Here is a 71,235-nt window from a genome sequence, read left to right as displayed (position 1 = left end):
GACAACCAAAGAAAATCTAAAATCTTGAGCTTGTGACCCAAACAGTATCAGAATTCTATTAATGTTGAACTCTGAACTTTGAAATTTTAATATAACAATATCATAGAAGGGGAAAGTAATCTGAAGCATTTAAACCATCTGTTTATATCTTTGTAACTAGTATTTATATCTTAAATATAATTTTCTGAGACCCTCAAAGCTTGCATAGGCTTTTATATCCTCAAATATCTTAAAACATTTTAGATTCTTAAATTTTGTATAGACTTTCATATCTTAGAACATGCAATATATAAAAAAAAAGTTCTTTCTTTTATTTTAAGAGGGAGAAAGCATGGCAGAGCCATAATCTGTGCAAGGCAAAACCAACTCCAACCATGCAGACAATCCACAGTTCAGTATCTGGGGTTCATTCACACTTTTGTTTGTTTGTTTTTTCTTAATTTAGAGGCTTGGATCACTTCTTTGGCCCTATTCTTGGAAGAATATACATAGCCTGCCTTCTAGATCTCAGCCTGCTCCATTTTATTGTGGCTGGTGCTTCTGGTGACTGTCCCCCGGCACTGGCATTTTAAAAACTGTTAAGGCCCCCCATTGCAACTGGACTCTCTGGAATTTTAGCCCTGCCATACATTTGCAACCCTTAGCTGTTCCCAGTGATCCCTTCATGTCTTTAAAAGCATTATCACCTGGGTGACTCTTACATTACAAAGTTTAGCTGCCAGAGCAAGGAGAAATTGGGAAACAGAGTAGCAGCTGGCTAGGCGGACTGGACACGGAGCAGTCAAGCCCAGGTCTTGTATTTCCGCTGGTCACAGGAAGGAGGGAGCAGACAGGGACAGAACAGAAGAACAAGACATTTTGAGCAAAAGCAAGACAGACTAGGCCGTAGCTACGGTGGGAGAATGATGTGCGGGTGTCCGCGGCAGCGGGGGAGAGTGCATAGCCCAAGAATCCTTGGATCTACTGGATCACTGGGAGAAGTTGCAAAGAGAAGGGGTATGGGACCACGTCTGACTGTGAAGGCAGATGAGTTCAGAAGCCTTTAAAAGGGTATTAAACACAGAGGTTTGGTGGTAGGGTTATTTTCCACGAGTAAGGCAGAATGATTAGGGTGCAAGCTGCTGAGTGATTCCTCAAACACAGAGCAGGGGCCCAAAGGATGCTAAGGTCCAAGAGACAAGCCGGCACAGGCTTCTTCACTGTTTCATCAAACAGGGAGCAGGGGCCAAAGGGCCTGAAGGACAGAAAGATCAGCCCTAGTCTTGGAGAATTTAGACTGTGGGCAGACATTAGTACAGACACTTAATTGAGTCTTTTTAAATTAAAAGTGTATCGTAATTTTTATGCATATGTGTTTTGCCAACGTGTCTGTTCACTGTGTGCATGCTCTGGTGACTGCAGAGGCCGGAAGCAGGTATCGTTTCCCGAGGACTGGAGTTTCCGCTGGTTGTGAGCCGCCGCTGCCGTGCAGGTGCTGGGAATCAAAAGCAGGTCCTCGGCAAGAAGAGTCGGTGCTGCCCAGCCTGAAGTGGCATTTAAAAACAAGTTTACTCTTGTGGTTTAAGGGGATTTTCCCAAAAAAGATACAGATTAGTGGGCAGTGTACTTGTGGAGGCATAATCACATCCTCTATGTGGTGGGTTTTCCCCTTGAGGACAAAGGACAGATGCATCCCATACATACAAGAAAGCAGAGAAATGAGGTAGCCAGCAGGCTTTGTGGATTAAGGGGGAGAACCTGGCGTTTTTTTTTTTTTTTTTTATTAATTTATCTATGTAGTATTTGCGTGTGTGCATGTGTGCGTGTGTGCACACCTGTGCATATGGAAGTCAGAGGACAGCGTGCAGGCTTCAGCGGTCCCCTTTTGCCTTGTGCCTGTGGATTCCGGGAATGGAGCTCAGGTCTCCAGGCTTGGTGGTAGGCACTTTTCCCTCCCAGCTGTCTCGCTGGTTGTCTCCTCAGTGCACCTCCCCCCTTCCCCCCACCCCCGGCTGGTTTTGTCAGTTTTATGTCCTGGGATTCCTTCCTGAGGCACTTTGAATGTGAAATGCCTGCCCAGACTGATGCGCCTGACACTGTTTTTTTTTTTTTTTTACGTTTTATAAAACCTTTATTGACAAAAAATTCACATAGTATACTGTGGGAGCCCGTTCTCGGGTTCCTCGTGGCTTTACCCAGCAGGTCCGCATAGAGGATGATTAGGACCACGGGCCTGAGTGCAGGTGTCTGGGATGGTCTGCACTTGGCTGTGCTGGGGGAGGAGGTCTTTTGCTCCACCCCTTGGCGTCTCTATAAAAACCCTGGGGCAGAGACAGTCGGGGCCCGTTGGAATAGGTTCCAGGCCCTCTCGAGGCTATCCTTTATTTTCTATCTGTTTATCTCCGAGAGCTTCTCCGCAATAAATCCTTCTATCTAATATTTCCTGCTGCTCGCACTCAAGAAAACTCTGGGGAACTGTGGGGGTGGTGGGTAAACGCCCCACAGAATGGCGCCTGAACAGGGACTAAAGAAAAAAGAAAAAAGGGACTAAAGAAAAAAAAGGGGACTAAAAAAAGGGGGGACTAAAGACAAAGTAATAGGGACTAAAGATAAAGGAAAATAATAGTTTTATTACAGAGTTTTTGGTGAAAGTGCTGAGTTCAGCCCTGCCAGTGGATAAGGCATGCCGGTGTTATGGAAAATATATATTTTTTATATATATTGAGAGGCAGGGGTTTTATCCTCGAGAGAAAAGGAAAGCGGACTGGAAGGATGTCTGATGCTGCAGCGAAATTCTCTTCTGTCAAAATTTTCTATCTTCTATCCCTTTCTCAATTTCTATCTGAAAAATAAGTATAAGGCTAGGGTAGTAATATAGTGTAGGAAAAACTTAGAAGTGTAAGATTGTGTAGGGAAAAAGTAAGGCAACTAGACAGAAAAACTCTTCAATTTTCTAACTTTGGGGGCTCTGAATGCAAACTGGGGGGAAAAATCTTTCTTTGGGCTTTACGGGTAGTAAAAAAAGCTCTTTGAGCTTATGGGGAAGAAAAAGTTTCCTATGGAAGCTTTTGTCCTGGGGACAGCTGAAATGCTAAGTCCAAGCAGCAGGAGAAAGTGATTTCTCCCTGAGGCAAAAATGGGTGTAAAAAACCAAAAAGTTTAAAGTTGGGAAGTTTTGGGAAAAGTTGGTCTTTCTCTCTTGGGAAAAAAAATCTTTCTCTTAAACTAAAAGCTCTTCTTGGAAAAATTGGGAATCTCTCTAAAAAACAATCTTTCTCAAACTAAAAGCTCTCAAACTTAAAAACTAAAGCCTTTAACTTTCTCAGAAGGACAAAAATTAGAATCACCTGAAGATATTAGTATGGGGACTACCTGTGATTAGCTCAAAGGGAAAACAACAAACCTCTTAAGACAGCAAAACCTCTCCAAGTTCTTTCAAACTTTAAAAATCCCTGCAATGCAGGAGGCAGGGACAAATTCCTAAAAACCTCTTCTAAGCTCTGTCTCTTCAAACTAGTAAAAGACAGTGGGTCAGAGTACCCTGAGGGAAACGCTTGGGAGAGTGTGGGTGAAAAACTACAGAGCCCAAAAGGGCGGGAAACTACTGAGAAAAGCAAAAAAGCCAAGCTTGTCTGTTACAGCTGAGCTGAGGCATCAAGGGTTTTGTTTGAGTGAGCATTTCAGAATGAAAAGGTGCTCCTAATCTTCCTAATGCAAAGATCCCCTGAAGCAATGCAAACTGTTAGCATTGTATCCTCACTTCTGACCAAAAACCCAGAGGTGACTGGCCAGCGTCTCTGAGTTGGGGTGCATTTCAGGGATACTAGGGTTCCTGCAGTGGTAAACTTCCTGGAGCACAGAGCTGAGGCAGGGAAGGTGCAGGACCCAGGGGAAGATTGCTAATGAACAAACAAAACTAAAGCCAGTGGGAACAGCACAGTTGCCTGCTTTCCTACAAGTCCCGGGTTGACAGGTCCACAGCTGCAAAAAAAAATCTGAGAAAAAGCTTTCCTATCAGAGAAAGAACGTTTCTGGGAAAACAGTAAAGCTGAACTGTGTCTGAAGCAGTCATGCTGCCAAGTCAGAATACTGTCTGGGGAAAGAGCCCCGCCAGGGCAGAACAGAACTATCTAGGAGTAAAGCTTTCTTTTGGAGAAAGCATCTCTTTGAGAAAAGATTTGTTTCAACTGACTCCCTGAGATGAGGGAGTGTAGCCCTGAGGGCTGATTGCCTCTGGCGTAAGCTCTGTCCTTGAGCACCCAGACAAATGCAACCCACTGGGGGACTGGGCCAGGTGAAGGCCTGATGAAGCAAACCGCCTGTCCTAATGGGAGTTTAGAAATGGCAAAAACCTCCCTTGTTAGATTTTCAGTCTGTACGCAAACCACACAGACCCCGAAAACAGAACAAACAGGGAAAGCCGCCACTGTAGTGTCGGAAACTGTTTCTGGGGTAGAGGGGATAAACTGAGACCAAACTGGGAACTGTCTGGGAGAAAGACTCTGAAGAAACAGAAGGGACATAATCCTCCCCAGAAATATATGACCTAAAAAAGCTGCTAGAATTTAAGGCAGATTTGGAGAGAGAAAAAAGCCCCTACCTCCAAAGGAGCTAGCAGAGGAACAGAGCCGCAGACAGATACCTGAAGCTCTGCATCTGGGGAAGGAAGGAACAAGCAAAATGAGATAGATCAGTGGGAGAAAATCTCTCTGAAGGAGCTATGGAAAAGCTGTTGTATGTGATCTTGTTTTTTCACTGACTGGCTAAGACAAACACAAGCCCCTAGGAAAGTTGCTATCAGAAATGTCAGCCTCAATGCCGGCCAACGAGGCAGGTGCAGTTCTGATTTGGGGGCCCGTGTCAAATGAAGGAGAGACACCTGTTAAAGCCAGCTGAGGAGAGAATAGGAATCTCCCAATGTCCCATAATTGAAAATGTAAAATGCTTGTTCAAATCTCCCATTGCAAAAGCAAAAAACTTTGTTCAAACCTCCCGGGCAAGAATTTGTAAGCAAGTCTGGTAAAAAAAGAACTTAGAAGTTGACTCTCAGACCCAAAAAGAACTATGGGAAATGTCTGATATAAGGAAAATGATATAAAGGACTGATATAAGGGACTGATATTATTATGGACTGATATAAGGGAAATGCATTCTGGGAAAGGTAGTTTTTCCACTAAAGATGGCGACATTGCCCTGAAACACGTTTGTCAGCTCGAAAATACGCTCATGGTAAATTTAAAATACAGCCTTTAAAAGAATAAGGAGGAAAATCGTCTAAGAGTTTAAGTGTCAGTTCCAATGAAAAATTGAAAGGATACGGAACTAGGCGCTTCACGGTTTGGGGCTCCGTTGGTAAAATGCCTTATTTACCCTAATAGCTGTGCAAATTTTTACGGTAGTTGGATGACAGAAAGCTACCTATAAGAGCAAACAAGCCACTTTAAAATCCTTAAAACAAGGGAAAGCAGTTTATATGCTGAATGTTGTCTTAGATATGAAGAAACTTATGTTGAAATTAAAGTTCTTTGCCTTTTGAACAAACTGCCTGCAATGAGTAATACCTTTGCAAATCTAATAAGGATACAAGGAAACAGGCATTCAAAAAGAAATGACTGCTTTATAGACTTGAACAAACTTCAGAAAATCTAGCTGTCTTACAAAAGAGTTGCTTCACCTGAAAGTTCCTTATAAAAAATCAATGCTAAGTATTACAGCTGCTAACAACATCAGGAGTTAAAGCTAATGAAGTGAAAATACTAAATACAGTTCGGAGCTGTGCCACTTGTGGCTTTACTAGCTTCTTTAGAAAAATACTTTATATCACCTAATAGCTGTGCAGTATTTGGCGAAGAGCTTTACAGCAGCTAAATACGGTTATTTCACCCTCAGCGTGAAGTGAAGTCTTTCGGCAGAACAAACCAAAAGTACTGCTGTAATAGAAACGTTTGTCTGAATTGAAGCACTTAGGGGAACTATTATGAATTTGGGTGAAGGGACAGCCTCTAGTTAAAAACTGTCTACTGTTGACAGTGCATCTCTGCTGGTCCGGAACGGCTGAGAGAACTGGCAACTTTGGAGTGTGGCTTCGTGCCTAAGATGCTACAGTCACCTAGCAACAACTATCACAATTCTATAACACTCACTAAATTCCAGTGCTTTATAACAAAGCTGACTATAAATTCCAAACTTTAGAAATGATGTACGTACTTCCTGTCTAGTTAAGAGAATCTTTCTAATATAGTGATAATAATTAAGAGTAAGAAATAGAAAAAGATGAAAATAAGATATGTAAGTTTGTAAAAATTCTCTTGTTGGATCTCTGTGTTCAGAAATCTTTAGGTGTTTGCTAAGTTAGATATATGCTAATGGTAGCCCTATATAAGTTTGTAAAATAGATCTATAGAGTTCCTTTAAGAATATAAGCTTGCAAGAAGTATCTAATGTAGTCTTAAGACATGTAGTAATAAGCTTGTAATAAGATGCTAGTTGTAAATGTAAGTTTAAATAAGTACATAAGAAGTAGTAAGAAATATATTTTCTAAAGTACTTCTATAGTTTCCTTAAGGAGTATAAATAAGTAGATATTAATATGTTCTATGAGTTGTAAAAATGTGTAAATGTTGAATGTGAGTCTAAGTGCTTTGCAAGGAAAAAGGTTATATGTGAGTTTGTAAAAAAGTGTATATGTTAAGTGTGAGTCTATTCTTAATGTATATGGTGGAAGAACCTGAGACACACAGAAGGTAGTGTCCTAGCAGACTGCAAAGCAGGCAGTCTGAGCAATTTTCAAAAGTTCCAGAAGCCACTAAGAAGCTAAGAATGGCGGACGCCAGAACCAGCACAAGGCATCTACAGCTGAGATCCGTGGAAAATCGACACAACACAGAAAAACCTGAGCTAACATCAAAAACGGTGCGGTTTAGAATACTACTGTACCTAAAAAGGTCTCTGGCTTGAGAATAAGTTCAGAGACGCTTGTTTGAACAAAAATTGTTAACTGCAAAAAGTTTTGGTTGAAAAACGTCTCTTCATATTTGGAAGTGAAAGCCTGATACTAGAATTTATTTCTTGTATGAACTTTTTGAACTTAAAATGAGATAAAATTACAAAAAGAATTTGGTTATGGATTTCTCATATTTGGAAGGCTAGTACCAGAATTTATCGTTTGAATTTTAAGACTTAAGAAATGAAATGAACAATAGAGATTTCATTGATATGGGACAATTTTGAGTTTACTTATAGTAATGACCTAGGAACTGTTTTCTGGAATTGGGTTAAAAATGGAACTATTTAAATGAAGAAATTTATTGTTTCTACCTAGAATCAAGATGAGTTTTGTGTATGCATATATGCTTTATTAATTGGTGATTCATGAATTGTTTTGTGGAACTGTTTATGTAAAAATGAAATTACTTACAGAACTGGTTTTGTGTTATAAATGGAACTGTTTAAATGGAAAAGTTTGGGTTTTATAACTAGGCTTGAGATTTTGCTTAAAAAATTATAAAGAAAAGGGGGAGAGTTAATATTCCTTAGAATAATTTCAAAAGTTGTTTGAGTGGATTAATGTCATGTTTTTGTTAGTAAGAAATGCAAATGGGGTATACTAAGAGACTACTTTTAAAGTGTAAAGAGTTTTATTAAGAAACTGCTTTTGGATGTTTTGCTAAGTTTTCAAAGTGTTAATGGTTAGATTGAGAAGATTGCTTTTCAATATGGGTTTGTAGGAATTGTATAAGTTTGGGTTCCTCTAACTAGGTTTGAGATTTTGTTTAAAAAATTATAAATAAAAGGAGGAGTTATGAGATTGAATTATGTTTGCAGAAACCTATTGATTATAATGCACCCTGGTTTTGTGGAGTTAAGGAAATATTTAAGTTTGATGTGAATAAATTGAAGTTTTTCCTATGTTCTGTTAGCAAGAAAATTCAAATGATTGAGTTAAAGTTGTAAGACGGAGAAAATTGTTAACTATATATAGCACCATATATGCTAATTCAAATGGTTCTGTTAAGAGTTTGCTTTGAGTTGTAAGACTGAGAATTGTGACTATGTATAACAATATTTATGTTAACCTGTTAATGGTAATGATGAAGCTAAGGGATTCTTTAAGTTTATAGTCGCCTTAAGAGTTTTTGGTTTAGAAAGGGCTTGAGGCAGCTAAGACTGCTGTAGTCACCTTGGACCTAATTCAAAAGAGAAATGCCATCTTTATCATCCTCTACTCCCATATTGGGAGGTGTAACAGCTATGGAGATTGCTGTAAGCCATTAATAGTTATTTTTTATATATTAAGAAAGGGGGGACCTGTGGGAGCCCATTCTCGGGTTCCTCGTGGCTTTACCCAGCAGGTCCGTATAGAGGATGATTAGGACCACGGGCCTGAGTGCAGGTGTCTGAGATGGTCTGCACTTGGCTGTGCTGGGGGAGGAGGTCTTTTGCTCCACCCCTTGGCGTCTCTATAAAAACCCTGGGGCAGAGACAGTCGGGGCCCGTTGGAATAGGTTCCAGGCCCTCTCGAGGCTATCCTTTATTTTCTATCTGTTTATCTCCGAAATATTCTCCACAATAAATCCTTCTATCTAATATTTCCTGCTGCTCACACTCAAGAAAACTCTGGGGAACTGTGGGGGTGATGGGTAAACGCCCCACAGTATACAATTTGCCTGTTTGCACAATTTGATAGACTTCAGTCCAGCATCCTCATAGGCCCACGACACCATCACCGCTTTCTATTTTAGAACATTGCTGTCTTCAGTTTCATACACACATAGAATGTATGGTGATTACATTCCACCTTATTTTTTTCAAATGAACTTAATATTTGCCATTGTAACCATTTTAAAGTTCATAATCCAGTGGCATGAGTTACATTCAAGATATTATTTACACTCATGATATTCATTAATTACATTCATGATATTAATTATATTTGTGGTATTCATTGATTACATTCGCAGTATTCATTCAATAACTATATTATGATATTCATTAATTACATTAATTTATTACATTCCTGATACTATGTCCTGATACTACTGTCCATTTGTGGGGCTTTTCCATCACACAAAACAGAAACTCTGTACTTAGAAAAATCATTGCTTTATATTCCTTTCTTCTCCAAACAGTGGGAGTGCAAACTTGTACAACCACTGTGGAAATCAGTATGGCAGTTTCTCAGAAAATTGGGAATTGATCTATCTCAAGACCCAGCCATACCACTCTTGGGCATATACCCAAGGAATGCTCAATGATACCACGGGGACACATGCATGTTCAGCTATGTTCATAGTAGCATTATTTGTAATAGCCAGAACCTGGAAACAACCTAGATGCCCTTCAACTGAAGAATGGATTAAGAAAATGTAGTACATTTACACAATTGGAGTATACTCAGCAGAGAAAAACAATGACAGCATGAAATTTGCAGACAAATGGATGGAACTAGAAAACATCATCCTTGGTGAGGTAACCCAGACTCAGAAGGACAAACATGGTATGTACTCACTCATAAGTGGATACTAGATATAAAGCAAAGGACAATCAGACTGCAACCCACAGATCCAGGGAGGTTACCTAGCAGAGAGGGCCCTAGGATGACTGCGGCTTATAATAAGTTTTGGTTTTACTCAATCGCTGGGCAAGCTTTAGTGAAACATTTCACTATTAGGATAAGAATTTGTATCGTATCAAGCTGATGGAAGAATATGCTGGTCATCCTTTCAGGAGGGGAGGCTAAAATCTTTTTAGATTATGGATTAGTCTATAGAAAAATGTCTGCCGTAAATCAAACAGTGAAGGGGAAGATGAATAGGAATCTCACTTACACAACTTAAGTAAAACATAGCTCTCTGAACAGATGAAGATAGGTCTCTTCTGTATCCCAGAATCTAATCAATATTTATATGTATAATTCCGCTATCATTGGGCTTAAAAAAGCTTGACACTTTGTCCCCAGCAGGTGGTGCTGCTTTGGGGACACTGTAGAGCCTCGCTGCAGGAAGCGGGTCACTGGGGGCGGGGCGGGGCCTGGATAGCCTGATCCCATTTCCTCTTCCTGTTTGCTAACTTCCTCGGTCTCCCTCCCCTCCCCACACCCCCTCCCTGTCCTGCTGCCATGCATTGCTGTCCGTGACCCTTCATCAGCTGTGAGCAGAATGTTACAGTGATGAGAAAAAACCAATATTCATTCAACTTCTGTATGGCGTGTGTAACTGTTGCATGGTGTGTGTGTGTGTGTGTGTGTGTGTGTGTGTGTGTGTGTGTCTGTTGCACTGTGCACACACAGCGTCCAGAGGACAACCTCAGGTGCCTTGCGGCTCCATCACCCCCTTATTCCCTTGAGATACAGTCTCACTGACCCTGGATCTAGGCTGGTGGGCCTCCGTGATCACCTGTCTCCAGCCATGCTGGGGTTACAGGCACATGCAGCCATGCCTGACTTTTTACAGGCATACCGAGGATTCGAACTCAGGACCTCATGGCTGTAGAACAGTTACTCTTACCCATTGACTGGGAACTCATGATCCTGTCTACTAAGTTTCAGACCAGGGGTAAATGGCTGAGGTCCCTATTTAACATTGTCGGCGTTATTTACCGGGCTCAAGGAAACATGAGGTACAATAGAACCCACTATAAGAGTTTTATTAGGGAAGGGAAAGGGTGGAGGTGGGTAGGCCTACCGAAAAGAAAGGTGTGAGGTGGGGGGAGAGGGAGAGAGGGAGAGAGGTGTGCTACCTCTGTCGAGAGGGAGAGAGAGCAGGGAGCGGGTAGAACCTGCTTTTATAGGTCACCTCGAGCATGTGTGTACCTATGCCACGCATGTCCATGGATTATGTGATCACACTGTGTGCAGATTATGTAGGATACAAGGCCCTGGAGGGACTAAGCATTTTGCCTGACTCCTGACAGTGCAGCGCAGTCATGCGACTCCAGAAGTGGCTAGGAAAAATAAGATTCCACCCTTTTTGTTATCATAAAAAGTAAGGGGTTAGGGGTGGTGGGTGAAGAGGAATGGGGGCGCCATGTCTCTCAGAACTGCTTCCAGCTGACTTGGTGGGCACTGTTTTCTTGAGGTAGCCGGACGTTATGAGGTAGCTGATTATCTCGCTGCTGTTTTGAGCCCTGTAGAATCGTCCAGCGCTGCTTGGACCTGACGACAGCTTGGACCCAACAAGATGAAGTGGATCTGACCTGTCCGTGTGGGTCCGAGCCGACTCCCTGGAGCTCAGAAGAATTTTTAAGTTTATGAAGGAGACAAATTTTAGACATATTAAGAAACAACCAAGGGGAATTTAAAATCCTGAACAGTTAGCTATGATATTATAGTGTTTAGTACTCTGCTATCAGAATTTTATTGGTTAGTGTTAAAGTTATGGAGTCATATAGTGAGAGAGAGAGAGAGAGAGAGAGAGAGAGAGAGAGAGAGATCTGGAACATGCTTTTTATTATTATTATTATTATTATCATCATCATCATCATCAATTGGGCTTCCTGTACCTGAGACAACCCTTAAGGCACCTGTTTCCTTTCATTATCTCGGTATCACTTCAGCATCCAGGAGACACAGGTGATTGAGTGCTGAGGGCATTTGACAGTAATAAACTGTTATATTGAAGTCTGTTTTTGCAGAGTCCAGACCATTTTGAGTCTGGGGGTGTGAATACCTCTGGAGTGTTACTGTTTCTTACCGCCTGGGTGTATTTGTTGGTCCTTGCACCTCCAGCTCTATGGCTGATGGCGGTCCTGTAACAGCTGTGTAGTTAATTAGAAATTTGAATCTGTTATTAGAGACACAGAGGGAAACTGATGAAGCAGAATGTGGTTGGTAGAGACAAGAGAACTTGGAGGGGGAATCAGGAAGGAACAACACATGGGGTTCCAATCCAGTGGGATTGAGTACGGTTGTGGGATGAAACCTCATTCTTCTGGAATTGGAGACAAGGCAGTTGATCCTGGTGTCCTCTGGAACTTAAGAGAGCAGGACCCTGTTTTCATCACTGTGTATGAGGAGGAATTCCCCTGGGTTGGGGGTGGGGTAAAAGGCTAGGTGGAGGAGGAGTGGAGCTGCTGACAAGTCAGGTCAGGCCAATGCGGGGAGCAAACAAAATGGAAGCTCCTATCTCGACTGAAAATTCTCTTCCCATTAGGGGCACAGGGCAAGCTGGCATGACCAAAAATGTGTGGTAAGAGGGATACCCCTGAAAATACAATTAAGTGGTGGGGTCTGATAAGGTAGGTAAGGCTGTCCCCCTACCCCAACAATAGGGAGAGGTGGGTCCCCAAAACTCCCTCAGGACCGAGTAAGTGGCCCCAGTGTCCACAAGGAAGGAAATGGATCACCCTGATACTGTAACAGCTCCCTGAAGCTCCCTGTGGGAGATGACAGTTGTCGGCCTGGAGCCTGGGCACCTTCAATCATCCATGGCCAATTCTAGAAGGTTGGCTGGAGGGTGGTCTGTGTTTGATGTCCCCATGCCATGAGGTGCATGGGGGGCAGTCAACTGACCAATGTCCTTCTTGGTGGCACTTTGGACAAGGTCCAGGCAGTCCATGTGGGGCAGAACAAGTACAAGCCCAATGGCCTTCTCGACCACATTTAAAACAAGAACCTGGGGGCCCTCAGGTGGCTGGTTGGATGGCCTTGATCAACATTTGGTATTTCTGTTTACAGACCTTCTCATCTCTCCCATGGTACACCTTAAAGGCCAGTACTAAGACTTCTGCTTGCGGGGTCAGGGGCCCTCTCTCCAGATGATTAAGTTTGGACCTAATGTTGGGGAAGCTCTGCAAAAAAGAAATGGGTCATAAGGAGCTGTCTGTCCTCTGGGCTCTCAGGATCTAGATTAGTATACTGTAAGAGGGCCTTTGTAAGTTGTTCTAGGAATTGAGATGGATTGTCCTTTCTGTCCTGAACTATGTCTTGAAGCTTTTCATAGTTTACTGGTTTGAGGGCAGCCTTATAGAGACCTCCCCTGCTACCCCGTTCTAACTCCACATCTTTTTATAATAAACAGAAGGGAGGAATGTTAGCATTCAGGCATCTGTACTGGCCTGCCCTTAGGGTCCTGACATCCTCAGCTGTAGCAACTAAGAGCACCTCTTGTGTGCATTTGCTACGTTTCCTTATAAAAGGTGGGCCTTGTATACCTCCCCTCTCTTTCTCTTCCTTTGCTCCCATCCCCAGGGACTGGTCTCTGCCCCCTTCTCTCCCACCTTCAATAAACCTCCTACATGGGCCCTGTTGTATGGTGTGACTCCTTCCCACCATTTTTAAAATGCAACAAACATATCAAAGTGGACCTGGCCTCCCTGCCTCCCTCAGTCCCTACCTGTTGCAGGGTATGGCTGGCATGCCCCACCTTCTAGCCCTCTCCCTGAACCCTCCAGCCCAGGGGCTGGGCTGTCCTTGCCCAGAGGCTCTTTCCTGTATAATGCAGACATTTTGGTCACCTGCCCCTTTTGTAGGGTTGGCCTCCTGGCGGAGCACCTGGTTCTGCTCTCTTCCCTCCCCCTCCCCCTCCCCACCTCTTCACATGGCTCAGGGTCACATCCGCACTGCACTCACCCAGATGTCCCTGACTCTGCCTATACTCTCCCTTTTATCTACAATAAACTTTCTTTTCCAATTCTGATGGTAATCGGCGCTGTTTACAGCACTGGTTACTACATGGAAAGGTCATGGTCACGACAGAACCCAGTGGTACTTTTAGAGCTTTATTGGGAGGGAAAGGGAAAGAGGGGAGAGCCAGGCCTGGTGGGGGAGGGGAGCGGGGGAGGGGAGGAAGCAGAGCAGAAAGCAGAGAGAGAACACAGAGAGAGTGGGGGGGGGTCCACATCAGGCTTTTTAAGGCAGGGATTGCGTGACCCTGAGGAATGAGAGCAGAATCCTAACCACCACACTTTTCCTTCCTTCCTTCCTTCCTTCCTTCCTTCCTTCCTTCCTTCCTTCCTTCCTTTCTTTCTTTCTTTCTTTTTTTCTTTCTTTCTCTTTCTTTCCTCCTTCCTTCCTTCCTTCCCTCCTTCCCTCCTTCCCTCCTTCCTTCCTTCCTTCCTTCCTTCCTTCCTTCTTTCTTTCTTTCTTTCTTTCTTTCTTTCTTTCTTTCTTTCTTTCTTTCTTTCTCTTTTTCATTTATTCAGTGCCAAAACCTCAGGAATGGCTTAAATGAGTTCCCTCCCTAAGGAACTCTGCTGCTCTCAACCTGCCTACCACGTTTCGGGAACCACCACCTGGGCAATTCTACTCACTAAGACACTTGCCCCTCTCCGGCTGTTTCCTCCACTACCTGCTCTAACCACTTGTCTCTCCCCTCCGCCTGGGGAAGCGTCCCTGTGGAGTTCCCTGCTGTGTCTATTTTTACTACAAAATCACCCTGGTGTGCCAGGAACCTTCCTCTTGCCCTACTGGAGCCCCATCATGTGGAAAGCGATACCTTGCCTCTGTGATTTGGGACATTTCTCTCTTACAAGTCTCTCAGTCCACTTGGGGATGCCCCGGATTGAAATTCTTGTTACCACGACACTGATGTCCCCCTGTCCCCTCATGGCTCCTCTCAGCACCTGCCGGAACTTCCTCACTTCCGCCTAAGAGCTGCCTACATGATCCAGGTTCTGTGGCCTCTCCTTGTCCCCTTCCCCTGGAGCTTCCTGCTCTGTCCTTGTGTCCTCCTGGGCCCGCACCTTATGAGTTTCGTCACCTCCCCTTAGGAGCCACCTGCTCATTCCCACAGCGTCGCTAGCCCTGGTGGCTTCTGTGATATTGGAACCTTCCTTCAGGTGGAGTTCCTGCTGGTTCCCCCTGTCCCTTAGGGCTGGCTACGCTGTTCTCTGTCTCTCAGCCGCCTAACCCTCCCCACGGCAGAGTTCTTCTGTGGCCCCCCTTTCCTCCTGGGACTCAATTCCTTTCTCAGACTCAGGTGTTTTCAAGGCCTTGCTGTCTTACTGAAAATGGCAGGCCTCAGTGTAGCTCGATGGCCAGCCACCCCTGGGCAGAAGAGACAAAACTGACCCCCACCTTTTTTTTTTGTCTCTGTAGCACAGCGGTGCACACCTGTCACCGGCACTCAGGAAGTGGAGGCAGGAGAATCACGAGTTCAAGGTCAGCCAGCTCAGGCGACCTGTAACCCTATCTCAAAAAAACATTGACTGAGTCTTAGAAACTGAGGGGAATTTGGGCTGATCGCAAAGGAATGAATGAAACAAGGGTGGCCACGGGGTTCTGAATCCCTTCCCTGTCATGATCAGACTAACTGACCCAATATCTTTCATAATTTATGGGTAAGTTGTTCCCACAGCATGTAAAAACTTGAAAAACATGTTTCTACAAGCCCCAAAGACAAACCACAACGAAACTATAAAATTTGAATGATCATCATAGTCACTTGGTCCTCAAAATAGGTTGCCATAGTGATGAAAAAGTCTAGAGTATGGGCTGGCAAGATGGTTCAGTAAGTACAAGTACTTGCAGCCAAGCCCTCAGTGACCCGAGTTCCAGCCCCAGGACCACAAGGTAGAAGGATAGAGTGGATGCCCACAAGTTGTCCTCTGCTTCACACACGTGTGTGCACATAACCACATAAATCAACGTAATAAAAATGCTCTAAGAGGGCTGGAGAGGTGGCTCAGAGGTTAAGAGCACTGGCTGTTCTTCCAGAGGTCCAGAGTTCAATTCCCAGCAACCACATGGTGGCGCCCAACCACCTGTAATGAGATCTGGTGCCCTCTTCTGGCCTGCAGGCACACATGCAGACAGAACACTGTATACATAATAAATAAATACATCTTTAAAAAATAAAGGTTCAGAGGAAGGACTAGGGTAGTGTGCTGCAGAAAGCACCACCACCACCCGGCTGAGGCCATATTTTTGTTTGTTTGTTTTTTGAGACAGGGTTTCTCTGTGTAGCTTTGCGCCTTTCCTGGAATTTACTCTGTAGCCCAGGCTGGCCTCGAACTCACAGAGATCCGCCTGCCTCTGCCTCCCGAGTGCTGGGATTAAAGGCATGGTCCCCATAGCGCGGCTCGAGGCCATATTTTTTAAAGCTTATTTTATTATTTATGTGTATTGTATGAGTATGTACCTGGGAGTGCAGTCCCTGCCCGGGCCAGAAGAGGGTGTTTGATCCCCTGGAGCTGGAGTTAGCCGTGGTTGTGAGTCACGTCACATGGATGCTGGGAACCAAACTCAAGTCCTCTGCAAGAGCAGTTCACACCCTTCATCTCTAGGCCATCTCTCCAGCCCCCTTGCCGCCAGGCCACTTTAAAAGAAAAATGGGGAGCCAGGTGTGGTGACTCAGGCCTCTAATTCCAGCACTTAGGAGACTGAGGCAGGGGGATCATGAATTCAAGACTGGCCTGTATTGTACAAAACCCCATCGGAAAGATGCTCACAGTGCTGGGGAGAGGGCTCAGCAGTTAACAGCACTGGCTGCTCTTGCAGAGGACCTGGGTTTGATTCCCAGCACTCACCGGAGGCTCACAGCCATCTGTTACTCCAGTTCCAGAGGATCCAATGCCCTGCTCTGACCTCCGAGGGCACCCGGTGCACAAACGCTACGTGGACAGACATGAAGGTGAGCACTCACACGCATAGAAGCAGACAAACCTGGTGATAAAAATGTTAAAATGAAGTTTTTCGGCAGTTTCATTTAGGAAGCAGGAAGCATGTGTGCACCGGGAACTGAAAGAAAAAACCCTCTGTGTCTTGTGCCGCAAATCCAGTGCCCCAGGCATAATTCTAGGCTGTTGACAGGGCTGTCTCTATAAATCCAAGTTATTGTTTCAAATTCCTAAAGGAACAAGGTTGGGGCTGGGTAGGAGTGGCTTGTCGGATGCTCCTGCAGAGGAGGACTTTAGTCCCAGCACCCACCGGGCCTCACAGTCCTCAGTGACTCCAGCTCCGGGGCATCTGACGCCCTTTTCTGTCCTCTGTGGGGACTGTACTCACGTGGTGTCCCCCAACCCCACATACAATTTAAAATAATGTTGAGCAGGGGTTGCAGCAGAGACATGGACAAAAGCCCTTGGCTTCCCTGGGGTCTCCTCAGCCCACAAAACAAAATCTGGAAAGGAGAGTTAGATGAGCTCCTGCACCTCCAGCTGTGTGTGACTCTGACCGCACTGCATGCTGCATGCGTCCTGTGGTCTCAGGCCTCGCCCACGCCCACGCAGGTGGGAGTTGTCATCCATGCTTGAGCGAGTCTCTACAGTGGTCACTCTCTCCTGTCATCACCCCGCACCCAGGATCTGTAAGTAAGACCCCCCAAGCGTCCATGGTTCCCCAGGCTGGACCCAGTTGGGTTTGTTAGAGATCTGAATGGGGATGGTAGAGTTTTGTGTACATCTATGGAGGGAGCGAGCTCCCTTAATGAGTGTGCTCTGAAGATAATTAGTATTTATTTCTAATTGGTCTGAGGTCTCAGGAGTGTAGTTAGTAGTTGATTTTTCCTTGCTGACACAGCAACTCAACAGTGGGAAGGTTTATTCAGGCTCACGGCAGGGGAAGGCATGGGGGCAGACACTGGAGGTGGCTGGTCACATCACATCTGTGGTCAGGAAGCAGAGACAGATAATTCTAGTGCTCGACCCAGGACCCCAGCCCAGGGAAGGATGCCACCCACACCCAGGAAGGGTCTTGCCTCCTAGACACACACGGACGTATAAATAGGAATTAAAATAATGTTTAAAAAAGTCAGATTCTGAAGGGAAATGGAGGAGGAGTTGGGGGAGGGGAAGCTGCAGTCAGGATGTATTTATTGTATGAGAGAAGAATTAGAAAGGAAAAAGTTTCAGCTGGGTGGTGGTGGTGGTCCACACCTCCAACCCCAGCACTTGGGAGGCAGAGGAAGGCGGATCTCTGAGTTTGAGGCCAGCCTGGTCTACAGAGTGAGTTCCAGGACAGCCAGGGCAACACACAAAGAAACCCTGACTCAATAAAAAAAAAAGATGTGTTCCACAGTGACTCCATATCCAGTTGACAATGATAGTAGGTCAGTCTGATACTGCTTTTTAATCAGATGACCTTGCTGAATTGCAAGATCATGCTGTTTTTTTTTTTAATTAATTTATTTTTATTTTATGTATATTAGTGTTTTGCCTGCGTGTGTGTCTGTGTGAGGATGTTCGGTCCCCTGGAACTGCAGTTCCAGACAGTTGTGAGCTGCCAGGTGGGTGCTGGGAATTGAACCCGAGTTCCTCTGGAAGAACAGTCACTGCTCCAGCCCAGATACCTTTTTTTTTTTTTTTTTTAAATTTAGTAAATTTGGTTTTTTTGAGACAGGGTTTCTCTGTGTAGCCACGGCTGTCCTGGAACTCTGTAGACCAGGCTGGCCTCAAACTTGGAGAGAGCCACCTGCCTCTGCCTCCCAAGTGCTGGGATTAAAGGTGTGCGCCACTACATCTGGCCCTCTGATGCTTTATTCTAACAGTGAACCATACCAAAGCATCCATTCATGAGCAGGTGTCCCTCCCTTAGAACACTTGGACACACTGGCTTGTGTCTGTGTGACTTTCCTGTGACCTGTGTCCAGTTGAGACCCAGGAGAGGCCTTACAGCAGACAGAGAGCGGGCCGTACTTTACAGGGCCAACCGGAAACAGGCATGAGTCAGAGTACGGGTGTGCAATAGTGTGGGACAGGAAGGAGAAAGTGAAATACAAAAGGCCCGAAACAGGATTCAGAGTGTTTTTCTCCAAATGGTTTCCTAGGTGTGCCCACTACGCTTTAACATCAACTGACACAGACCAGAGTCACAAGAGAAGAGACTCGGTTGAGAGAATGCCCCCACCAGATCGGCTTGTAGGGTTTTTCTCATTTAGTGATCAATGGGGAGGGCCCAGTCCATGGTGGGTGGTGCCATCCCTGGGCTGCTGGTCCTGGGTTCTGTAAGAAAGTAGGCTGAGCAAGTCACAGGGATCAAGTTAGTAAGCAGCATCCTCCATGGCCTCTGCATCAGCTCCTGCCTCCAGGTTCCTGCCCTGTGTGAGTTCCCATCCTGACTTCCCTGGATGATGGGCTGCAAGCTGTGAGCTGAAATAAACCCTTTCCTCCCCAAGTTGCTTTTGGTCATGGTGTTCACTTAGAGCAATAGAAACCCTAAGACGCTTGGGCAAGTTCTAGCTGGGATTAGAGCGAGCAGATGTGAGTGCCTGGGATTTTCCCCAGATGGGTAGGTGGCATAGGCACCTCTATACCGTTGTTGTAGGTGTGTGTATGCACACGTGGCCTATAGCCGTCCCACGGGCATGGTCACAGAGTGTGGTTAGTTCCGGCAGATGTTTAAAACCCATTGCACTGCATTGAGGAACTGGGAAGAGCGGATGACAAAAGCCTCCCTGCGTTGACTCAAACTGGCTTCTGGTTTGAGAAAGTGGGAAACTTACAGGCGTCACTGTGTGTATGCTGAGCTTTGGGCTTTCTCGCCATCCCCAAAAGAAAAATTCAGTGGTAGATGGGGTGGCTTGTAACTCAATTCCATTCTGACCCCATGTAGCCAGTATGAGATTCCACAGGAGGTGGGCTCTGTCCTCGAGACTGGCCCCCATACTTCTCATGCCACCCCAAGTTCCTGGTTGGGTTTCTTCGGAGAAGCGGCACATGGGGCTCAGAAACACCAGCGTTTATTGCTTGACTGTGGAAAACATTACCGGATGAAGCAGCGGCACGTGTCACTTTTCTCACCGTGTGACGAGATGCCTGAATAGAGCAACCCAATTGGGATTTATGTTGGGTCATGTGTGAGGGGACAGGATCCATCATGGCGGGAAGGTAGGTGGCATGTGGTCATGAAGTACCCACAGTCAGGGAGCAGAGATGAGTGCCCGGATCACTCTCTTTTTTGTTCATTCTGGAACCACAACCGATGTAATGGTGCCCATGAGAGGATGAGAGATAGAGGTAGAAGAGATGGAGGAGGGGGTGGGAGAGGAGGAGGAGATGGAGGGGGAGATGGAGGAGGAGGAGATGGAGGAGGAGATGAAGGAAGAGATGGAGGAGGAGAGGAAGGAGATGAGGAGGATGAGGTGTCTTAGGAAGGGATGAAGGGTGAGTGGAGAAGGAGGGACATGCAGGAGGAAGAAAGTGATCTCTAGTGGATGTGATCAGCTCCCTCCAACCCCATGAAGAAGAGCTATCCAGAAGTTACTGGAGAATCCTGGAGGGCTGTGTGATGGGGAGGGGACAGTGTCGGGTGGCTCTTAGCCATACACAGAAGAAATGGATAAAAGGGTTGGGAGGAGAGAGGAAGGGAGAAAAGCAAGTCCATGGTGGACAGAGTGGGTATGGGGAATTTGGGGGAAGTTTGAGGGTCTGGAGCTCTGAGGGGGTTTCAGAGGGTGGAACGGAGGACCCTGTGAGGTCACTGGTGATACTGGCATCTTGGGAAGATCTTGGGCTGCGAGGGTCGAGACAGGCAGAATTGGGAACAATTCTGAGTAGCAGGGATTTCTGCAGAAACTCCAGAGCCAACAAGGAGAGAGAAATTCAAGAGTGGAAACTAACAAAAATGAAAGTAATCACATCACCTGGGCCCTGGGGCGCGCACCTGCACGCCAGCTCTTGGGAGCAGGGGAAGAAGATCAGGCTGGGCTGCACAAGTCTGAGGCCAGCCTGGACTATGAGAGACCTTGTCTCAAAAGGCAACCAACCAACCAAATAAACAAACAAAACCAAGATCAGTCAGTCAGAAAACATAACTGGAAGTTGGAAGTTCACTTATGAAAGTAGGGTGGTGGGTGTGAGCCCGGGCTGGCTTACAGGGTGATGTCTGTCCAGCTGTCCGTCCATCCGTCCGTCCATCCATCCATCCATCCGTCCATCCATCCATCCATCCATCCATCCATCTTTATCTCCATCTGTCTGTCTTTATCTCTGTCTGTCTGTCTGTCTGTCTGTCTGTCTCTCTCTCTAATCTGTATATGTCTGTCTATCGTTCATCCATCCACCCATATATAATCTATTCTCTCTGCATCTCTCATTGATCTCAAAGACACAGTAAACAGTGCAGCATGGGTATATGCACAGACACATATATCAATGGAATGGATATGAGACCCCCAAGGAAACACACACTGTATCATCAATTGAACTTCAACAGTGAGAAATGGTTTCTTCAATAAATACTGAGAAACTGATATCTGCCTGCTGCAGAATGAGACAGACCCTCACCTGGCATCTGTATATGTACAGACTGAACTCAAAATGGATACAGACTTAAATGTGAGACAGGAATCTGTGTAACTATCAGAAGAAATATAAGAAAAAAATTCCTTTTTTTTTTTTGACAGGCTCATTATATAGTTTAGGATGATCTAGAACTCACAGAGACTCACCTGCTTCTGCCTCCCAAGTCCTGGAATCAAAGGTGTGTGCCACCACACCTAAAATTTTTAAAAATTATTTTTTACGTATTTATTTGGTGTGTGTGTCTGTGCTCGCTTGTGTACATACTTTCACTTATAGATGACACGGTGTGTGTGGAGGTCAGAGGTCATCTTGTGGGGACCCATCCCCTCTTTCCATCATGTGGGTCCTGGAGCTCACACTCAGGTCAGGTTTGGTGGAAGTGCCTTACCTGCGGAGATATCTCTCTGACAAAGGTTTTTCAATATTAGTCAATGGTTTTTTAAAGTTGATACGAAAACACAGGCAGTAAAGGCATAAGTAGAAATGGCAGTTCTCATTAAATGGAAAGGCTTCTGTCTGCTGGAGGGAACAACTCAGTGAGCAGGAGCCTCTAGGAAAAGAAGAGACAGCCTGGGACAGAATGCCTGATACGTGGCTAGTGTCCAAAACACACAAGGAACCCGTGCAGCTCAACAGCAAGCCCCAAATGGAAAATGAACCACTTCAAAATGGGCAAAGGAACGTGTGGCTAGATACTTCTTTTTTGTCTTTTATTTACGTATGTATTTATTCACTTATTTAACTTTTTATTGCATATTCTTTTTGTATTTTACCTTTTGTTTAGTTAAACAATTTTATTAGCCTACCATCATGGTGTTTGTTCAGTGGGTGAACCCCTTTGTTTGGCTCTCTGTCCCTGCTGATTCCTGCCATGCCTGGGTACCCTGTCTGCTTTGGGGTCTCATGTGTGTATTGTATACATGCTACATGTAATCTGGGCTTCAGAGATGGAGCACTCTCTGAGTGGGGGTTCATTTCCCCCTCACACGAGGGCTTCCAATTCTATTCATTTCCTTGCTGTTGTTGTTTTTGTTTTTCAAGACAAGGTTTCTCTGTGTAGCTTTGCGCCTTTCCTGGATCTCGCTCTGTAGACCAGGCTGGCCTCGAACTCACAGAGATCCACCTGGTTCTGCCTCCCAAGTGCTGGGATTAAAGGCGTGCGCCACCACTGCCCGGCTCATTTCCTTGCAAATGACATAATTTCATTCTTTATTACACGTTGCGCTGGTTAGTTTTATGTCAGCTTGACACAAGTGGGGGTCCCCTGTGAGGAGGGACCCTCAAATGAGAAAATGTCCTCATCAGAATGGCAAGCCTGTGCTGCATTTTCTTGAAGGATGATTGATGGGTGCTGGGGAGGGCCTAGCCCACTGTGGGTGGTGCCACCCCTGCTGGTCCTGGGTTCTATAAGAGCAGGCTGAGCAAGCCATGGGGAGCAAGCCAGTAAGCAGCTCCCTCCATGGCCTCTGCATCAGCTCCTGCCTCCAGGTTCCTGCCCGGTGTGAGTTCCTGTCCTGACTTCCCTCCATGTAAGCTGTGAGCTGAAATAAACCCTTTCTTCCCCCAACTTGCTTCTCCCAGTGTTTTATCACCAGAGCAGAAACCTAATTAGGACACCTATGAGTAAAATCCATTGTGTGTATCACATTTTCTGTTTAAATTTTTGTGTTTATATACGTATGTCTGTATAACACACCTTTTTTATTGTGTGTACATTATGCATATATAACACATTTTACTTTTTAATGTTTATTCTTCTCTTATACATGACACCCTGACCACAGTTTCTCCTCCTTTCACTCCTCCCAGTCCCTCTCCCCACCTCTACTCTTCCCCAGATCAACTCCTCTGTTTTCCTTAAAAAAAAAAAAAGCAGGCCTCCCAGGGATCGCCTCCAAACATGGCCTAACAAGATACAATATGACTGGGCATAAACCCTCATATCACTGGTGGATGAGGCAACCCAGTAGGAGGAAAAGAGTCCCAAGCACAAAAAAGAGTTAAAGACACTTGTACTTCCACTGTGAGGAGTCCCACAAGAACACCAAGCTACACAACCATAAGACATGCAGGGACCTAGCTCAGACCCATACAGGGTCTGTGTTTGTTGGATCAGTTTCTGTGAACCCTGATCCTGTGTGTTGTGGAACAATCCTTTTGTGCACTGTGAAGATGTCTTGCTCTCATTGGTTTAATAAAGACATAAATGGCCAATAGCTAGGCAGGAAGAGGTATACATAGGGGAGCCAGACAGAGAGAACTCTGGGAAGAAGAAGGGCAGATTTGCCAGTCAGAGAGGGAGACATCATGTGACAACATGGAGATTGACAAAAATGGGTTAATTTAAATTGTAAGAACTAGTTAGTAACAAGCCTAAGCTATCAGCTGATCTTTTATAATTAATAAAAAGTCGGCCTGTGGTTATTTGGGAGCTGGCTGGAGGGACAGTAAATTATGCCTACAAATGGCGCCAAATGTGGGGCATGTATATCCACATAAGACCTAAAGAAGCTTAAAAGAAAGTTCAGAACACAGAGTCAAATGCAGCTTCCTGGTGATCACACTCTCTTGGGTAGGCTCAGTGGTAATTGCATACACAGGCATACAGAGATGTTTCTCTTTTAAGAGGCCCTGCTACTGAGCAATTAAATGTGGTTTATGAGCAGCGGGTGGCATGCTTTTTGGTAGAAAACAACTACAGCAGTGTGGACCCAGAAACTTCCCAGAGCTGGAAAGTGGTTCCTCCTTCACTGAGGCTAGGCTGAGAGATGTGGAGCCAGCCACCCTAACAGTAAGCTGAGCTGCATGGCGGCTGACATAGCAGTTTAAGATTTATCTCACGTAATCAGAGAACACTACAGATGCTCAGTAAAGACAGATCCAGATGGAAGAAACCTCTAAACAGGTTGCAGTGTTTAAAAATGTCCATAGGCTTGAGAAAGAAAGGAGAAAGGGTATAGACCATTATAAAAATAGTTTTAAAGTAATAGTAAAGTCTTTAAAGAAAAAAAAAGAGGAATAAGCCACGTAGAGATGAGAAATACACAGGGAGTCTGGATCCTGTATGGTGTTGTAGTGACTTTAAATTTTTGATTGCTGATGAGCAAACAACAGTTGCTGAGAGACATTGGATTAAAGAAACTGCTAAATTAAACCAACCTATATATTTAAAAAGTTTCTTGACTTCAAAATGGAAGTCAAAAGGTGTGTTGCTTTGGGGAAGGATTTGTGCTTTTGTTCCCATGGAAAATTTAAGGCTGTGGATTCATTCAGGATTGAAGAAGATCAGGTTTGGTCGGGGAAGATCCCCTGAAAATCCTGGCTATGGACATAAAGAAGTAAGCCTAGAAAAACTATAAGACATGTAACATATATTTTACCTGCTCAAACATAAAACAAAAAAAATCCACCTTTGGCTGACTTGTGGACAACACACAGTCTATACTTGTATTAATGCAGATATGTATGTTACCTTTAAAAGTTTATGTATTTTCAGAGCAAGGGGATCAGACACCAATGAAAATGAATGGTCCCGGTGATCCAGCCTTTCAGAGTGCCTTTGTTGCAGTTTCTTCAGAGTTCTGCATCCAGAACAGCTTCAAAGCTGCTGGCTGAGATGGTCCAGCCTCACAGACTACTCTAGCCAGGACTTGACCATTATCTTGATTTTCTCAGGGTCCTCCAAAGATACCAGCACTCCAAAGACAGCAGGAAGCAGTCTAGAGAATGATGCCCACATTCCCAAGAGGTGGGGGTATAGGTGGGTTTTGGTTATTTGGTGGGTTATGGATGTTTGTCATCATTTAGGGGGCTTGGTTACAAATTGTTGTTGACCATAGTCAGGAACAAAGCTAAAAATGGAGTTAGATTCAAAGATTTCTTTTTAAAGAGAAAAAGGGGGATATAGCATGGAAATGATGAGATAAAAGTGTGGATTGTTGAATCTACTTTTGAACAACTATTAACCTCAAATAGTTTATATTGGTGTTGATTTTGGTTTATTGTTACAAATTTAAAGTTAATTTTGTTGTACTGTATGTGTGTTTCTACTCTTGTTTGGGGGTAATGTACTTATGCAACTCATTTAAAAATGTTAAATGTACTTGTACTTATGCAAGTAATGTAATTGTACTTATGCAACTCAATTAAAAATACAAGTTAGTAGTCATCTATAATAATCAAACTTGTAGTCATGTTAGGTATGTTTTCAAGGTTAAACAAATATATTTAGATAGATGGTCTTGAAACACTTCAAGGACCTATAGAATATGACATATAAATTGTTTTAATAATATAAGGCTTTTCATGACAGTGAGACACATCTGCCCCTGGCAGCACCAATTTACTTCAAAAAAGGATGATGGGCATCGAAGAATCTCCATATGGAGTTTGCTTTCTTTATTGCAAAAACTAGCCATTTGGGCAAGAAACTGCCATTGCCCAAGTGCTGACAGTATGCTGTCCAAATTGGACAAACAGGACACACAAAAAAGTGACCACCAAACTTTGCCAAGACAAGCGGGGAGGAACAGTCCTTCAGAAATCCCTGCTTCACAGAAAAGTCTATCAGATATTCTAGGCCTGTAGGCCAAAGGTAAATGCCTGCAGAGGAACTTTGAGTGACTGTCCAGGCCACCAGATGTCCCTGTCATTAGGTAGCATTACACCCTTCCGGGGTCTCTGATGGAGTTAAAGACTAAGTAGTCATACTTATACTTTTCCTTAGTTATGATGAAAAATAAATTAGGTATAGATAGATAGTATTTTCTCTAAATTTTCCAAATACAAATGGACTGGAAATTGTAGCTGTAATTCTTACTTGATAACTGTTTTTGTTGTATACAGTTTCACTACATTCAAGTTAAAACCGTCCCTTTTAATTAGACTAAAAGGGGAAATGTTGTGGAACAGTCTTTTTGTGCACTGTGAAGATATGTTGCTCTCATTGGTTTAATAAAGAGCTAAATGGCCAATAGCTAGGCAGGAAGAGGCATAGACAGGAGAGCCGGACAGAGAGAACTCTGGGAAGAAGGGCGATCGCTGGCCAGATGGAGAGGCAGCAAGACATACGAGAGAACAGAAAATGCCGTGAGTCATGTGATAACATGTAGATGGATAAAAATGGATTAGTTCAAGTTGTAAGAACTAGTTAGTAATAAGCCTAAGCTATCCATTGATCTCTTATAATTAATAAAAGTCTCTATGTGATTATTTGGGAGCTGGTTGTGGGACAGAAGATTCTACCTACATCTGCTGGCTGTTATAACACATTTTCTCAATTTTTTTGATGTGCTCTCTCTCTCTCTCTCTCTCTCTCTCTCTCTCTCTCTCTGTGTATATGTGTGTGCATGTGCACTCCTGTGTGTGTATATGTGTGTGCATGTGCACTCCTGTGTGTGTATATGTGTGTGCATGTGCACTCCTGTGTGTGTGTGTGTACATGTGCACTCCTGTGTGTGTGTGTGCATGTGCACTCCTGTGTGTGTATGCATGTGTGTGTGCATGTGCACTCCTGTGTGTATGTGTGTGCGCATACGTACTCCTGTGTGTGTGTATGTATGTGTGTGTGCATGCACACTCCTGTGTGTGTGTATGTGTTTGTGTGTGCATGTGCACTCCTCCTGTGTGTGTGTATGCACACTCCTGTGTGTGCGCACACTCCTGTGTATGTATGTGTGTGTGTATGCGCACTCCTGTGTGTGTGTATGTGCACTCCTGTGTGTGTGTATGTGCACTCCTGTGTGTGCGCACACTCCTGTGTGTGCTCATGAGGAGGCCAGAGGGAGATGTTTGGTGTCACCCCTGTTGCTCTCCTCCTTATCCCTGAGCCCGAGCCTGGCTTTTGTTTTGTTTTTGACTAGGCTGGCTGCCCCGGCCCCGGAGACCGGCCTGTCTCTGGCTCCCCTTGGTCATGCCTGGCTTTTATGTGTGTGCTGTGGATCCCATCTCAGGCCCTGTGCTTGCAGAGTAAGGGAACTTACCACTGAGCTACCTCCCCAGCCCGGCCTCCACCTTCTCCTTATGGCACATCTGCGGCTGAGCAGCTGCCTGGCTTGCACCCTGGCTGCTGTATGGAGCAGCAGTGAGCGCCCTGTGCAGGTGTCTGCCATCCTTACATGCTGAGGTCACACCACAGTCCTAGCTTTGGGCCCTAAGAACGTGATCCCCAGAGATGCTGCCCTGTCTTGTAGTCCCACTGGAGACCCCACTCCTTCCCTTGGTGAGAGGTTCAATCTTCCTTCCCTTCCCTTCCCTTCCCTTCCCTTCCCTTCCCTTCCCTTCCCTTCCCTTCCCTTCCCTTCCCTTCCCTTCCCTTCCTTTCCCCTTCCTTCCTTCCTTCCTTCCTTCTTTCCTTCCTTTTTTTCTCTCTCGTTTTCTTTCTTTTGGTTTTCAGTTTTTGGTTTTTCAATATAGGGTTTCTCTATGTAGCCCTGGCTGTCCTGGATCTCACTCTGTAGACGAGGCTGGCCTTGAACTCAGAGATCTGGCTGCCTCTGCCTCCCGAGTGCTGGGGTTAAGGCATGTGCCACCACCGCCCGGCTTCAGTCTGTTTCGGAAGCTCCAGAGATGGGCAGTGAGCATGCAGAAGGAGTCCACCTGCAGCAGTGGCCGAAAGTGTGAACACGAACCACAAAGGACTGTTACCTCCTACCTGTGAGGAGGACCCTAGAAAAGGTCAAAAGAGGCTGGAACGACAGCTCAGTGGTTAGAGCCCTGGGTGCTCTTGCAGAGGACTTGGATCCCATCCCTCCAGGTCCAGGGAATTCCTCATATACAGAAAACCACAGGGACACACACATAAATAAGTCTTCAAAGAAGAAAATTTGGTCTAGATACATATTGCACAAATGAAGGTGTCTTATTGAACTGTAAAGAATGAAGTGAGGCCAGTCTGGGCTACATGAGACTTAGAAAAGGTGTCGAGTGGGCATGGAACTGGCCCAGGCATGGAGTGTGGGTGAAGGCAGACCTGAGTTCTGTCCCTGGGGCCTGCATGGTGGAAGGAGGGAACTGATTTTTCCCATTTCTCCTCTGACCCCCACATGCTGTTACAATCACACACACACACACACACCCAGAACAAATGAATTACATGCTTTAAAAACTTTAAAAAAAGAATTAGATTATGTCATTTTCATAAAAACAGATGGAAATGGAGGTCATTATGTTAAGACAAGATAGTCAAAGACACAGACAAGGGCAGACAAACGCTACCCTTTACTCCAGCGTGAGGCATTCGGGCAGAGAAATACATGAATACACAGCATGCAGGCAGAAGGGCATTTTGTGGAGGAGGGCAGGGATCTGGAGGGAGGAGGGGGGACAAGAGAGTATTGTGGGGGTGAATATGAGTGAAGTTCAGTGATTCCCATGTCACAATACAACCCTGTACTTTCAGCCCTGAGTCAATGAACGGGGTATACAGACTGGACAGAGAATTAGTCAATGCTGAAAGATGCATACTGCGTATTGTCTCCTAGATGTGGAAACTAAGAAGGCTGAATTCCCAGGAGCCCCATCGGATGCGGGGGACGCTGCTCAGAAGTTACCGCTCTGTATCTGTGACTCAGTCGGAGGCCCTGACCGAGGCCATAGCAACTTTCATCAATAACAATGATAATCATACTTTGACTGTTGCCACCATTTTCCCAGAAAGAGAAAAACGCAGTCAGGCGAAGCGGCTGAGGCGATGAAGTGAATGAAGTGACCGTTTTACAGCGTTTGTGTCCCAGACCCCAAGTTTCAAAAGCACATGTGCGTAACGACTCTGCTGTGTGAAGGATACCCAGACAGTTGAGCCCGACAGAGATGTGCTGCTCAGTGGCCCTTCCTCCTCTCTCTCCTTCCCTCCACCCTTCTGCTCTTTCACTTTCTACCCCCGCCCCCGTACCTCCTTCCTCCCATCCCTCCCACCCCCACTTTGTTTTTTGAGATCAGACCACACTATGTAGCCAAGACTGGCCTCAAACGAGCAAACCTCCTGCCTCAGCTTCCTGGGAATGTTGGAATGACAGGTGTGTGCCGTGATGTCCAGCTTTATACGCATGGATTTTTCAGAAACAGAATCGAGAGGGCTGGCATCAACCCTGCCCGCATCCGGAGAGGAGATTTTCCTGGCAGTCACACACCGAGGGCCCAGGAATGGTTCAGCCCATAAAGTACAGGGACAAGGGCCCGAGGGTCATTCTCAGCACCCACATAAAAGCTGGGTGTTAAGACCCCAGTGCCGGCAGGAGACAGCTGAAGAACCCTAGGGCTGCCTGGCCAGAGGGCTGCAGGCCAGCAATGCCTGAGGAGTGACGCCCAAGACCACCCTCTGTGCCCCACACGAATGTACACACAAGACTGCACACCTAACAATCTAAAATGATTTATTACATATTTAAAGTTAAAAAAAATTATGTGTATGAGTGTTTTGCCCACATGGATATCTGTATACTAGGTGTGTTACTGGTGCCAGAGGAGGCCAGTAGAGGGTGCTGGATCCCCTGGAACTGGAGTTACAGATAGTTGAGCCACCACGTAAGTGCTGGTTTTTGGTTTTATTTATTTACTTTTTGTTGTTGTTGCTGTTGTTTGAGACAGGGTTTCTCTGTGCAGCTCTGACTGTCCTGGAAGTTGCTCTATAGACCAGGCTGGCCTCGAACTCACAGAGATCGCCTGCTTCTGCCTCCCGAGTGCTGCGATTAAAGGTGTGCGCCACCACCTGGCTGTAGCCAGTGCTCTTAACAGCTGAGCCGCCGCTCCAGCTGTCAAATGTTAGCACATTTTAATTAATCTATTTAGTATGCATATGTGCATATATGTGTGTGTGCCGCAGCCAGGGTACAGAGGCCAGAGGATGACTTTACAGTCAGTTCTCTCCTACCACCTTGTGGGTCCTGGGGATCAAACCCAGGCTTGGCAGCAAGCACTTTACCCAAGGTGCCCTCTTATCGGCCTGAGTCCCATTTCACACTGCTCTCAGAACTCCCTCACACTCACAGGAGGGAGACTGCTGTTAACACTGTAGATGCCAACGTGCTAATGATAAGATCCAGTCAGTCACGCGAAGACTCCCAGACCCAGAAATCCACTACTGAGAATTTCCCCTACAGAACAGGCATCAAAGGATGTGGGAGTGAGTACCTTCATCTCATGCTCTGCAGGCATCTCTGTCATCAGAGATGGCTGGACCGCAAAAGGAACAAGAGATGGTTTATTCTGGAGCCAAATATGAGTGACTAGGGCTTGGCAACCCCATGGAGAGACTACATGACATTTTTCTGGTTATAGAAATAAAGAAAACAATAAATCAAGACCCCTTTAAAATATTCAGATGGGAACAGCCTGTAAGGGGGTGGGGAACCTCTGCTGTAGGTGTCGGCTTTTAGGTTGGCCAAAGCTAGTGTATGTTAATTAAACATGCGGGAGAGTTTCGCCTGTTAGTCACAAGGGTGTCGGGGCACACACGGAGGCAGGCAGTGAGGGGCTATTGAGGGAGCTAAGGGTGGCCCCATATCACCTGGTGTAGAGCCTGCAACATCCCAACTCTCCCTAGTGATGTGGTTATGATGGGCAGCCAGGCAGCTCACGGCTTTTTTCTCTGGGAATCTCAGCTCAGAATGCACCTCTTGCAGCCATCAAAAGAACCAGAGGAAACAGCCGCTCAGCCTCCCGGGGATGCTGTAGCTAGGAATGAGTCATTAAACCATGTAAAGTTGGTCATTGGCAGCAATACCCTCTCAGTAGGGTAGGCATTCAGAAGTTCTCAGTTCACACGGCAGATCAGGTTCAAGTTTATCGATGGAAACTAAACGTGGGGAGAAAGAAAAGGGAAGGACGCGAAGAACAGACATCTGTGGTGGCACATGCCTGTAATTCCAGCACTTGAGAATCTGAGGCAGGAGGATGGCTATGGGTCTGAAGCCAACCTGGGCTACATAGTGAGACCCTGTCTTAAAAAGAAAAAAAAATGAGAGATGAGAAAATAAAAGTCAGAGAAAGGAAAGAACAAGAAGAAAATAAAAAGGGAGAGGAAATGAAAGCTGAATGATCTGGAAACTCAATAAGTAAAATGGAGATGTGCGGCCAGGGTACGGTCGAGCTGCTGTGGACTGGCCTTGTGAGCTGCGGTCCTAGGCCCCTGCCTCGTCCCTGGTGCGGCAGAAGGCAGAAAGCAATACTCCGAACAGACAATATTTATGCAGGAAAAAACCAAAACACCAAAACCCCGTCCATCGAAGACGGCTCTGCAGGCACCCGTGCCGCGTCTCCGGAGGGTACAAAAGCCATGGTGTGCTCTTCAGCTGCGGAAAGGGTGTGGGACAGAGCCCTGAGCTGTTTTCCTTTTCTGTGATGAGTCACACAGAAGGGTCAGCTTTTGAAAAGCCTCGTTTAAAGACTTAGCTGGGCTTGGCCACTTAGCCAGGCATGGCGGTGGCGCACACCTCTAATCCCAGCACTCAGGAGGCAGAGGCAGGTGGGTCTCTGTGAGTTGGAGGCCAGCCTGGGCTACAGAGCAAGTTCCAGGACAGGCTCCAAAGCTACACAGAGAAACCTTGTTTCACCCCCCCCCCTCAAAAATAAATAAAAATAGAATTAAAAAGGAGGAGGAGGAGGAGAACAAAAATGGCTGCTTAGGCTGACTGGCCCCAGCCGGGACTGGTCATCTCTGTAAGAGCTGTCACCGCAGGCTTGAGGCCCCAGGCCTGGGTGTTTGCAGGGGTGCTACAGCCTTGGACTCAGCCCTCCTCAGGAGCCCTAGCTGGTGGGAGTAGAAGTTGGCAAATTTAAATTCCTTTTTGATTTTATCATCTATTTCCATTTTGATGAAATCCAGGTCACATAAAACACAGCACTGTAAGCAAAGTCTACAATCCAGTGGCCACAGAAAGCCACTGCCGCCCCCGCCGCCCCTCACAAAGCACCCTTAACTCTGGCACCCTGCCTCGATTCTTGTCTGTGTGAATCTGGACCCCAGGGACATCCCGCGAGCAGGCCGGCAGCGTGCGTCCTACTGAGTTTGACGGAGCTGGCTGTATCTGAGTGCCATTCCTCTCTACAGTTGAGTAATACCCCCAGACTGTGCTGTTCGTCAGCTTTTGCTTGTTAGTATCCTAAATCAAGCTCCTCCACAGTTGGATGTCATCGAAGGGGAAGTTTCAAAGCTGTACCTGTTGACATCATCTCGTGTGGACTCTGGAGATCCCCCACTAGAACCTCTGGCCTTATTAACCCACTGGTGCTCAAACTCTGAAAGTCAGAGCCCTTTTCCCATAACAGTTTGTTTCCACTGAGGTCATTTTTATTTCACCTAAGAACAGATCCTTTTAAGGTTTAGGTTAACTGGAGCACAGCAGAGAACAGTTTCCCTCTAACCCACTCACCATTTCCGGCTGTGAATACTTGCTCTGGTCTAAATGAACATGTTCCCAGAATCCACACATTGGCACTGGACAGCCCGTTGGATAGGACCAAGAAGTAGAGGGACTGGACAGACCTGTGTTCAGAGGTCCAGCAGCCCTGTAAACGTGTGTGTGATGGGGCCTGTCTGTAACGCCTGTCCTGGGGAGGTAGAGACAGGAGGAACTCGGGAAGCTCATCCGCCAGCCTAGCCTAACCCAATGGGCGAGCTTCCGGTTCCGGTTCCAAGAGAGAACCTGTCTCAAAATGACAACCACGTCATCTTGCAAGCAAACTGCAAGTGCTGAGAACAGAATGCAGCACACACCTGGTCTTAGGTAAAGATGTTGCTGGGGAGAGATGTCTTCCAGGCCTCTTTAACTCTTGACATTTCCAAGACCACCCCGCCCCCCAGGCCAGGCATGAAGCACAGGGAGTGAAGTTTCCAGGGTTTTCCCTCCTTTGGCCTCAGATCCCTCCCTATTCCATGGAAAAAGTTCGAGGCCCCCAGCTGGTGGTGCTATTTTGGGACACTGAGGACTCTTTGGAGGAGGGGCCTAGCTCTGACCTATCACAGGGGGGCTTTGCTCCCTTCCCACCCTGAGGCTGTCCTCAGTCGTCAGAGGGGGAGGGGAGGAGGAGGAGGAATAAAATTTTAAAAAGGATATGAAGCTGGGAGGGAGATGGGGTGATGGGAGGGGGAAGATGGACGGAAGTACCAGCCGATGAATATGTGTACTATACATTTATAAATATGTAGAATTTGCAATGAATAAAAATTACTATTCACAAAATAAGAGCACAATTTAAAAGCCCCACAATCCATCCAGGAGTTGTGGTCAGGGGTATACCCAGTGAACGCCGAAGAAAGTCTCGTCAGCGTTGCGGGAGGGCAGCAGAGGCAGGGTGAGGTTGGTGCAGAGGATATCCCCGATGGCCAGGCGAGTCAGGCGCTGGGATGCCACGGTGCAGCTCTGTCCAAAGTGCAGGCGCAGCAGGCTGATGCTGTGGCCAGCGGGGGAGCAGATGCTCACAGTCACGGTGGCCCTGGGCTGCACGGTGCTGCATGCCACAGAGCAGTTGGCCAGTGTCACTTGGATATGCAGCCTGTAGATGCCATCACGATGGATATACAGCTGCCCCTTCTCCAGCCCTGGTCCATGAGTGAAGGATCTTCCCAAGGTTGGACCGGCCTCCCAGTGCAGTGTAAGGTCCTTCCGAGGAACTGGGGGCAAAAGGTGAAGGGGATGAGAACCGAGGCTAGACAGACAGTGGGATTTAGAACCGGGACTGATGTGGAGGCAGAGAGGTGAAGAACTTGAAGGGAGGAGAAGAAAAAGAGAAGAGAGATGGATGGATGGGCACACACAATGCCGGGGAGGCAGAGAGACGGAGAAAAGAGGATAGAGGTGAGAGAGAATGAGAGATGCAGAGAGAGCGATATGGAAACATATGGTGCAGAGAGGGAGAGATGGACACACGCACATCAGAGAGATGCAAATACACGCGTATGGAAAGACAGATGGACAGAGGAGAGAGAGAACCAGAGAGACATGGTGCAGGGGACGCCTAGGACTCTGTGGCACCTTCCCCCGCCCACCCCCCTGTGCTGCTCTGATGCCTGGGAGTTGCCTCTGGGTCCCACCAAATTCCAGTCCTTCTTGCTCCCTCTCCAATAATACCCTGGGCCCAGCTCAGAGGACCGCAAGGGTTTGGGCCAGCATGGCCACGTTGCCTGGGTGAGGGGAAACTGGTCATGGGCTGGACACATGTCACGCCTTCTACCGGGATGAAGAAGGGACCTAGCAAAGTCCCTCGTTAACTATCCTTGTGATGGCTCCTTAGATGGTCAGCTGAGGTCTAGAATCACAGTGGAAACAAATCTGTCACCAGTTATACAGATGATGGTAACTGAGGTGGGAAGACACACCCCGAAGATGGGAGGCACCATGCCATGTGGAGGAATACAAAGGAAAAAGTGCTGAACGCTCATCTCTCTACTTCCTGACAGGATGTGAAGTGTCTGTTGGTCTCAGCCTCCCCCTCCAGGATGGACTACAGCCTCCAGCTGCCAGGCTAGCTGGCAGAAGTCGGTCCTCCCTTAGGTTGCTTTCGTCTGTTACTTGGTTTGTTATTTTGTTCCAGCAACGAAAAAAGTCATGAGACTGTTGATACAAAGACCTTGATTGCCAATCAGAGCAGCTAACTGGGGTGGGGGGGGTAGGGGGTGGGAGGGTGGGAGGGAGGGAGGGAGGGAGGGAGAGAGAGAGAGAGGGAGGGAGGGAGGGAGAGGGAGAGAGAGAGAGAGAGAGAGGGAGGGAGGGAGGATCCCTTTAATTAGTTATTGATTTTGAGATGAGATCTTGCTATACAGGGTACCCTCAAATTCACGATGTTCCTGCCTCAGGCTGCTGAGTACTAGAATGACGACTGTGCCAGCCTGCCCAGACAGGACGGATTTATTAAAGTAATGGTTAGTTGGTTATTAGTATCAAGGTCCACAGTACTTAAGTACTAATGTTACTACCAGATGTTTTTAAATTTTGAGACAAAATCTTGCTTGTAGCCTGAGCTGGCCCAGCACTTGCAATGCCCCTGCCCCAGACTCCTGAGGGCTTGAATGCCAGATGTGCATCACCATACCCCATAGGGCCTAACTTTGAAGGACAGATCCAATCCTAGCATGCCACAAGTACTATTTCGGCTTAATTTGCTTTGCCTAGTCTTCAGCACTTGTGTTTTCCTTGGCTTGTTTGTAGGAGTGCCACGGAACCCAGAATCTCCCAGATGTTTTGGAAGTACTCTGCCACTAAGTGACATCCCCAACCCCTCACTGGGGGATTCTAGGCGGGGCTCCACCCTCACCACGCCCCCAGCCCCTCACTGGGGGATTCTAGGCGGGGCTCCACCCTGGCCACGCCTCCCCTGCCCCTTTCACTAAGACGCAGCCTTCTGATACACAAGCTACATACAACAGGTGCGGAGAAAACAAAGGGCTGTGAGTAGCTGGATCATCATAGCTGCTTGTGTTGTGTCTGAACTTTGTGAGGAAAGGAGAGGATGACTGAGGTGGTGTGTTCCTGGAATCATGCGTCCCCATCTTAGGAGCCTCTCTCTACCTCCTTTTACTCTCTCTCCCTTTCTCAATTTCTTATGAGACACGGACTCTTATAGTCAAGACTGGCCTTGAACTCGATGACCTTGAATTCCTGTTCCTCCTGCTTGTGCCTCCTTGTGCTGGGATGGCAGTGTGCACCACCAACCACATCTGGTTTACGTGGTGCTGGGCTGGTGAGCCAGGCAGCGCTGTAACCACTGAGTCACATCCCATACTGCTTTCTTTCTTTCCTCCCCCCCCCCCCCCAGATGATCCCAGGCTGGCTTCAAACTCCCAGTGTAGCAGAGGATGACATCGAACTCCTAACCCTCCTGCCTCTGTTGCCCAAATGCTGGGATGACAAGTGTGGACCAGCAGTGTGGCTTATGTGGTGCCGAGGATGGAACCCAGGGCCTCCTGGGTGCTGGGTGCTGGTTCTACCGACTCAGGCTGAGCCAGGGGCCACTCCTTTCCTATGTTCCCTCCCTCCTTCCCTCCCTCCCTCCCTCCCTTCATCCCTCCCTCCCTCTTTCTCTGCTTCCCTCTCTCCTTCCCTCCCTCCCTCATTCCCTCTCTCCCTCATTCCCTCTCTCCCTCACTCCTTCTTGTCCCCACCTCCCACCCCACTGGATTTCCAGCCTTACCTGTGAGATTCAGCTGTAACTCAGCTAAATGCGCCTGGAAAAAAAAAATACCGGAAAACAGAGAAAGCTCATGAGCGCCCACGGCTGGAGAGACTCTCGGGGTTCCCTGTGTGCCTGCTTGCTGCCCTCCATGCTACATTCCCACCGGCCTATTTTGCTAGTTTTTCGTTGTTAAGTCTTATCCAGACCCCTGCGAAGTTGCAGTTACAAGATCGCTGAAAAAAATCACTGGTTTGCTTTCCTGGAACCGGGGTCGGGTGGGGGGCTCAGGCCATCCTTCCCACCACTTGTGGGACCTTTCAGCCCTGGGAAGCTCCCCCCCCCCCCCCCCCCCCGCACTAGTGAGGTTCCCAGCAGCATCGGCGCCTCCCCGGGCGTGGTGGGGGAACGCCGGCAGCCCGGCTGGGTCATCCCGGCCGCTCAAAGCTGCATCTTTCCCAGCCCGGGATCCCCCATGTGTTCTCAGGCAGCAGGGACCGGCCTGGCCTCCCTCCTCAGCCTCTCCTGTCTTCTGTCTATCTCACCTTCCTCTTTTCGACCCATTTCGTTCCGATTTTGCCTCTTTTTCGTGTCCTTTGCTTGCGCTCCTGCGCATCCTTCCCGAGCCTGTCCGTCCCCTCCAGAGTACTTGAGTTCCTACCTCCCCTCCTCCCACTTCTCGCCCCCTCTCACCTCAAGTGGCTCCAGCTGCGTCTGCTGCTGCCTCCGGAAGAGGACACAGTAGATCAAACAGGAGATGAAAAGAATCACCACCATCAGGAGGCCAAAGCGCAGGAAGGTGTTCCAGCTCGGGCGTAACAGCACCCAGGGGCAAGGGCGACCTTCCTCCACCATCCTTGCTAGCGGGCGCTGCATCCTCTGATGGCGACGAAGGCCAGAAGGCAGCAGGAAGCTGCAGCCTCCTCACTTGAGCTTTTGTGGCCTGCCTTGACCTGCCCTTAGAACGGGGATGTCCGACGCAGGGGAAGAACTGGGTCTCTTCACAGTGATAGGGAAATCCCCCGGAGCTTGTGGCACCCCCTGCCATCTTACAGACAGGCCCGCCCCCAGCTTGTCCCTCAGGCACAAAACATTCTGTACCCAGACCCTGGTGTTCATTCATCCATCCATTCATTCATTCATTCATTCAACAAACCGTTTATTGAGTATCTATTAGTGTTTCAGTACTGGGCTGGGTTGCTAGGAAATTAGGAAGCGTCTGCATCCAGGGATCCCCCGTGCTCCCCCAAATATTTGGACAAGACTGTAGACACTTCCATGCGGGCCCTTATAAGCATCTCACATGGGAATTCACTATATAGCCCAGGCTGGCCTAGAACTTGTCATGTTGCCCAGAGTTGCCTGCATCTCCTCAAGTAGCCCAGGCAGATGTGAAACTTGTAGCCCAGGGTGGCCTCTGACTCATCCTTCTGACTTTGGGTGTGAGTCACCACACCTGACTTGTCCTGATGGCTAGCTTATTCAATAGCTACTGGCCCCTCCGTTCGTGTCCCTCGGAAGCTGAGAACATAACCCTATTTGAAAGGAGACACAACTGTTGCATTCATGAATTTACTGCAGTTGTGATTATCAGCCCAAGATGGCCCAGCAAGGTTCATCACGGACGTGGGGAGGGGCCTGAGACCCCTCTTCTTCCTGTGGCTTTCAGGTAAGTTGTCGCTGCTCCAGGAAAACAGGGTCCCACCCACGACACAGAGCAGCTGATAGTTCACTTAGAGCTAGCAAAGAGGCAAGAAAACCCTCCTTAGAGAGAGGGGGCTGAGCTAGGCAGGCCTGGGGCTTGTATCTCTCCTGTCCCTTCCCCTGAGCCTCCCCTGGGTGGGCACTCCAAGAGAGCATTGTGTTCTTCATGTCTGTTCTATAAGATGTCGAACACATCTACTAGCTCAAGTTTCCCTGAAGTTGAGACGTTCACTAGAGAAAAGGGCATTGGGGGGAGGTTGCCTCTGAAACAGGTTTGAGCTGACCCAGCTTAGAGGCCACCACCACTACCTTCATATCCTGTTTTGGGGGAAACTTGTTGGACAGTGGCCCCTGAATTTCAGATGTAGTCTGATTAACATGGGGCTAGAGAGATGTCTCAGTAGTTAAGATCCAGTCCCTTCCAGAGGACTCAGTTCCAAGCACCCATGTCAAGTGGTTTAGAAAGATCTAGAATTCCAGTTCCAGGAGGATTTGGTGTCTCTGGTTTCCATGGGCACCTGCACTCATGTGTACATACCCTCCCCATACACATAAATAAAATAAACAAACTGTTTAAAAAATATGAAGTGGGATGGGGAGATGGCTCAGTGGGTAAATCCTTGTTAAGCAAGTATGAGAACCCCTGAGTTTGATCTCTGAAAGTGGGGTACAGCAATACCTGCTTGTTACTGCAGCCTGCTGGGAGGTGGAGACAGGAGGACCTTGGCAGCTCAGTGCCCAGCCTAGCTGAAATGGAGAGCTCGGGGCTCAGTGAGAAACCTGGGTGCAGGGCGGGAGAGGAAAGCATTTGGTGTCAACCTCCTGCCTCTGCATGCAACTGCAGGAGGGAGTGTGCCCTGTCTCCTACACGTGCACACTTGCACATGGCGTGAAAAGACACCTGGGAAGTAGGGACTTGGGACCTGTGAAGAGCTTAGCAGGGTACAGCCACCACTCCAGAGGATGGAGTGACTCTCTCCCCCAGCCTTCAGAGGGAGTGTGGCCTCCCTGATACCTTGTTTCAGAGCCCTAACCTCTACAACAGTTTTTTAAAAAAAATCTTTAATTATGTGTATGAATGTGTGTGTGTGTGTGTGTGTGTGTGTGTGTGTGTGTGTGTGTACGCACATGCATGCACACATGAGTGCACTGCCCATGGAGGCAAAAGAAAAAAAAAAGATGGTGTTGGAGCTGGAGTTACAGGTGGTTGTGAGCTGCCAGATGTGGGTTCTTGGACCCAAACTTGGACCCTCGGCAAGAACAGCAAGTACCTGTAATTGCTAAGTCATTTCTTCAGCTCCATTTTGGGGACTTTAAGCCATCTGATGTGTGGGCTGTTTTCACGATAGGGTTTCTATTACTGTGATGAACACCAGGACCAAAACAACTTGGAGAGGGATGGGTTAATTTCACCTTCCAGTTCCTCATCACTGAAGGAAGGCAGGGCAGGACTCAGGTGGGACTGAAGAGGGAGCCAAGGAAGAGTGCTGCTTACTAACTTGCTCAGTCTGCATTCTTGTACACTTAGGACCACCTGAATGGAAGTGCATAATGTGCTGGACCCTCCTGTGGGTGTTCTGGGAGGGTCCATGAAGAAAAAGGATTACTCCAAGATGACTTTGGGCTCAGCAGAGCAGCAGTGTGAACCAGCTTCTGGTGAACTGACTGCTCACTGCTTCCTTTTGTTACACATCCTAAAAAGCATCCTTATTGTTACACAATTTACACCTTTAGCAAGTGATTTCCACATATCAAAACCTCTTATCTGGAGCTGTTTGAAGGAGACTTTTGCCTAAGCAGTCCTCAGCCAGGAGACCTCCTGGCTTGCCAGGTTCTCCCATTACTAAGTTTTGCAAAAGCTCTGGAATCCTTCAGGAAGGACTCAGATAAGAATCACTGACTTGCTGGGCAGTGGTGGCGCACGCCTTTAATCCCAGCACTCAGGAGGCAGAGACAGGCGGATCTCTGTGAGTTCGAGGCCAGCCTGGTCTACAGAGCAAGTTCCAGGAAAGGCTCAAAGCTACACAGAGAAACCCTGTCATGAAAAACCAAAAAAAAAAAAAAAAAAAAGAATCACTGACTTTATTCCATTTCTTTAAGGGAGTTTTTTATTTCCTCTTTAAGGGAGTTTTTCATTTCCTCTTTAAGGGCCTCTATCATCTTCTTAAAGTCATTTTTAGGATTGATTTCTTCTGCTTCTTCTGCATTGGTATGTTCAGGTCTTGCAGGTGTAGAATCGCTAGGTTCTGATGTTGTCGTATAGGTCTTTACGTTGTTGCCTGTATTTTTGCACTGGCGTCTACTCATCTCTTCCTCTGCTTGGTGTAGGCGGTGTCTGTGTCTAAAGGTGACTCTCTTGTTCTAATTGTTAGTCTTGGTCCACTAGGAGTTTTTAGTCAAATCAGTGCTGTTGGGCTCTGTTTCTCCGGGAGCAGCTTAGTCCAGTCAGTGTTAGTGGGTTCTGTCTCAGGGAGTAGTTGTTCCCAATTGGTGCAGGGTGGGCTTATAGCTCCAGTGGTTGCTGGGTTTGCAGGGTCTGATTATTTATTTATTTATTTGTTTGTTTATTTATTTTTGGTGAGGGAGCAGGGAAAGGTAGCTGCCTGGTCCCTGGGGCTCTGATGGCTGGGGCCTAGGGGCTAGAGACCTGGTCGGCAGGTCCAGAGATGGGGCCTTACCCATTCCTAGTCGGTGTAGGGTGGGCTTATGATTCTGGTGATCTGGTTCGGTGGCTGGACGGTGCCTTCTCTTGCATTCTCGAGTCGTGTTTTGCTTGCTCGCCAACTCCCAAGCAGACTGCAGGTTTCTGAAACCTCTCCAGAATGGATCTCAGCTGAGCAGTTGATCAGTAAGGCAATCTCACTAACGCCTCCAAGTTGTTGGGGTTCGCAGGATCTGCAGCTGGGCCCGGGGTTGGCCTCGGGCAGAATGTTTGCAGAATGTTCGGTCAGTTCTGGTCTCATCCCATGGAGGTGGCCAAGAATCACTGACTTTAAACAAAAGGTAACAATCACTGACTTCAATCAAAAGGTAACAATCACTGATTTTAATCAAAAGGTAACAATCACGGACTTTAAACAAAAGGTAACAATCACTGACTTCAATCAAAGCCTGGGCGCTAACACTCTGGAATTCAAGCCAAGTGCAATGGCTCTGTGGAATCCTGTCCTGCATCTGGCCCTTCTGTTTAAGCTATAATTAGTTATGATGAAGATTATGTAGCCTTACAGTAAATACAGCCTTTTTTCCTATTGTTTTGTTTCATGATCTTAGGCAAATAAGCCAAAATACTTTTTTAAAGCCAATAAAAGTTATTACTGCTAGAACAAGAAATCTATTAAGTGATGTACAGGGTCGGACGAGGCTAACGTAACTGCAAGGCTTTCCATAACATCCGTTCCTGTCATATGAGGTAACCTTTTTGAAAAAGTTTCCTTAATTTCTTGCTGTAAGTTATAAATCATTTAGGAAGAATTAGGGTGACCCATCAAATGCATCTTTAACTTTTCCAGTCAAGCTTGCTATCATTGAACCTTAAAGGTGTAGTACAATACGCTGTAACATTCCGATCACATTTTTAATTTTATCTGCTTCTCCAATATTTCCAACTGATCTCCCATTAGTATAACAGCTTGTCTCACATCAGCTATTCCATTAACTATCTCACTGTTTTATTTTCTTGAGTCCAAAGTTCTGTAGAATGCTTGTGCCAGTCTCTAATGAACTTAGCAGTTTGATTTCTTTATGAAGGGCCAATCCAGCTGCTGTAGCAGCAGTAGCAGCCAGTGCATCAATACCCGTAACTACTGCAATAATCAGTCTAAGCATTCAATGTGTTCTTCTTAATATTCTTTCAGTGAGCTTCTGCACTACGGTCATCACAGGTGAGTCTTGCCATGGCCTTGACGACTTCACTGGCATCCATTTGCTGGCCTTGCTCTAAGAATGTATAAACTTTCAGAGGTTACATTAAAGACATACTAGAATTAACACAGGTATGAGGGTACAGTGTTCACAAGTGATGCTGTAATTATTAGGGTGCCATTGTACAGGCACTTCAGTAGCTGAATAGGTAATGGTACACATACTATAAAAGGATGGCTTTGATTTAGTCTAAATGACAAAGTTTCATCCTTAATGTTTAACTCTCCTTCCCATGCTTTAAGAGGGTGGAAGGTTGCTGTGGGATGGTCTATATGTCAAGTGTGTTGCTGATTGGTCAATAAATAAAACACTGATTGGCCATTGGCTAGGCAGGAAGTGTAGGCGGGACAAGGAGGAGAATAAAGCTGGGAAGTGGAAGGCTGAGTCAGAGAGACACTGCCAGCTGCCACGATGAGAAACAGCATGTGAAGATGCCGGTAAGCCACGAGCCATGTGACAAGGTATAGATTTATAGAAACGGATTAATTTAACTTGTAAGAACAGTTAGCAAGAAGCCTGCCATGGCCATACAGTTTGTAACCAATAATATAAGTCTCTGTGTTTACTTGGTCGGGTCTGAGCGGCTGTGGGACTGGCAGGTGAGAGCGATTTGTCCTGACTGTGGGCCAGGCAGGAAAACTCTAGCTACAGAAGGTACTTGCTAATTTCTTCAAGTTAGTCTGAACTGAATCGCCAAGTTGTAGGAGAGGACTTGACATTCCAACTCCATGCCATTGAATAGGTTCATTGACAGCAGAGCTAATTTCCACAGTCCCATTTGAACTATATCTGTGCCATCTTGATTCTGAGCGAGAATGTTTTCCTTGAAGGAAGCCAGAAGGGCTCCAGTCAATGAAGCCTCCGTGGGAGATACTAATTAGCACTCGAGGTTTCTCATCTTTACATTGTTGCCAGTGTACCCAGTCAGATTCTTTGTTGATAACCCACATCTCACCAGACGGTAGATTTTATGGAACTAGTAGCATTAATCTCCTGTCCTCTAAAACCAGATGCATGAAGAATATAAAACTTGAGAAAATCCTGGGTAGTATTAACTATAGCCACATTACCCATACAAATAGGAATTCCTTGCATCCCCGCAGTATAATTCCTAATTTCTTTACCTCCCTCCATAGATTGGCAGGACCTTGGTTTTCATACGGACCAGGTAGCCAAGAAGATTCATTAACCATCACAGGAATATCCACATCTCCCCAACTTACTCCTATGTTAGTTGGAGGATTAGGAACATAAGCCCAATACGTATAGTTGGCCCTGTTACCTGTATAGTTACCACAGATAGCATAGCAAGGAACAACATTGTGCATTAAGAGGTTTTGCAGCCAGTCAGACTAATGCTCCCCCTTTGTCACAGAGATTCTTAAGCTGTCCCGAGGTGGGAGGATCAGCCATCCACTTCAAAGTCTTTCTGTATCACTTCTCTCCAAGTCCAGTCACCCATGTCAGCAGCCAAAATGTCTAAGAGACTTCTCTTGCTCATGTTGGATTTTTATCAATTTCGATGGTATCCACAAATTTTTGTTTCCTGCAGAAACATAAGCATATCCTCAGCCCCATCACAACACTTTCCCTGGTTTCCATTTTGATGTTAAAATATCTTATAATGCACAGGCTGACTCAATTCAGCAGTTTTTTCTGCAGTCCAGTGGCTTCCTGCAGCTGTGGTCCCTGCTTCTTTAGCATTAAAATTTAAAGTCAGTGAAGCGTTTCGAAGCCAATCCCTGGGAGTCCTCATATCTCCCTTCTGATTTATAAGCATTTCTTTTAGAGTTCGATTAGATCTTTTAATAATTGTTTGTCCTGTAGGATTATATGGTATCCCTGTAATGTGTTTTATGTTATAATGTGTAAAACATTGTTTCATTTTACTGGAAACATGAGCAGGGGCATTATCAGTTTTAGTTTGTATCAGTATGTCGATTATAGCCACTTTCTCTAATAAATGTCTAATTATAGAGTCAGCCTTTTCAGAACTTAAGGCAGATGCTCATTAAAATCCACAGTATGTATTAATGGTATGATGAATAAATTTTAAGTTTTCAAATTCTGTTAAATGAAATACATCCATTTGCCAAATTTCTTTTTCTTTTTTTTTTTTTTTTAGATTTATTTATTTATTATGTACACTGAAGAGGGTGCCAGATCTCATTACAGATGGTTGTGAGCCACCATGTGGGTGTTGGGAATTGTCGGTGCTCTTAGTCATCTCTCCAGCCCCCCCATTTGCCAAATTTCATTTCTTTGTGTACCTTTAGGATTACTTCCTGCAGGTAAAGGAACTTGATCGTACTAAGAAGAAGTAGGACAGTTTTTAATAATTTCTTTAGCTTGTTGCCAGGTAAATGGAAAACTTTCTATAAGCCTCTACTATTAACACGATGTTTTCTATGAAATTCTAAAGCTTCTAACACATTTCCCATCACTAATTGATCAATTTTTTCATTTCCTTTTGCTAATGGCCCAGGCAATCCACTATGAGACTGAATATGAGTGATGTATGGTGGATAATTTGTGTTCTGGATTGCTTGTTGCAGTTGCATGAATAGCAAAGTTAATTTTGAATTATCAGGAATAAGTTCAGCAGTTTCTATATATATAATACAACCCCTTCAGCAGATTGAGACTCAGTAATTATATTAAGAGATTCATTAAAGTCTAATAAAAGCATTAGAATGGCATATAACTCTGATTTTTGGACTTGTAATTACTTTACTTACATTTCCTACTTTATAACCAGTCATTCCTAATTCATTTGTGTCAGTATAGAATGTAAGAGCCCCAGAAATAGGAGTTCTTTTCACTGTGCAGGGAAGAATCCATTCAGTTCTTTTCATAAACTGAATCTGTTTACTTTTGGGACATTTGTTGTTGATTTCTCCTAAATAATTGCTACAAGCTCTTTACCAGTCATCATTAATCACCCACAGTTGTATAATTTAAGGATTAGTGTAGGGTACTACAATCTCAGTTGGGTCCATTCCAGACAATTGGTGAAATCTTATTCTTCTCTTTATGATTAATTCAGAAACCTTCTCTATATGGGTTTTACACTTTTTACTCTTTTCCTGGGCTAAAAATATCCATTGTAAAATATTACCTTCCATTTGCATAATGAGTCCAGTAGGGGAATAAATAGAAGGTAAAATTACTAAAATACACTCAGTTGTGAGAGTTAATCAATCTATATAGGCATTTTGAAATTTCTGTCTTAATTAGACCAACATCTTTTCTGCTTCATCTGTTAAATGCCTTGGAATGTTTAAATCCTAGTCACCTTGCAAAATTTTTAAAAATTACTTCATTCTTGAGTAGTCAGTCCAATGGTAGGCCAAAACCAGTCAATATCACCCAATAATTTTTGAAAATCATTAAGAGAGTGTAATCTCTCTTTTTTAACCTGTACCTTTTATGGCTGGATTTTCTGTTTACTTAATTTAAATCTTAAATAATTAAGAGAATCTCCTCTTTGTATTTTTTCAGGAGCAATCCATATGCCCCAACAAGGCAAAATCTTTTGTTGTCAGGGACAAGGACAGAATCTCTAGTTAGTGGAAAAGTACAGACCCCCATAAGACAGGGAACTAGATCATCTTACAGTCAGGTTGCCTAGCAACAGGACATTGAGGCAGAGCCCTTGACCCTTTCACCCTGTAAACATCCTATACAAACATCCTGTTAGCTTGCACCACCTTATGCAGATGACAGCTTCTTGCTCCCCCCACCCTGCAGGAACTATATAAACCCTCTTGGAGAAAAATAAAGTGGCACCTTGATCAGAATCTAGACTTGGTGTATTTCCTTGTATGTCCTGTCCCTATCATTCCGTCCTTAGGGTGGTCGAGAACCCGTTGAAGGCCTGCAGGCGGGGCACTTTGTATTTCATTAAACATTCTTTCCAAGGTACCTGTATTGGAGGTAGCCTATCAAAGACTATTGGGGTCCAACCTCTAACAGTCTCTTCCCAGGGTTTCCAGAAGAGATGCTACCAACCAATGGCGAGAAATAACCTGAGGGAATGAACCTAAGTACGCCGAGCTCTTTAGTCCACTCACTTTATTCTTCTGATACAAAATTCTATCTCCACAGCTTCAATTCTGTTCTCATACTTAGCTCCTCTCTGTTCCTTCTCCTCCAGTCCTCTCATGGCTCTAAATAAGTTCTTTCCATCTCGTCCTTATCTTCATCTTTGTTCCTCTCTATCTCCGTTCCTTCCGGTTCCTCTCCAGGAACCAGTCTAAAACCTTTCAAGCAGTCCAACTTTTACAATACAATGCAGGGCTTTCAAGGTCCCCACAAGAGCAAGGATAGTCAGCTTCATTTGCAACCTCAAAGGGGAATGAATAAAGGAGGTGGGTCAAATCAGGCCTGGAATGAATCAGAAAGGGAATTTATGTGCTCAAAATATATTCTTAGAAATGATTAAGTGAAACGTTATGAGTTTATCATAAATGTGCTCAAACGACAATCTTAGGAGAGGTTAGGTAAAAGATTCCATGAGTCACTGAAATAAAACTGCCTTTTTTTCTACGTTACCAATTTTTGGCGAGAGGTGGGGAGAGTACTGGATAGCTAGGTGACTTGTGCCACAGCTTGAAGCACCTGGTATGTAAAAAACCCTTTTGTTCTAAGTAAGCTGCTCTAAGGTGCCATTTGGGGGCTGTGAGAGAAAGGGAGGTCTGAGCTTAATTTGCACAAGAAGCAAAGTTATGTACATAACCTCTGCCTGGCCTAGACGGTGTCTCCATATCGGTGTTATCTTAACTCAGAAGACTGGCAGATGGTCTGACCAGCTATTCTGTCTGCCACTTATCCATAGATGCTTTGTCTGGAGCTGGCCCTGGCTTTGGATGCCTGCTAAAGGAGATTATTGCAGAAGGCAGACATCTAATTCTAATGCTGAAAAGGAGCAGAAAGCCTGGAAGCAGGAAGCTTTGCCTGTGTGACTGTATCCAAATACCTTAATTGTATATGCTCAAGGAATGATCAATCCATACTGTTTAGAAGTTCTTGGGGAAGCCATGAGAGCTCACATGAAATTCATAGCAGAAAACAGCTAACATATTAAAAGTTAAATAACAGCAAATATTCCTTGAGACTTGGCTTCTTCTAGAAGAACTCCTTGATTCTTCCAGATAATGGTTTTGCCATAGTCAGCTGAATTCTTACTTCATATTTTTGTGACTTGCAGCAGCAGCCAATAAAATGTTATCCATATATTGGTAAATAATGGATTGAGGAAATTGTTTATGAACCACTTCTAGTGGTTGAAGCATACAATATTGACATAAAGGTGGATTGTTTAACATTCCTTGAGGAAAGATTTTTCATTGATATCTCTTTATAGTCTGGGCATTATTATAAGTAGGCACTGTAAAAGCAAATTTTGCTACATTATGTTCTTGTTAAGGGATAGTGAAGAAATAATCTTGCAAATCAATAACTATATCAGGCCAGTTTTTAGGTAACAAAGAAGGTAAAGGAATTTCAGGATGTAAAGATCACATAGGTTGAATTATTTTGTTTATAGCTCTCAAATTGGTTAACATTTGTCATTTTCCAGATTTCCTTTTTATTACAAATACAGGAGAATTCCAAGGACTTGTAGTTTCCTCGATGTGCTTAGCATCTAACTGTTCTTTTACTAGTTGTTCAAGTGCCTGCAATTTTGCTTTAGTCAAGGGCCACTGCTCCATCCATACAGGTTTATTAGTTAGACATTTTAAAGGCAGAGCATTTGGGCTACTGGCGGTGGCCCCTACTCCAAATCTGGGTAGCCAATTCCTACCTTGTCCTGCTGCTGTCCTTGTCTTGTGTAGCCTGTGGTTTTCCCTGATAATTCTTTCCAGTGCCTTTTCCAGGAATGTATCCCATTTTAAACATCATTTTATGAGCTGTTTCTGAAATTGTAAGAATATTAATTTTAGCTCCCCGCTGTTGTAACAAATCTCTCCCCCATAAATCCATGTCTGTATCAGACACATAAGGCTTTAATATTTCTACTTGTCCTTCAGGATCTATACATTTAATCCATTCCACTCTCTGTTTTACCTGATGTAAGGTTCCAATGCCTAAAAATTGAGTGGAGACTTCTTGTAAAGGCGAGTTGGAATTCCAAGAGTCTTGAGAAATTATAGACACCTCAGCTCCCATGTTCACCAAACCTTTCGTCTCAATGACATTTACTTGTAATTTTAACTTTGCTCTCTGTCATTAATAACATTTTCCCAAAATACTTTCCAAACCCTCCTGTCCTAAATATTGGAGCTGCTTTACCTTTAAGATAAGGGAGTGATAATAATTGAGCTTCTATCTGCATAGTCCTGTTACATAAGCCATGATTTTAATTTCTCCTTTGTAATATTCATCTGTAATTCCTGGGTGTGTAATAAATCCTTGAGACATTAAACTACTTCTTCCCAAAATTATTCCCACTGTTTCTGGGGGAAGAAGACCATACACCCCAGTGATTATTTTATAACAAGGAGTTTGTGGAGATAATGTAAGATGTTTTCCATTGTTATATCTAAGGCAGCATTAAATTTCCAATACTTTGTGTTTTCCTTAAAGATACGCATTTGGGGGTGAGGATGTGCAAACTGGGATTCTAAAGCTATCCGTTATGACCATAAGACTGATTCTTCTTAGTCCAGTCAATAAACGGTCATCCAAATTTAAATAAACAGCAGTCAGTTAAAATATTCAGTGGCTGAGAACCATCTAATAAAAGCTGATGGATTACAGCAAAGTTAGACTTCTGAGCTGTTATAACCCAGAGTGGGTACAATATTTTTTGTGGAACATGTGGAATGTGTGTAAAATTCTCTTTATCCTTTTCAAGAGCCCTCTATAAAAGCACTAAAGCAATCTCTGTAGGATTTTTAAGAGGTAACTTGGGGCAATACTCATGGAGTATTTTTTATAAAATCTCAAAAGGAGGATCCTTTTTTACAGATCCCAAGTAATGTGTTAATGCGACCTGTTTATTAACGGTGTTGCACAAACAATTTACCTGCATTTTATTTAGTGGAGAAATAATTTTTGTAGGCTCCTTACCAGTAAGAGACTATTTCTATGAGCTATTGCCTTAGCAGCCACATTATTTAATAAGCTAATGACCTGCCCTATTTCAGGTGTTACATTTTTATAGAATTAACTGAGAGTTTCCAGAAAGAAAATTAAAGAGCAGGGCCAAATACTCAGGAGTGAGAAACAGACAAGAGCATAGCTAAGGATATAGTTCAAAATCATGAAGTTTGTTCTTTTAGTTCATTTACTAGGAAAATTAAACATTCATTCAGTCATTAATCAGACGATCAGGAGAAGAGAACATCCTCCATAAAATGATTGACTAATATCTATGGGAACATTGTTTGTTTGTTTGTTTTTCAAGACAGGGTTTCTCTGTGTAGCCCTGACTGTCCTGGAACTCACTCTGTAGACCAGGCTGGCCTCAAACTCACAGAGATCCACCTGCCTCTGCCTCCCGAGTGCTGAGATTAAAGGAGTGTGCCACCACCGCCTGGCATCTATGGAAATTTAAACAGCATTGGCTTAGTGCTTTATGCCCTGATTGTGACTGTTTTGTACTAGAAGTTGGGCTTGTTTTTAATTTCTTCTCTCACGAAGGGACCATTGATATTGAGTCATTCCCCACTATTAGGGAAAAAAATTCCTACAAAGAGATCTTTAATATTGAGTTGTTCCTGCTCTGAGGGAAAAACAAAACACATTTAAACCAAAATCAAGTAGACAAGCAAACATGAATTCTAAGCCCCAGGCCGGCTGTGCCGGCTCCTGCTGCAGCCGTGGAGCCCTGCCCGCTTGGCTGTTCTTTGGAACTCAGGTCTTGCTGCTCCGGGCTGACCAGCCCTTGACCGACAGAGCTGACAGGCAGTGTTTAGTCAGGAAGCTGTGAGTTCCAGCTGTCATTAATTTCTTCCAACCTTTGGGAATAACTCTATTCTAACTAGACAGCCAGTTATTTAAATCTTGTCTTACCTATAGGAAATGCATCCCATATGCCATATGCTTCTTTAAATCACTTTAGCTCTATCATTTCTGTAAGTTTCTGAACACAAACATAAACACTTCCCCTTTTTCTATTGGTAAGATTCCTTTTTTCTTGATTTGTTCTTGTCTCAGGCGCCATTTTATTTTATCTTTAATATTTGCAATAGCTGTGCAGTAAATGCTTTTTCTTCCAACACGCATTTTAGCAATTGCACATGTTGTTGCTCCTGAGATGAGGAATTTAAATTCCCCATGTCCCTGCCAAATCCTGGAGTCCTCACTTGCATATGTGAGTGCACTTTTAACCTTCGGTCCTTGAGTGTCAGATTGCTCCTTTCTCCAAATCTCACCACTTTGGGCACCAAGTGTCAGTGCTCTGTTTTGTGAGGGTCCATCGAAGGAAAAGGGCCACTCCAAGATGAATTTTCACTCTGCAGCCTCTGAGGGACCAAATGCTTGTTGCTTCCCAAAAAGACTTTTTTTTTAAATGTTACACAATTTACACTTTTTGCAAGCAATTCCACATATCACATATCAAAACCTTTTATCTGGAGTTGTTTGAAGGAGACTTTTGCTTAAGCAATCCTCAGCCAGGAGACCTCCTGGTTTGCCAGATTCTCTCATTACTAAGTTTTGCAAAAGCTCTGGAATCCTTCAGGAAGGACTCAGATAAGAATCACTGACTTTAATCAAAAGGTAACAATCACTACTTTAATCAAAAGGTAACAATCACTACTTTAATCAAAAGGTAACAATCACTACTTTAATCAAAAGGTAACAATCACCGACTTTAATCAAAAGGTAACAATCACCGACTTTAATCAAAAGGTAACAATCACTATTTAAATCAAAAGGTAACAATCACCGACTTTACTCAAAAGGTCACAGTCACTGACTTCAATCAAAAGGTAACAATCACAGACTTTAATCAAAAGCCTGGGCGCTAACACTCCGGAATTCAAGCCAAGAGCAATGGCACTGTGGAATCTCTCACTATACCCTCCTACATGGACCGTCAATCGAGAAAAACGCATCATTGGCTTGCCCAAAGCCCGCCTGGTGGGGGCGTTTTCTCAATTGAGGTTCCCCTTTCTAAAATCACTCTACTTGTGTTACGTTGACATAAACTAGCCAGCTCACTGGAAATTAAATTCATAGGTAACTACAGCTGGAGGACTTTGAACTTCATAAACAGTCTATGTACCAATGAGTTAAATCATGCTTTTTTTTTAGCTATTATTATTATTATTATTATTATTATTATTATTATCATTATTTGCAGTCCTGAGAATGGAAGCTAGGTTAGTGTATAGTTGGCAAGTGTTGCCCATTCATGATTCATCCACACCTCATGTACCTCATTGGGCTTGGGGCATGGCTCAGAAGTAAGGAGCCCCTCATTCCCCACCCCCATCCCCCCACCTCCACCTAGAATCTCCCAGTGAAGGGCTGGGGTGGCAGGGGTAGAGCTCCACCTATAATTCCCCAGTGAGGAGCTGGGAGCGTGGTCAGGGCAGAGACCTGCTCAGAATCCCTAGTGAGGGACTGGGGGCGTGGTCGGGGTGGAGCTCCACCTAGAATCCCCCAGTGAGGGGCTGGGGGCGTGGTCAGGGGTGGAGCCCCTACCTAGAATCCTCCCCTCCCCGCTGGGAGAGCTGGTGGGGATGTGGTCAGGGGTGGAGGCTATCCCCACCCAGCTAGAATCTCCCAGTGAGGCATTGGGTCTCTACAGGATATAAGGGTCGGTCTAGGCACTTACCTAACGTGTAATACAAGGCCATGGCTTTCATCCCTAGCCCTGCAGGCTTTCTGGGTTCTTGGGGAATCTTCTGTCTTGTTTCCAAACTGGGAGGTGAGCTTACAGCTCCTTTTAGAGGCCCTCCGTGATTGGTCCACCACATCTTGGGCTGAGCCCTTCCAAACTGAACAGAAATTAAAAATTCACCTCTGGAATTCCACGGCAGTGGCAGGGAAGAGTCACAGGGTTGCTCTCATAACCTTTTATGGACGTGTGCCAAGAGCAGGGCTTCCCCCACCTGCAGGCCACAGCCGGGTTCCCCTGTGGATCCTGAAGGGTCAGGGGTGGGGGTGGAGGTGAGGGGGTGGGGTAGGGCGGAGAGGATTGGCTCAGGGGACCACAGGAATAGGAAGATGTCCATTTCCTTCTGGAAGCCTAGGGCCTCCAGCCAACATCGGCTGCTTTCAGCTTGCTCCTCAGGAAACTTCTAGGCGGCAAGCAAATATCGCAACTGTTGACTCGAGGTTCCTCTTGCTCAAACTTAGCCTTTTCCTCACCTTTCCCTTCACAGGGGGTGACTCCAAGTTGCTTCTCCTTGCCTGTGCGTAATGTATTTTGGTCAAATCAGGTCTCCGTTGCTGTGACTAATACTGTGACCAAAAGCAGCCGCAGGAGGAGAGTTTATTGCATCTTACCATTCCTCGGCTGCAGAGCAGGAACCTGGAGGCAGGAGCTGATGCAGAGGCCATGGGACACGCTGACAAAAAGCAGCTACACAGACCCCACCACCCCGACCCCCTCCTCATCCCGACCCCTTTGGGTGACCTGGTGAGTTTCAGGGGGATGGATGTTTGTGGCCACACACTGGTGATCGCCATCAGATCGTTTCTGCTCTGCTCTATCTGTTGTAATTCAGGCTTTTATTTTGGTGAACATTTGTAGATAATATTTTATATTCTCAAGATGGAAATTCGAATGGTGGAGGGGCTAGGGAACTGACCCTGCATTTGCAGACTCTCACGCTCCTGTGCGTGCGGAGTTAACATGGATCTGAGTCTCCACATGAACTTCAAATCTTTTTCTCCAGAGAAGAATTAGTTGGTTTCTACCCCAGCCATGTAAGGTGGATCGTGTTGACTGTATTGTTTTGTGTCACTCTGGTGAATTTTGTAATTTATTTTATTTTTAACAATGTAAATCCATATACGTGCGTGTATGCCCATGTGTGGGTTTGTGCATATGTGTGCAGTGTCTGAGGAGGGCTAAGAGGGCATCCATCCCCTGGAGTTGGAGTATGGATGGTAGTGAGCTTGGCATTTAACCCGTGCTCTCCACAGGAGCAACGAGAGCTCTTACCACTGAGCCAGCTCTCCAGCCCCACGAGTCCCCTCATGTTTCTATTGACACATCACATAATTGCTGAATTGCCATTGGGGCCATCGTCTACTGACCAAACCCAGAATTGCATTTTCATATTCATTTGGTTGGTTGTTGGGCATCCCTGCTCGTTCAAATTCAAAAGGGTAAATGAAATAATGAACTGTGCTGCTCTGTGGTGCTGCTCTGTGGTGCTGCTCTGTGGTGCTGCTCTGTGGTGCTGCTCTGTGGTGCTCCTCTGTGGTGCTCCTCTGTGGTGCTGCTCTGTGTTGCTGCTCTGTGGTGCTCCTCTGTGGTGCTCCTCTGTGGTGCTGCTCTGTGGTGCTGCTCTGTGGTGCTCCTCTGTGGTGCTCCTCTGTGGTGCTGCTCTGTGGTGCTGCTCTGTGTTGCTGCTCTGTGGTGCTCCTCTGTGGTGCTCCTCTGTGGTGCTGCTCTGTCGTGCTCCTCTGTGATGTTCCTCTGTGGTGCTCCTCTGTGGTGCTCCTCTGTGGTGCTGCTCTGTGGTGCTCCTCTGTGGTGTTCCTCTGTGGTGCTCCTCTGTGGTGCTCCTCTGTGGTGCTCCTCTGTGGTGCTGCTCTGTGGTGCTCCTCTGTGGTGCTCCTCTGTGGTGCTGCTCTGTGGTGCTGCTCTGTGGTGCTCCTCTGTGGTGCTGCTCTGTGGTGCTCCTCTGTGGTGCTGCTCTGTGGTGCTGCTCTGTGGTGCTGCTCTGTGATGCTCCTCTGTGGTACTGCTCTGTGGTGCTCCTCTGTGATGCTCCTCTGTGGTGCTGCTCTGTGGTGCTCCTCTGTGGTGCTGCTCTGTGGTGGTGCTCTGTGGTGCTCCTTGGTGATGCTCCTCTGTGGTGCTGCTCTGTGATGCTCCTCTGTGGTGCTGCTCTGTGGTGCTCCTCTGTGGTGGTGCTCTGTGGTGCTCCTTGGTGATGCTCCTCTGTGGTGTTCCTCTGTGGTGTTCCTCTGTGGTGCTCCTCTGTGGTGCTCCTCTGTGGTGCTGCTCTGTGGTGCTCCTCTGTGGTGCTCCTCTGTGGTGCTGCTCTGTGGTGCTCCTCTGTGGTGCTCCTCTGTGGTGCTGCTCTGTGGTGCTGCTCTGTGGTGCTGCTCTGTGGTGCTCCTCTGTGGTGCTCCTCTGTGGTGCTGCTCTGTGGTGCTCCTCTGTGGTGCTCCTCTGTGGTGCTGCTCTGTGGTGCTCCTCTGTGGTGCTGCTCTGTGGTGCTGCTCTGTGGTGCTGCTCTGTGATGCTCCTCTGTGGTACTGCTCTGTGGTGCTCCTCTGTGGTGGTGCTCTGTGGTGCTCCTCTGTGGTGCTCCTCTGTGGTGCTGCTCTGTGGTGGTGCTCTGTGGTGCTCCTTGGTGATGCTCCTCTGTGGTGCTGCTCTGTGATGCTGCTCTGTGGTGCTGCTCTGTGGTGCTCCTCTGTGGTGGTGCTCTGTGGTGCTCCTTGGTGATGCTCCTCTGTGGTGCTGCTCTGTGGTGCTCCTTGGTGGTGGGTGAGCCTTGTGGTCCTCCACTAAGCTGAAGGTAGTGCTGTAGAACATTCCTTTACAATGTATGAAGATGCCAGGTGGCGGTGGCGCACGCCTTTAATCCCAGCACTCGGGAGGCAGAGCCAGGTGGATCTCTGTGAGTTCAAGGCCAGCCTGGGCTACAGAGTGAGTTCCAGGAAAGGTGCAAAGCTACACAGAGAAACCCTGTCTCAAAAAAACAAAACAAACAAAACAACAAAAAAAAGGAACTACTTTTATGCCGGTTGTGGTGGTGCACACCGGAAGGATTTGCTGAAGGAGGCGGAGGTAGGAGGATCACAATGTGTGAAGATGTGTCACTATGATTGATTTAATGAACAGCTAAACAGCCAATAGCTAGTAAGGATTTTCAAGGCAGAGAGAATGCTGGGAAGAAGAAGGCGTAGTCACAAGGAGATACAGAGGAAGCATGAGATGTAGGAGATGAGGTAACAAGTCATGAGCCAAGTGGCAGCACGTAAATTAATAGACATGGTTAATATAAGTTATAAGAGTTAGTTAGAAACAAGCCTAAGCTATTGGCTGAGCTTTCATAATTAATAAGTCTCTGCATGGTTATTCGGGAGCTGGCAGGTGGGACAGAGAAAGACCAGCTGCATGGTAGAGTCTGTTTGGTGAGTTCAGAGCACTGTAAATTACAGATGAAAGGTATTTTTCATTTCCATAAAATAAAAACTACAGAAGAGTCTTCACAGTGTGATATTAAACATGTCTCCTGTTGAAATGCGAGAGGGGGTATAGGGGTGAAGGATGAAGGTGGTAACAGGTGAGTGTGGTGATGGGGTGAGTGTGGGCATAGTGAGTGTGGTGGTGGAGTGAGTGTGGGGATGGGGTGAGTGTGGTGATGGTGAGTGTGGGGATGCTGAGTGTGGGGATGCTGAGTGTGGTGATGGGGTGAGTGTGGTGATGGGGTGAGTGTGGGGATGCTGAGTGTGGGGATGCTGAGTGTGGGGATGCTGAGTGTGCTGATGGGGTGAGTGTGGGGATGGTGAGTGTGCTGATGGGGTGAATGTGGAGATGCTGAGTGTGCTGATGGGGTAAGTGTGGGGATGGTGAGTGTGGGGATGGTGAGTGTGGGGATGGTGAGTGTGGGGATGCTGAGTGTGGGGATGCTGAGTGTGGGGATGCTGAGTGTGCTGATGGGGTGAGTGTGGGGATGGTGAGTGTGGGGATGCTGAGTGTGGTGACTCTAGAGAACCCTGACTAATATAGATCTTGGTACCAGATGGTTCTAGAGAAACAGAAGTACAAGGATAAATCTTTTAAGTACCTGGAATAGGCTTTTTGACTGGCCGGCACCTTCAGCTACTGAATCGTCTCCAGTCACTCCCTCTCTGGGAGCTCAGAATGTACTGAAAGTCCATGGTGTAAACCATATTTCAAACTTAAAGAGATAAATGCCTTTGATTATCTTGGTTCATCAATAATGAGTGGTGTAACACGAATCTTAAAAGGTCTTATAATAAAAACCCAGAGCTAGATATTGGGGTGGAAGCTGAAAGATCAGAGAAGCAGAATAAGCCAGCTACCAGCTTACCTCTATGAAATCCGCAGCCTCAAGAGAGCGAGTTCCTGTTTCCTCATGCCTTATGTACCTTTCTGTGTCCTGCCATATTACTTCCTGGGATTAAAAGTGTGTGTCACCACTGCCTGGTTCTGTTTCTCTCATGTAGCCCAGTGTAACCTTGAACTTACAGAGATCCTGAGAGATAGGATTAAAGGTGTATGCCACCACTGCCTGACCTCTATGTCTAATTTAGTGGCCGGCTCTATCCTCTGATGCCCAGGTAAGTTTATTGGGGTACACAATATACCACCGCATTTCCCTTTTTTGTCTAAAATAATAAAAGGTTATAACTAATATAAGAAAAACTATATACAATAAGTACAATAACTATATACAATATATACAGTCAAGAATTACATTAACAATATCCAGTCCATAAACGTTTGACAAATTCAGAGAAAATACTCCATTATCTATCCTACCTTTGTGAATCCAAAGGATTGTAATTCACCTTCTATCCTAACTTGTATTACCAACCAAAAACTATCTTTTGATGTCTTTCAAATGTATACACTTTATACCTCTTTAGTGATTTTCTTTTCTGAATTTGTTAACAAGGAAAATTATAACTATAACTATCGAATCTACAACTCCCTCAGAGACCCAAGAAGGCAATAAAAATATTACCTAAGTAAGCAAGAAGTGCAAACAAGCGACTTCCAAAACATGTGAGTTATGACAGAAACATCCAGCTGCCTGGACAGTCACCCAAGTTTCCTCTGAATGTTGGGGCATCCATCTTCTGCCTACAGGCCTAACATATCTGACAGAGTCATCTGTGAAGCAAGACTTTCTAAAGAGCTTTCCTACCTTGTCTTGTCAAGGATCGACAGTCCTTTCTTTTGTGTCCTGCTTGTCCGTTTTGGACAGCATACTGTCAGCAGTCGAAGCAAGGACCTTTTCTTACCCAGTGGCTAACTTGCACAAAGAAAGTAAACTTCGCCGGGCGGTGGTGGCGCACGCCTTTAATCCCAGCACTCGGGAGGCAGAGCCAGGTGGATCTCTGTGAGTTCGAGGCCAGCCTGGACTACCAAGTGAGTTCCAGGAAAGGCGCAAAGCTACACAGAGAAACCCTGTCTCGAAAAACCAAAAAAAAAAAAAAAAAAAAAAAAAGAAAGTAAACTTCATAAGGAGTTTCTTCAATGTCCATCATCTTCGTCCATCATCTTCTCTGTAGTAGATTGGTGCTGCTCGGAGCAGACATGTCTCATTGCCATGAAAAAAAGAAAAAAAAATCAATGTTATTAAAACATCTTAAATGCCATATTCTATAGATCTCTGAAGTGTTTGAAGATGACCTGTCTATCTAAAATATATTTCTGTTTAACCTTGAAAACATACCTAATATGACTACAAGTTTGATTGTAATGACTATTAATTTGCATTTCTTATATCCTAATTAGTTGGTAATAATAACTTTCAAAGACTAGAAAATTGCATCACATTGTTAAATGAGCTGTATGTATAATACCTTGAACAAGATTAGAAATATATATACAGTATTTTTAACAAAATCAATCTCAAATTTATATCAATAAACATAACTTGTATACAATATACAAAAATCCAATCCAATGTACAATATTTAAAACTAGTAGTTGCTTTTTTAAAAGCAGATTCAATAATCTACCTTTTTATCTTATCATATCTATATCTTCTTTTTTTCTTTTCAGAGTAGATTCAATAATCTGCCTTTTATTTTATATCTATATCCTCTTTTTTTCAAACAAGAATCCTAAATCTAATCTCCTTTCTCCTGACTATTAACAATAACAACTTGTAACCAACCATCCTAAACAATGGCAATTATCCAAAACCCATTGAATGAACCAAAAACCACCCATCCCACCTCTTGGGAATACGGGTGTCATGTTCTTAAAAGTACTTACTGCTGTCTGGGGGGTGATGGCATCTTTAGGGGATCCTGAAAAGAAAAATTTGGGGGTTAATTGTCAAGTCCTGCGAGTGTTAGCTGTATCATTTGTCCAGTCTCTGCATAATGGGAAAGTGCAGGGCTTGTCTGTGAGGCTGGATCATCTCAGCTAGTGATCTTGAAACTGTCCTGAGCAGTTTGTAGTCCAAAACGGATCTTTGGGTGGTGTTTGTCAGCTTAGTGGTGTTATCATTGTCCTGATGGAATCATCACTGTGGGGCCCCATCATCTCTTTGGAGACCTCAGAGTTGCTGTTAGGTATGATCATGGTTCACTGCAGGAAAACTTTTTTGTGAGACTTTTTTTTCTGGATGATTTGGCCTTTTCTTCAGATGTCTCTTTTGTCCAGTGGTCTTCAGATTCCTTAGCTGGATGCCTTCATTTTCCTGAAAGACAAAAGGAAAACTCTTCCGCATGGCAGCAGGTGGCTGTGGCAGGAAGCTGATGGGTCGTATTTCACCCATCCACAGGAAGCAGATAGAGCAGGAAGCAGGTGAGACTGTGAACCCTCACGCCCAACCCTATGGCATATTTCCTTCTTCAAGTCTTCACCTCCTACAGCATTGTGAATGTTTGAATGAGAATGGTCCTCCCAGACCCACGTTTAGATCTTTGGTCCCCAGTTGGTGGAATTGGGAAGATTAGGAGGTGTGGCCTACGTGGAGGAGGTGTGTCACTCGGGCGGGCTTTGAGGTTCAAGAGGCCCTGCCATTCCCAGTTTGTTCTGTCTGCCTCATGCTTGTGGATCGGATGTGAGCTCTCAGCTGCTGCTACAGTGCCATGCCTGCCTGCCTGCCTGCCTGTGTGCTGCCATGCTCCACACCATGGTGGTCATGGACTCATTCTTTTGAACCGTGAGCCCCAAATTAAATGCTTTCTTTTACAGATTGCCGTGGAAATGGTGTTTTGCCATGGCAATAGAAAAGTCACTAAGACAAAAATGCCATAGTCTTCCCAAACTAGGGACCAAGTGTTCAAATACATAAATCTATGGGGGACATTCTCATCTAAACCACCACAGATGGGGATGAGGAATTGTGAGACAAAATAAACCTTTTCTCCCCATGCTTCATCTGGCAGGGTGAGCCCACAGAGCCTACTTCACAAGAGGAGTGAAGGCAGGACAGTGATTAAACATAGGGACCTTCCCACGCTCACATGGAGGCTGTCATCCCCGGACCTCATCCCTACACAGAGTCTACCATCCCCGACCCCATCCCTACACAGAGGCCACCAACCCTCTGGCCTCATGCCCATGTGGAGGCCGCCATCAGAGCTACTGGGTGTGGGCTCCCAGAACCTGCTTTCCTTAAAAGGTCTTGTGATTGTGTCAGCTGTCAGTGTGTGATTGTGTCAGCTGTCAGTGTGTGATTGTGTTAGCTGTCAGTGTGTGATTGATTGTGTCAGCTGTCAGTGTGTGATTGTGTCAGCTGTCAGTGTGTGATTGTGTCAGCTGTCAGTGTGTGAGTGTGTCAGCTGTCAGTGTGTGATTGTGTCAGCTGTCAGTGTGTGATTGTGTCAGCTGTCGGTGTGTGATTGTGTCAGCTGTCGGTGTGTGATTGTGTCAGTTGTCAGTGTGTGATTGTGTCAGCTGTCAGTGTGTGATTGTGTCAACTGTCAGTGTGTGATTGATTGTGTCAGCTGTCAGTGTGTGATTGTGTCAGCTGTCAGTGTGTGATTGTGTCAGCTGTCAATGTGTGATTGTGTCAGCTGTCAGTGTGTGATTGTGATTGTGTCAGCTGTCAGTGTGTGATTGTGTTAACTGTCAGTGTGTGATTGATTGTGTCAGCTGTCAGTGTGTGATTGTGTCAGCTGTCAGTGTGTGATTGTGATTGTGTCAGCTGTCAGTGTGTGATTGTGATTGTGTCAGCTGTCAGTGTGTGATTGTGATTGTGTCAGCTGTCAGTGTGTGATTGTGTCAGCTGTCAGTGTGTGATTGTGTCAGCTGTCAGTGTGTGATTGTGATTGTGTCAGCTGTCAGTGTGTGATTGTGTCAGCTGTCAGTGTGTGATTGTGTCAGCTGTCAGTGTGTGAGTGTGTCAGCTGTCAGTGTGTGATTGTGTCAGCTGTCGGTGTGTGATTGTGTCAGCTGTCAGTGTGTGATTGTGTCAGCTGTCGGTGTGTGATTGTGTCAGCTGTCGGTGTGTGATTGTGTCAGCTGTCAGTGTGTGTTTGTGTCAGCTGTCAGTATGTGAGTGTGTCAGCTGTCAGTGTGTGAGTGTGTCAGCTGTCAGTGTGTGATTGTGAGTGTGTCAGCTGTCAACGTGTGATTGTGTCAGCTGTCAGTGTGTGATTGTGTCAGCTGTCAGTGTGTGTTTGTGTCAGCTGTCAGTATGTGAGTGTGTCAGCTGTCAGTGTGTGATTGTGTCAGCTGTCAGTGTGTGATTGATTGTGTCAGCTGTCAGTGTGTGATTGTGTCAGCTGTCAGGGTGTGATTGTGTCAGCTGTCAGTGTGTGATTGATTGTGTCAGCTGTCAGTGTGTGATTGTGTCAGCTGTCAGTGTGTCAGCGAGTGTGTCAGCTGTCAACTGTTAGTGAAACGTGGTCCTATCAGAGAAAAGGGTCTGAATGCTGATGATGCTGAACTGTCATCTGCAGACATCATGATCCTGTGACTTTCCAATGGTAAAATATGAGCACGTTAGTGGTAGCAGACGCCTGCCACTCGCATGATGAAGATGTTTCTATGATGGATACGCTGCACTTCATACTCAGGGCTCTGCCTGTTTGCCCTACAATAGAAATTGGATGATAGAAATAATGATTAATAGTAATAATAGACGTGAACATAGGAGGAAGGCTAGTTGGGGAGAATGGGGTGGACAAGCAAGGGAGGTAGATATGACCGTAACACATAGGATAGAAGTATGGGCTTGCCAAGAACGATGTTCCATTAAAAATTAAATTAGAAAAATTAAATTGGGGGCTGGGAAGATGGCTCAGTGGTTAAGCACAGGATTGCTCTTGCAGAGGACTGGAGTTCGATTCCCAGCACCCACTTCAGGCTCACCACCACCTGTAATTCCAGCTCCAGGGGATCCAGTGCCCTCTTCTGGCCTCTTCGGCTGCTGCATGCATGTATCACCGCTCCCCCCCCACATCCATAGACACATACATAAGTAATAATAAAATAAATCTCTAAAAAATAGAACTGTAAATGCAAAACCATAACCACCCGTCATAATATAGTAACGTTATGTAAGTACATTTTTAGTGTCAAATATTTCCTGTTTCATACAGGGAAAGTATACAAGATTGATATTGAGTAGAAAAGCTCACAGAAATGGAAAGATGTGGCTGCTGGCATGGCTGTTATGGGGATAACCAGTTGCTCCCTAGCTGCATTTGCGCTTGCTCCGTTGTGGGGAACCCACACCTACTGCGATAAATACCCAGTCCCAAAGCCCTGGCTGAAGAGGTTTGTGGCCCTCGGGGAGCTGAAGACTGCTGTTTGGTGGAGATGTCACACTGTCAAACCACCTTCTAAACGTCTGTTTGTATCCACAGGCAGAGGCCAGCATCCGTCTCTTCAGTGAACAGAGGTGAATGCAGAGACTCACGGCTGTGCAAGATGCTGAGAACCAGGGATGGCCGAGTGCCCTGCCCTAAACAAGGCACATGCTTATACCACCCCTTAGGGGCAGGGAACATCCTAGAAGGGGGCGGGGCCTATATAAGAGCCAGAAGATAGGGAGCAGGGCTGCGAAATGCCATCTAGGATGCAGGAACTCACAGCAGCTTCAGCCTGTGGGACTGGATCTGTCCACAGGCATGGATGGAGGAGGAGCCCACAGGGCCGTGCCCCTCCCCAGTGAATAACTGGCTTCTGATGGGTTCTGGGGGAGGTTGTGCACCACTATAGTGAGCCCACCAGGTACGAATGGACAGCTCCAGGCGATCACACAGATAATCCTTTTTGTGGAATATTAAAGATGTGTCACATTCTTTTATGCTGTAGAGTATTTGTTTAATGATGCAAGGATGTGTCGCATTCTTTTGTATCGCATTAGTTTAACTCTGCAAAGCTGTGTTACTTTGCCTGTTTAAAACATCTAATTGGTCTAATAAAGAGCTGAATGGTCAATAGCAGAGCAGGAGAGGGATAGGCGGGGCTGCCAGGCAGAGGGAATAAATAGAAGGAGAGAAAGAGAGAGGGGGAGCATGAAAAAAGGAGGGAGAGAGGATGCTAGGAACCAGCCACTCAGCTACACAGCCAGCAACGGAGTAACAAGGAAAGGAAAGTATAGAATAGAGAAAGCTAAAAAGCTAGAGGCAAAAGGTAGATGGGATACTTTAAGTTAAGAACAGCTGGCTAGAAACAAGCCAAGCTAAGGCCAGGCATTCAAGTGAGAATAAGTCTCCATGTATTAATTTGGGAGCTGGATGGTGGGACCCCCAAAGAGTAAAGATTGAAAAGACAAAAACAAACCAACCCAACTACAGGTCCTGGTTAAGCTCATGGGTCACAAAACAAGACAAAAGAGCAGGAATGTGGGAAAGGGCTTTGTAGGGAGGAGTGAGTGAGTTCCAGGACAGCCAGGGCTACACAGAGAAACCCTGTCTCAAAAAACCAAAACCAAAACCAAAAAAAAAAAAAGTTTAGTGCGACCCAAGAATGATCAACCTGTCCCGAAGATCTCCCAGCTGCTCCTGAGATTTTGCTGCTTAAGTTTTCTCTAGTGTCAGGAGGACAAGTCGATTGACGAAACTCAAGGGGTTGTGTTAGTCAGGTCTCTGTTGCTGTGACAAAATACCCGAGGAGTCAACTGAGAAGAGGGAAGGTATGTTTCGGCTTGTGGTCTGAGAGGTGCCGTCCATGGTTGCTGGCTTTTGGCCCGGGTTGCTTTTCGGCCTGTGGGAGGATGGAATGAACCTCAGGGTGGTTAGGAACTGCAGCTCATCTAGCGGTTGTCAAGAACGGAGGAGAGGGAAGGAAGGAGGGAGGGAGAGAGGGGGGGAGGGAGGGAGAGGGGGAAAGAAAGAGATCAAGCACGGAGAGAAGGGGAGAGAGACAGAGAGATGGGAGAGGGGAGAGAGGAAGGGGAGCAGACCCTAGGGACAGACTGTTCCCTTCAAGGGTGTCCCCCACTTAATATCCTACTTTTCCACCTAGGCCCCTCCCTAGTTTCCGCCATCCCCAGTCCATTAAGCCCTGCTGACGATGACTAAGATTGCAGGAGCTCAGAGCCCCTGGGATCCAATCGTCTCCCAGGACCCCATTTCGGAAACTGCCTCGGTGTCCCGAGGGCTGAGGTTAGAGATGTGTCACCACATTCCGATAGCCCAGCCATACACATCTTATTTACATATGTGTGCGTGTGGTGCGTGAACGCGCGCGCGCACGCGCACACACACGTACCCCAACATCTGCGTGGTTCTCGCCTCCCACCAAGTGGGTCCTGGGGATCGAACTCAGGAAGCCAGGCTTGGTGGTGTGCGCCTTTACCTGTTGAACCCTTTTGCTGGCCCACCCATTTTTAACACATAACCTTTTGGGGGAACGTTTGAGGCCTGATCCTTAAGAAAGGTTGTGTAAGAAAGGGAGGAGGGGTTTGCGGGGTTGTTTTTATTGCTGAGACCCCTTAACACAGCTCCTCACGTTGTGGTGACCCCAAACCGTAAATTATTTTGTTGCTACTTCATCACTGTAATTCTGCTGCTGATAGGATAGTAAATATCTGATACACAGGATGTCTGATACGCGACCCTTAGGAAAGGGTCATTTGACCCCAAAGGCGTCGAGCCCCGCAGGTTGAGAATCGGGGTTCTGGGTTACAGTTCTCGTCGCTGTGACAAAATCCCCGGCTTACTGCGGCTCACAGCTCCAGGGTGCGGCCAGCCATGGTGGGGAGGGCGGAGAGGCGGGAGTCCGGCGGGAGTCCGGCGATGGTGGCTTCGGAAGCCGCTATTTCTCCTGCCCCCGGGGGGTGAGGGTCTCCCCCTCCCTCCGCAACCCTCCCAGGCATGCCTGCAGGCTGCCCTCCTGTTGACAAGGTGACACCGACCTGCACCGTCCTGAGGCTGCAGCGGTCTGCTTGCAGGTCTGCTTGCAGGGCGGTCCTGAGGCTGCAGCGGTCTGTGCCGGGAGAGCCGGTGCAAGGCGTCTCCGCGGACACCAGGCGAGCGCGGGAAGCAGGCTGAGAGCCTGGCGAGCTCCATCCCAGCCAGGCCTCCTGCAAAAGCGCCTCCCGCAGCGCCACCTGCCGGCCGCACCCCGCACTGTCCCGTCCCGCCTTCCCGACAGGCTTCCAGGAAAAATGCCTTAGGGTGTGTGTGTTTGCATGCATGTGTTCATGTGTGTGTGCCTGCGTGCGTGCGCGGCATGTGCATGGTACACATGTGTGCACATGTTTATGTATGTGCAGGTGTGGGCGAACGTGTGTGCATGTGTTCATGTGTTAGGGGTATGTGTAGGTTCACGCACAGCTACAGGTCAGTGTTGGGTGTCTTCCTCTATTGCTTCCCACCTTGGTTCAGTTTCGTTTTTATTTTAAATTCTGTTCATGTTGGTGTGGGTTTGTTCATGTGTATGGGTTTGTGCATGTTTGTGTGGGTTTGTGCATGTTTGTGTGGGTTTGTGCATGTTTGTGTGGGTTTGTGCATGTTCGTGTGGGTTTGTGCATGTGTGTGGGTTTGTGCATGTGTGCTCAGGGGCCCAACAGTCTACAAGAGGACATTCCTTGGAGTTGTATTCCAGGTGGCTGGAGCCTGGGTCCTACGACTCAGCTCCTGCGGTGAACAGAACTGTGTCATTTCTAGCCACTAGCCTGTGCTCCAGCCCCACCTTCGTTTTCCAGAATTACTTTGTTTTGTTTGTTTGAGACAGGGTCTTCCTATGTAACCCTGGCTTAATGGGGACTATGGAGGTTCAGCCCCTCAATAGTCCTCTCCCAGGGTCTGGGAAAAATCTACAACCAGCTGATAATTTAATCTTCGATGATAGGAAATGAATCTACATACACAAAACTCCTTAGTCCATACACTTCATTATTCTGTGTCAGTTCTCTCTCTACAAAGCTTCTATTCTGCTCTCATGCCTAGCTCCTTTCTTGCCTGATTTCTATCTACCTTTATCTGCTGTCCCCTCTAAGTTCTATCTTAATTCCCTCATCTTAGCTCTTCCCCATCTAGGTTCTCATCCATCTGGTTCTTTTCCATCTCAGCTCTTCTCCCATCTCCTTTCTCATCTTGTTCTTCCCCATCTGGCTCTTCCTCATCTTCCATCTTGTCCGGTTGGTAGTCTCTTTTAGCCCTTCAGTCTAGTTCTTCCCATCTAGTCCATGCCTCTCCAGTTCTTACCCATCTAGTTCTTCTGTCCTCTTGTCTCTTCTCCATCTCGTCCTCCCAACTCTCTGAGGTTTATAGTTATATACCCTTGCAATAGCAATACTCTGGTTAAACAAGGTCACCAGGCTTGAATTCCCTCAGGGTAAAAGGAGGGGCAATAAGATCCACACAAAGGAGCAGTAATTGCCAGCCTACATGTGCAACCCAAAAGGGAAGTGACTAATGGGGACTAGAATCAACTGAGGGCTAAATTCAGTTAATATCTGAGCAAAGGGGATTTTATGTGCTCAACTATATCCTTAGAAGTGGTTAGTTAAAGTGTAGGAGTCTGTCAGTGACGAGTGAATACAAAACTGCCTTGTTTTCCTTTGGCTCCTTACCTGTCCAAGCTATCTTGACTACTGCATTCTGGCGGGGGGGGGGGGGGGGGGGGGGGGGGGGGGGGGGGAGGGGGGGAGTGTACTCGGTGGCTGGTCAGCCTGAGTCAGCTTGATGTACCGGTAAGTAGAAACCCTTTAGTTCTGAGTTAAAGGTAGATCTAAAACTAGAGATAAGACTTTAGAAGGGAGAAAGTTAAGCTTAATTAGCACATCTGCAAGCCTTCTCAGGCAGATAGTCCAGATGCTTAAGCCTGTTCTTAGTACAGAGGTATCTCTGATAAGAAACTTTCTTCCATCCAGGCATGGTCTTGGCCGGATGCTGCTAATGACAATAATTACAGGGAGGCGTGAACTGGGGTTCTGGCTGAGCATAGCTGTCAGTGCACGAGGTTATCTAAATATTCCTTTAGTAGAGGGGAAATGGTGCCCAATAAATGATGGAAAAGCTACAATAGCACACAAGAAACTCATAGCAGGAAACGGCTGATATCAAAAGCCAAATATCACCAAGGCTCCTTTAGCCTCAGCTTGACCTCTGGAAGGCCCCTGGCTTCTTCCGGGTATAGCTTTGTCATAATCAGCTGAAATCTACTTCATATTATTGCAGCTTGCAGCACCTGGCTGTCCTGGAACTCACTATATAGACCAGGCTGGCCCTGAACTCAGAGACCCACCTGCCTCTGGCTGGGACTAAAGGCCTGCACCACCAAGTTTTTCCAGACAATTGCTGGACCCAAGCTCATTGATTTACCAGGAAGGTGGCCACTGGGCCCCAGAAATCCTCCTGTCTCTGCCTTCCCAGTGCTGGGATGACAGACACATGTTGCCATTTCTTCTGTGGATGCTGGAATTGAACCCTGGTCTTTGGTTGCTTGTGTGGCAACCTTTACTGATTTTGAGCCTCCCCAGGCCCAGGAGCCCAGGCTTCTAAGATGAGTGCAGAGGAGGAAGCCCCACATCACATCTGCAGGTGTTCTGTGAAGGATATTCCACACTGAGGACAGCATGGCTGCCATTTCGTCACCCTGTCACTCATGGCCCCAGACTCCACAGCTCAGAAAGAACCCCCCCCTCTCGCTCTCGCTCTCGCTCTGTCTGTCTGTCTGTCTCTTACACACACACACACACACACACACACACACACACACACCCCATGATGCCAGAGATCAAACCTGCCTCTCTAGGCAAGTGTTTCTTGCTGAGCTTTGCATGCAGCTCCCCAGGAGTGCTCTCCCCTCTGTCTGTCTGTCTTTCTATCTACGTCCATCTCCCTCTATCCATCTTTCTCTTGTTTCTGTTTCTGAGGGGATTAGCACACTTCAGGGTGCTCCCTTCTGGACCCCCCCACCCCAATCAGGATCAGACCACGTCCACACACCGATTTCCAGCACAAAGAGGTCCTTTGGCAAGCAGAACATAGAGAGAAACTGGGTGGGTGACGCTGAATTGGACAGACACAGCAGCAGGTGTTTCTGCAGGAGGGATTTTTAAAGGGGAAAGGGGAGTCTGTGACAGGACATGCTGGTCAGTCCTGATTGGACGTCTTGGTCGGTGCAGCCAAATAAGGAATTTTGATAGCTGGACCTTGGTGGTGTTAATCCCAAAGATGGGAGGACCTATCCAAATCATCATGGCCACATTAATTAAAGCAAGCAATCAATTAAAGCAAGTTTCTAAAAATTCATATACACAGGCTGTTTCCCCCTAAGACAGAGTTCTAGAGGTCAACCTTGGATGCAAGGAAGATAAGCCTTTATAGCTCAGGGGTAGGGGGTTTCCAAATGGGGGAAACAGAGGGGTTACAGGAACATGACAGGTGGTCAAAACAAGGTAGTATGGGGTCGTACAATCCTTTGAAACAAAGGGCTGCAAGATGGTTATAAACAAGTTTTTGAAACAAAGACGAGGTTGCTATTCCTGGAACAGATAGTACAGAACCATTTGTAGTTAAGGTTACAGGAGGGGCACAGCCCAATCCTTGAGAGACAGATTTAACCATAAACAGCAATGAACCTAGTTAGTCTTTACGAAAAGTTTCTGCACCCTGAGAAGCCTCTCCGCTGATGATCCAAATCAGACCAAATCAAATTGAATTAAGAAAAAGCCCAGGTTTAATGGGTAAAGCACTCCTGGATGATTTTCTGGCACCCCAGAGAGGAGACAGGGAAGAGAGACTGAAAAATTCATGTCTGTTTTCTGGGGTGCAGTTTTAAATACCCTGTGGGTGTGGTCTTGAGCATCTCTGGGGGAGGAGCTGTGTTTGGCGGGCTTGAGACAGAGCAGGGTTTGGGGAGAGAAAGATGAGGGAGGGGAGTTGAGGTGGAGCTTCCACCAGAACACCCCAGACTCTTTGGGTATATGGGTGTTGGTTCATGTCTGGCTGCTTCCTGTGGGCATGGGGCGACTTGGGAAAAGGAGGAGTTGGGAGTCGGTGGGCTTACACTCAGCAGGAAGTGTGAGTGGAGGAGCATCCAGTTAACTGCCATCCTGGAGGCCTTTGCTTTGAGGGAGCAGAGAAGGCAGGTTACTGGGGAAAAATAGATCATTAGCACCTGCCCTGGTTGTACTGACAAAGTTGAACGCACAAGGCGGAAGAGCAGATAGGCCCTTCATTGGGACATCTTGGGAAACTGGAGGGTGGAGGGTCCCAGCTGCTGGACAGACCATGCGTCCTGGATAGGTGGCCACTTTAGCCTGGAGAGATGGTCCCAGCTTTGGTGTCCTAGGAGCTTGGCAGTCAAAGGGGTGCTGAGGATCACAGTGTAAGGCCCTGTGCATTGGGGCTGGAGAGACTTAAGAACTGGCTGTTTGAGGGTTACTCAATCTCCTGGGGAGAGTGGGGCAGGCTCAGGGGCAGTTAGGTCCATTGTTTGGGGGTGGGGAGACAGCTGTCCGCATGTGAATGGAGAAGGGACCTCAGAAGGGAGAGGTAGGGGAGGTACCCAGCCAGTGGGGGAGTTTGGGCTGGGAGGTAGGTAACTGAGGAGGAAGGACCTTCCATAAAAGGAGCTCAGAAGGGCTTAGGCCTGTAGGAGAGCATGGGGTGGCTCAGAGGCAGGTAAGGGCAATGAGGAGATGCCCTTGGCAAAGCCAAGATAACCTGGGTTCAATGGAGAGCTTGATAAGGGGTTGTTTGATGAGTCCATTGGCCTCCTCAACCTTTCCTGAGGATTGTGGATAATAGGGGATGTGGAGCTTCCAGGAAATGTTGAGAGCTTACAACATGAGCTCCATGACCCTGGAAGGGAAGGCTGGCCCATTGTCCATTTGGATGGTCTTGGCAGGCCAAATCAAGGGATGATGTGTTCCAGGAGTACTTGAGCCACCACATCTGCTGTTTCCCTGGATGTGCAGAAGGCTTCTCTCCATCCTGTGAAGGTGTCAACAAGAGTTAGGAGATAATGGAGTTTGGCTGAAATCAATCTGCCAGTTGTCACTTCATTGGTGTCCTCAAAGTTGCTGCAGACAATGATGTATCTGGAAGACCCCTGCAGGTTGGCCTTGCCACAAGTCTGGCAGGAGGAATGAACCTGTGAAATACAAGCTTAAAGATGGGTGAGGTCAAAGAGGGGCCCTAAGAAATAGAACAAAGTTTTGTGGCCTACATATAAAGTCTGGTGAACGTCTGAAATGATGGGCAGTGCCTGCTCCTGAGGGAGGGTGAGGCAGTTATTGAAGTAAAACCCTCCATCCTTCGTCTGTGTGGCCCCCTTTTTCAGGAGTTTCTCCCTCTCTTCTGGTTGATAACAGGGCTGGTAGGAGAATATCTAGAACAAAATATGTTCTGTTGATCCAGAGGTGCTGGAGGCCAGTCCCTGGGCTACTGAGTCAGCCCTGGCATTGCCTAAGGCCACTGGGTCCTTGGAGGACTGTTGTCCCCAGCAGTGAATTATGGCTACTTCTGCAGTGAGCTGGAGGGTCTTCAATAGCTTGGCTATAAGGGGACCATTAACTATGGGAGTGCCCTTGGTAGTGAGGAAGTCCCTTTCCCTCCAAAGGACAGATGGGTATGGGCTATTAAAAAGGCATATTTAGAATTGGTATATATGTTAGCCCATTGACCCTTGGCTTCTTGGAGTGCTCTATTGAAGGTCATTAATTTGGCCTTTTGTGAAGAGGTCCCCATTGGCAGTTGGGTCACTTCAACTGTTGTAGTGGAAGTGATCACTGCATATGCTGACTGGTGGTTTCCTGATCTGTCTATAAGAGAGCTTCCATCAACAAAGATGGTGAGTTGGGGGTCTGTGAGGGGTTGATTTAAGGAACCAGGCTGGGGTGAGCATAAGGTCTCCACAGCCTCTGGGCAGGAGTGAGAGGAGGTACCAAAGGGGGAGGGGACAGGAAGGAGGGTTGCAGGATTTAGGACAGGTCTGGAGGCCAAGGTGATTTGAGGGTTTTCTAGAAACAGTAAGTGAAAGACTTGGACTTGTGAGGGTCCAAGGAGGGAGAGAGAGGAGTGACTCAGAAGGTCTGAGAGGTGGTGAGTGGAGAACACCATGACTGGCTGGAACAGGGTGGTCTTGAGAGCCTGCCACATCAGTTCAGCTGCAGCTGGTAGGGCGCCCAAGCATGGCTGCCATCCGCAGATGGTAGGGTCCAGTTGTTCGGACAAGAATGCGATGGCCTGGTTTGAAGGCCCAGCTGGTTGGGCCAGAACCCAGTGGCCACTCCCAGCCTTTCATCTATAAAGGTGATAAGGTCCAGAGGGGTCTGGAAGAGCAAGTGTGGGGGCTGTTAGAAGAGCATCTCAAAGTAAAGAGAAATGGTGGCAGGCAGTTGCCAGGTGGGTAAGGGGTCCCTTGGGAGTCTCTCTGGCTGCTTGGCATAGGGGCTTGGCCATAATGGCAAAGTTAGGAATCCATTGAAGAAAGAATCCCATCAGGCCCCCAAATGAGAGAATCAGTTCGGAGGTTGTAAATCCTGCAGGGCTTGGACCCTGTCAGAGGTGAGGGTCTTAGATCCTGGGCTGGCTTGAACACCCAAATACACCACAGTGGGAGTACATAGTTGTGCCTTAGATGGGGAAACATGATATCCCAGAGAGCTGAGGTAGTTAGGGGTGAAGAGGTGGCCTGTTGGGACAGAGGCAGGTTGGGGCTACAGACAAGGAGATTGTCTATGCATTGGAGGAATAGTCTAAGGACCAGAGTTTGATCAAAGGTGGAGAGATCTCAATCCAAGGCTTGGCCAAAGAAATGTGGACTGTCCTGAAAACCATGGGGGAGAATAGTCTATGAAAGCTATCTGGAGGATTGGGTGTCAGGGTCCTCCTAGGTGAAGGCAAAGAGGAAGTATGAGTCAGGATGTAAAGGGACAGTAAAGAAGGCATCTTTCAGGTCCAGAACAGTAAAGTGGGAGGTGTCAGGAGGATTGTTAGACAGGAAGTTGTAGGGGTTGTTAACCACCAAGTGGGTTGAAATAACTGCCTCATTAATGAGGCGGAGGTCTTGAACTAGACAGTAAGCCCCCGAGGCCTTACGCACGGGAAGAATGGGGGTGTTGCAGGGTGATAGGG

General features: G+C 46.3%; 1 protein-coding gene across 1 annotated transcript; it reads right to left on the bottom strand.

The window, feature by feature from the left end:
• Positions 1-33,373: 33,373 nt before the first annotated feature.
• Cd70 (CD70 molecule) lies at positions 33,374-37,116 on the bottom strand. The gene is made up of 4 exons (XM_052747360.1): positions 36,938-37,116; positions 36,807-36,888; positions 36,283-36,316; positions 33,374-33,766 (listed from the first exon to the last, which is right to left on the bottom strand). Exons 1-4 carry the CDS (start codon positions 37,114-37,116, stop codon positions 33,381-33,383), a joined length of 681 nt encoding a protein of 226 aa, XP_052603320.1. The 3' UTR covers positions 33,374-33,380.
• Between the last annotated feature and the right edge of the window lie 34,119 nt (positions 37,117-71,235).

This window comes from Peromyscus californicus, unplaced genomic scaffold (genome assembly GCF_007827085.1).
Source record: "Peromyscus californicus insignis strain IS unplaced genomic scaffold, ASM782708v3 Scaffold_1__1_contigs__length_55948999, whole genome shotgun sequence".
Taxonomy (NCBI): Eukaryota; Metazoa; Chordata; class Mammalia; order Rodentia; family Cricetidae; genus Peromyscus; species Peromyscus californicus.
This window is presented reverse-complemented; position numbering and strand designations above follow the sequence as displayed.

Excerpts from the sequence above, each read along its gene's own strand:
- Cd70 (XM_052747360.1), bottom strand. The coding sequence starts at position 37,116 with ATGGTGGAGGAAGGTCGCCCTTGCCCCTGGGTGCTGTTACGCCCGAGC. Across the intron at positions 36,889-36,937 it reads GAGGTGAGAGGGGGCGAGAA|GCTCGGGAAGGATGCGCAGG; the intron begins GTGGGAGGAGGG and ends GGGGACGGACAG. Across the intron at positions 36,317-36,806 it reads AATGGGTCGAAAAGAGGAAG|GCGCATTTAGCTGAGTTACA; the intron begins GTGAGATAGACA and ends TTTTTTTTCCAG.